Raw genomic sequence first — 72,089 nt, forward strand, 5'->3', positions numbered from 1 at the left:
GAGAAGGGAGGGAGCACATGTGCTGGTACCAAGGCATGAGACAGTATGGTACTTGGAAGAAACTGAGAGGAGCTCAGAGTATGCAGAGAGAAAATCAGACTTAATTGCTGTACTGAAGAGTTTGGTCTTTCTCCAAAATTATGCACTCATAAAACTAGCTTAAAACTTGGGATTTAGGGGCACCTCCATGGCCCAGTCAGCTCAGCAGCTGACTCTTGATTTTGGCTCAAGACATGCTCTCACAGTTCATGGGACTGAGCCCCTCATCAGTCTCTGCACTATCAGTGCAGAGCCTACTTGGGATTCTCTGTCTCCCTCTCTCTCTCTCTCTTTCTCTCTCTCTTTCTCTGCTCCTCCCCCACTTGCTCATGCTCCCGCTCTCTCTCAAAATTAAATAAATAAACAAACATTTTTAAAAGGGATTTAATTCAGATAAAGTCAATGAGTTGATAGTCATTAAGTAATCTCCAAGAGTAAAGATGATGAATAGGGTTTAGCTGTTAGCTTTTATGTCCTCTATTCCATCCTAGGAGGGTCAGTGAATAGGAAGCAGGCAACATCTCCTCTAGATCAGCCTTGCCCACCTAGTCCCTGATCCTGAGTTCTAGGACCCACCCACCTGCTCTAACCCCCCTTAGCTCACCAACTTGAACTTGACCAGTGGCCTCCTCCTGCTCCTTCCTACTCATCTGGACAGTTTGTGTTGAGCCCCTCTGGATGAGTCCTACTATGTCACTGCCCTTGTTCCCAAGATGCAGCTATAATTAAACTTTAAAAAAAATTTAATGTTTGTTTATTTTTGAAGGAGAAAGAGACAGAGCATGAGCGGGGGAGAAGCAGAGATGGAGGGAGACACAGAATCCAAAGCAGGCTCCAGGCTCTGAGCTGTCAGCACAAAGCCCAACATGGGGCTTGAACTCACAAACTGTGAGATCATGGCCTGAGTTGGCATCAGATGCTTAACCAACTGAGCCATCCAGGCACCCCTGTAATTAAACTTTAAATAGAATTTTCTTCCTTCCTATCCTAACCTCAGTTACTATACCTGCTATCTGTTGGCTGCTGATTGGATATCTTGGAATTATGGGCAATTAAAGATAAAAAGCTCTTTAGGGACCATCATGCCCAAACCTCTCATTATAGCTAATGCCAGGGAGGAGAATTGACTTCCCCAAGAATAAAGACTTGTTTGAGGGTCTTCTGACTCAGGCCAGTGAGCATCTCATGGATTGCCTCTTAGTAAAAAGAATTGACAAGCTGGTAAACAGAGTGGGTAATAGGCACTTACAACTTGAGCTTGGGAATTTTCATTTAGACAACTTCCTAGCACTCCATCATGGACTGAATCTTGTAAAGTGGGGTTTATTCATTCAAATCACAAAGGCTACCCAAGTACCTGTTCTGTGTCAGGCTCTACAGGAGACACTAGGGGGCCACAGGAAAGCAAGATCCATTTCCCACCAGAGAAGCCTGTGTCCTCGTGAAGAGACAGACAACAAATGATAATTATCCAGTGTGAAAAGTGTCATGGCACCCAAACACTGTTATGGAGAGATCTTCATGGCTAAGCCCCTCATTGGCTCCTGAAAACTGCCATTACTTCTGAGTAGACACCAGGAAAAATTAATGGGATCACAGGATTTGGTTTGGGAGTCTCACTGTGACCTATCTTCAAGTCATTAAAAGGTTAAACATCATTTCTATAAATAGAGCAGAGAATCATAGATCATTAAGTCCAATATACTCAGAGAGGGGAAGTGACTTGGCCAAGTCACCATGTTATGGTTCCTGCCTCTAACTCACCCTTCTGACCTGCTTCAGAGAAGCAGCATGGTGTTACAGAAAGAGCAGTGGACTGTGAGTTCCCATTCTGGCCCTTCGACATAGTTACATACTGAAGCTTTGTGTCCCTCCAAATCCATGGATTGAAGCCCTAGCCCCCTGGGTGATGGTAGTTGGAGATAGGACATTCAGAAGGTAATTAGGTTGGGATGAGGTCATGAGGGTGATGTTTCTCATGATGAATCAGTGCCCCTTTAAGAAGAGACACCAGAGAGTTCATCTCCTCTCCATGAGCACTCCTTGAGGAAAGGCCATGTGAGCACACACAAAAGAAGGAGCCATTTGCAAGCAGGCAGAAAGCCTTCTCCAGGAATCAAATCAGCCAGGACCTTGACCCTAGACTTTCCAGATTCCAGGACTAGGAAATATAAATATCAGTTATTGAAGCTACCCAGTCTGCAGATTTTGTTACAGTGCCTAAGTAGACTAAGACATCATTATCCACAGTATGTTTCTAAACAAATCACTGTCTTTCTCTGGGCCTCAGTTTCCCTGCGTGTCAAAGGAGAGTATTGGACCAAAAAAGGTCTCTGTGACTCCTTTCCAGCTCTGAGGTGTGATGTGACAATTACCCAGTGAAGAAAGAGGCTGAAAACCAAAGCAGCTCCCTAGACTGTCTCTGGCTACTAGCTCAGAGAGGCTGGTGGTGGGAGGTGCCCAGAGCGCAGGTGGCCGCCATAGGGAAGGGTGAGAGGAGGTGGGGGTAGCATTAACATTCCCCCAATGCATGCTTGGGAGCTTGGAGGGCCCAGATGGGAAGCAAATAAGCAAACCCTCTGACGTGCTCTGAGCAATAGATCACCTTCCATAGCGCCCACACTGCTCTCCTGTTGCCGTGGCAACTTTTCTCTGGATTCTTCTAATTTCCCAACACTCAGCTCCAGGAGCAGGGCACAACTGACCTACAAGTGGAGACCACACAGACCCAGGGCAGGGAGGCTGGACCAACATGGGCTTCACAGCTCGGAAGGTGGGGCTGGAATTTTGACCCTGGTGTGCCAAACTGCTGTCATCCTTCCTTACAGCAAAGCTCAGAAAGGGCTGGGAGCAGAGAGAGCACTTTTTACATTATAAGTCACCCGGGATTTACGAAACTACAGTTTTTCTCTTAACATTCATTTGTAGCAGCGATGGTCACTGTTTTCTGCTCTGCAGTGAACTTGCCGTGCGACCTTGGGCAGGCCACTTAATCTTTCGAGGTTGTGCTTTTCCTAAACCGTAAAATGAGCTAATAATTCAATTCAGAAGCCTGGATGCAAGCGCTTTCTTACTCTCCCCGACCCCCACCTGAGGCTCTGTGGGTGAGCAGGTGAGACATCTGAAGGATCTCCCCTTGGCAAATGATAGTCTTTTGAAAGGTAAAGGTTTACCCGTGATCGTGATCATATCTTCCCCCCTCATCACTATTGATAAACTTAAGAACTGATTTTCTGAGCATTTCTTTTTTTATATAAGGAAAAATGCTCTAGGGACTAATATATTAGGTAACTCCCATTTTCAATCAAGAGGAAATAGAAGCAAAGCATGTTTGAAATTATTATCAAAGTCATTAGCAGAATAGGATTTTTCTTATCAGACTTCAATTTACACACAAATAGAGTATTAGGAAGATGCCTGTTTGTGTAAGATGGGCAATTGCAGAACTGGTATGTCACCCCTCTCAGGATGTATCAAGCCACTTCCTCCCTCCTTCTGCCCCTCTCTGACTTTATTCAACAGATGCTCAAACAGTACCAACTCTGGGACCTGTTATTCAAAGGCATTTAAGGAGTGCTTGCTCTGTCAGATGCAGGGTAGGTAACAAGCAAGGCCCCTGTTCTGAGCAAGTACAAGATCTATAAAGACAGACACAGGAGCAAGGCTCTCCCACCCATCACCTTCTTGGTCTTCCTATGAGCCTGTGAGGAAAGTGTTATCATTGCCATTTCAGAAGAACTGACACACTGAGATAAAGTGTTTTCTTATCTGCAAGGTCTCTGCTTGACCCAGGTTGGACCCCTGGTTCTCTGCCCTCACCAGGCTGTATTCACCAACATCACCCCAAGCTTGCCCTGAGGACCTGTCCTCACTGGTTTCCTCCCAGCAGCACTGAGACACCTTTCCAGCCCCTGCCCTATCTTCCTTCCTCTCCACATCTGATGACATTATAGTCACCACCCATTGTTTGCTCATCTGTAACCCTCACACCACTACTTAACCATGGATCCTTGGGCCACGACAGTATTTGAGAATGCTGTTTGGGGAGTTTGAGAATCCCTGCAATTTCATTCAAAACTTTGATTGAAAGGGAACATGTGCATTTTGAGGGGAGAGAGGCTAGATCACTCATCAGAATCTTCAAGGGTCCAGAGCCCATACAAGAGAGAATTACTTGAGAATTACTACATTTGACCCCCTAAGTTCCTATTTGCTCTTGCTTCCTCCACAGAGCCTGGCTCTCAGCCAGTTATATAGGAAGAAAGGGTGAAATAAGGGATGAGACGCCACCACCCTCACCTAGTTGTCCTGTGTGTGCTATAACACATAGCAGACCTTTAGGCAACCCCCAAATCCTGCTCTTAATGAAATTTGTCTGGAAGAGGAAGAGAGAAATGAAGAAGTAATTGGAAGGACCATAAAGCGAAGTAAAGGTCAAGGAGAAGAGACGAGTCAAGTAGATAGAGATGCCAGCCACACAGCTGAAGGGGCAGGAGTCAAAAGGGGAGGGACATAATTGCTTTACCAAGGTTACAACTCAATCAGTTCATCGGCAAATACTTTCAACCACCCTCTATGGTCCAGAAAGTATTCCAGATTCCTTACTCTATGAGTCACAGATTGCAGAGGCACTGGGGTGATGGGCTTGAAGACTGGATATTGGCTTCTGGACTAGATTCTGTTCCTAGTCATCAGTATAACCTTGGATGAAGGTCTTTGAACGTCAGTTATCTCACATGTAGAATGGGAACATTATCCTGGCCAGGCCTCCACAGTTGTTGCCCTGAGGCTCAGATCTCATACTGGGTGTTATTACAGGTAGGGTATTTACCACCAACAGAGGTCATACTGACAGATTCCAACATTTAAAAACCAGATTTCCAGAAGTTCATTGTTGTGAACATCTCCCATCTCTGAGTGCCAACAGAGCTAACCTGAAGTTACACATGCAGAAAGCTATTTGCTTATTACTGTCCCAATCACACCCCACCTCTTACCTTCAGGGCCACTTTTGTACAAGCCTCTGCTCTCACCTTGCCCTAGCCAATTCTCAGTGGGTTTAGCCTTCCCACCCAAGACCTTTGGATTGTCCTTTATACCTTTATATTTCTCTCTCTCCACCATCCCCTACCACTTCCCATTCGCCCTCTCAACCCCAGTCCTGTAATGTTGTAGGTCATATCAGTGTGGATCCAGCATGTTATCACTCCTCCTTACATATTCCATTTGTCCCCCATTCCAGGCTAAGCCTCCCCTTATCTAAACGTTCCTCTCAGCCTCTCCTGGATTTCTGAAGTGGCCAGTAAGCATGAAAGCACGTGTCCTTGTGCAAACGGAAACTCAGGTAGGAGATCTGAAAACACTCTGAAACCTGTAAGGTGGTCTGCAAACCCAAGGCATCATTCTTGTTCTTTTGCTGGGCTTGGGGCAGTGCAGAGACTAAGAGAGGTATCTGGAATGGGAGCTCCCTGATGTAGGCTGAGCTGGTTGAAAGCAAGGGAATTCCTCTCTCCTCCCATTCTCAGGAGACAAGTTCTCCTTAGGGCTCTGTCTGGCCACAGGTGATAAATATATTTATGCTCAAGAGAAACAAGCAGCCATAGATCTTCTATATGGGAGGCAGTTTCCTTTTATTTCAGCCACACGAAATGGGGCCCAACCAATGAGCCGGTGCAAGAAAGAGATCAACACGGAATTGTAAAATGGCTGAGGCTAATAGCTCCGTTTAATAAAACCTGAAAAATAAAAGCCCGAAGAGTAGGTTTCTTCCTTGTGCTTTGAAAAGAAAACTTGCATATTAGACTACTGGAGAAAACATACAAGAAACGAACTTAGGGTCTTTCTTTGGGGTGGGGAGGGGAGTGGGCTATAGGAGAAGCAACAGGTTTGCTGAAAAAAGCTGGAGCCATTCATGGAGACAGTTATGTATGTTGTCATTCATTCAGACATTTACTGAACATCTGCTGTGGGCAAGGTAAGCACTGGCTTGCCCAAACAAGACAGGTCCAATCTCCGCACCATTCCCTATGGCACTCCTTGCAAACATTCAATCATTCCAATTCTACCTTCTTCTTTTTTAGTTTATTTATTTATTTTGAGAGGGACAGAGAGAGAGAGAGAGAGAAATCAAAAGTGAGTGGTGGAGGGGCAGAGAGAGGAGAGAGAGAATCCCAAGCAGGCTCCCCACAGTCAGCACAGAGCCCAATGCGGGGCTCAATCCCGTACTTGAGATCATGACCTGAACCAAAATCAAGAGTCGGCCGCTTAACCAACTGAGCCACCCAGACACCCCTCTACCTTCTTTTTAAAAAATAATTTGAGTAAGCCCTATGCCCAAAATGGACCTCAAACTCATGATCCCAAGATCAAGAGTCACATGCTCTATCAACTGAGCCAGCCAGGTGCTCCTAATTCTACTTTCTTTTTTGTTTGTTTGTTTTGTTTTGAAATTTGTCCTTCTGTTTTATTTTATTTTATTTTATTATTTAATTTATTTTTTTAATTTACATCCAAGTTAGTTAGCATATAGTGCAACAATGATTTCAGGAGTAAATTCCTTAGTACCCCTTAACCATTTAGTTCATCCCCCCTCCCACAACTCCCCTAGTAACCCTCTTCTTGTTCTCCATATTTAAGAGTCTCTTATGTTTTGTCTTCCTCCCTGTTTTTATATTATTTTTGCTTCCCTTCCCTTATATTCATCTGTCTTGTATCTTAAAGTCCTCATATGAGTGAAGTCATATGATATTTGTCTTTCTCTGATTAATTTCTCTTAGCATAATGCCCTCTAGTTCCATCCACATAGTTGCAAATGGCAAGATTTCATTCTTTTTGATTGCTGAGTAATACTCCATTGTATGTATATACCACATCTTTATCCATTCATCCATCGATGGACATTTGGGCTCTTTCCATACTTTGACTATTGTTGATAGTGCTGCTATAAACATGGGGGTGCATGTGCCCCTTCAAAACAGCATACCTATCTCCCTTGGATAAATACTTAGTAGTGAAATTGCTGTGTCATAGGGTAGTTCTATTTTTAATTTTTTGAGAAACCTCCATACTGTTTTCCAGAGTGGCTGCACCAGTTTGTATTCCCACCAGCAATGCAAAAGAGATCCTCTGTCTCTGCATCCTTGCCAACATCTGTTGTTGCCTGAGTTGTTAATGTGAGCCATTCTGACAGCCATGACGTGGTATCTCATTGTGGTTTTGATTTGTCTTTCCCTGATGAGGAGTGATGTTGAGCATTTTTTCATGTGTTGGTTGGACATCTGGATGTCTTCCTTGGAAAATTGTCTACTCATGTCTTTTGCCCATTTCTTCACTGGATTATTTGTTTTTTGGATGTTGAGTTTGATAAGATCTTTATAGATTTTGAATAGTAACCCTTTATCTGATATGTGTTTGCAAATATCTCCTCTCTTTCCATCAGTTGCCTTTTAGTTTTGCTGATTGTTTCCTTCACTGTGCAGAAGATTTTATTTTGATGAGGTCTCAATAGTTTATTTTAATTCAACTTCCTTGGTTGTTGCCATTCCTGTAAGCTGATTGTTCTATTATTTTTCAACCACTTAATTTAAATTGACTTACTTTTTAAAATATAAATACCAGCCTGAATCTTATCCATGAAACCACAGATTTGAAGTGCTGGATATATTTTCTCCAGTATATATTAGAATACATACATAATCATAGACCCATGCCTGTGTGAGTTAATACTGTCTAAAGTTGTATTGTGTACTATCAGTGACACATAGACCACGTGTTGGAAAATGCTACTGGATAGGGTGAAGTATCAATAAGGAGTAATTTTGGCATTCAGTAATGGAAAATTCCAAATAACTGGCTTAAACAAGATAGAAAATTATTTTTATCTAACATAAAAGAAGTCTGGAGATAGACAATCCAAAGTCTGGTGTGACTGCTCCAGGGTTATTAGATAACCAGTCTCCTATCCTAGCATATGTTTCCATTCTCAAAGTCACCTCATGGCCCAAGATGGCTGCTGCAGCATTACCCATCACATCTGTATTCTGGGAGGCAGCAGGAAGGAAGGGAGAGCAAAAGGATATCCTGCCCCCTTAAGTCAGTGCTCTTTGAGGAACTTTTCTACAAGTTTCCTCAATGATTTCTTTTACATAATTTTGGCTGGAACTTTGTCAGCTGGCTATACCACAAGTTTTAAGAAGGCTATTTTGGGGTGCCTGGGTGGCTCGGTCGGTTAAGCAGGTTAAGCGTCCAGCTTCGGCTCAGGTCATGATCTCACAGTCCGTGAGTTCGAGCCCCGCGTTGGGCTCTGTGCTGACCACTCAGAGCCTGGAGCCTGATTCAGATTCTGTGTCTCCCTCTCTCTCTGCCCCTCCCCTGTTCATGCTCTGTCTCTCTCTGTCTCAAAAATAAATAAACGTTAAAAAAAAAAAAGAAGGCTATTTTGTTCCACGCATGAGAATCAAGATCTAGGTACCTCTTGAGTCCTAAGCCACCCTACTTGGCCTCCAATGTTTGTCTGAACTTCTGTCCTGGTTCTAGCCTTGACTTTTAGCTATGCTCATCAGAACTAAGGCTTGGCCCTGAGCTCTAGATCAGGTAAGTAGTGGTGGCATAACAGTATTGCTTTGTTTTCATCTGGCTCTTTCTTCTAAAATGGGATCCTGCTTCAGAAACTCAATTCATTGACTTACATGTACTTCCTTGACCTAAAATCGTGACCCTACCTGATACTGAGAATGAGTGCTATCCAGAAACCCCTTCCAACTTACCTACAGTCCAACCCCAGACTAGAGCTTTCAGACATTTCTGTCCAGATCACATTACAGTTGGCACTGCCCCCTTCCCTGCCCTTAGCATGGAGTGAATTCTATTCAGCTTGTTCTGGCTGGCCTTTCTGTTGTGGCATGGACAAATGAGAACAAAAAGTAGGGGGCCTCAGGACTGAAGAGGTACCTAGAATTTGATTCTCACCCATAAAGCAAAACTGCTCCCCTCTTGCCCTTGAGCTTGCTGAGTGGCCAAGGCCTTGCTGTTCAAATAGATCTAGACCACATCTGTCTCCCCTATGTGGCCTCCAGGAGTTCTGAGTCTCTTGGGCCATGCTGTTTAAATATATCTAGACCACATCTGTCTCCCCTACATGGCCTCCAGGAGTTCTGAGTCTCTTCCTCTTCCACTGTTGCTCTTGGATATTGTCCTTCAAGGCCTTTTTGCCTCTTCTACTGGCTCATATTGTTCCATGTTGAAAAAGAAAATACAGAGAATTATCTGACTCTATCTGCTTCCAGTTCAGTCTTCACTGGTTTCTATTCCTGTAAAATGGAGGATCTTCAATAGGTGTACTCACCTCTTAGAGTGAGCTTTTTCTATAATGTCTTGTGCAAAAATCCCTCAGCAACAATATGTAACACTGTTGTACAGTAAATAGATGTTGGTTAATGCTTAGCCTTTTATTTAATGAGTGACATTATAAGGGAAACAGCATAATTGCCAAGCTTATGTATTATTCTCCTATCATGTTCTCCTTTGCATCTCAATACCCAGCACTCCAAGAGCATCCAATAAATGTTTACTAAAAGAATAAATAAATGAATGAATGAATGATAATATTTGTTCTCATTTGTCCAAGTCCTCAGGTCATGATGTCATGACTGCATATTACCATTCAACAGAAGGTATCTTCTAAAGTGGAGTTTTAAGATCTAGCACATGGGTCAGAAAACTTTCTATAAAGGGCCAGATAGTAAATAATTCAGACTCTGAGGGCCAGATGGTCCCTGTTGTAACTGCTCAAGCTGTTATTGAAGCCTGAAAGAGGCCAAAGACAGTATACAAACAAGTGAACATGGCTGTATTCCAACAAGACTTTTCACATTGTCACAAAACACTATTCTGTTATTCTCCTTTTGATTTATTTAACCACTTAAAAACGTATAACCTATCCTTAGTTCCCTAGCTGTATAAAAACAGGTGGCAGACCACATTTGGCCACAAGCCATAATTTGCCAACCCCAGATCTAGAATATAGTTGTCAGTCTTCAGTGTTCATAAGAACTACCAGGATCCTTTTTAAAATACAGATTTCCAAACTTTTCAGTCCTAGGAATCCATTGCAGTGGGAATGGGAAGAGGCACAGAAATCTGCCTTCTTAGAAAGCAAGTGATTTTGGTACAAGAAATGGATCATACTATAAGAAAACCAACCATTATAATTAAAGCAGGTAAAGCACCAAAACAAATGGACCCCCAAGTTTTAGTGGCTTAAATACAACAGAAGTTTGTTACATTGAGTTCTGGGTAGCTTTCAACTCAAGGGTGACTCTCCTCCACACACATTGTCGGGACCCAGGTTCTCATGAGTTCCAAGGTCACCTTGGAAGTTGACATCTGTAAGCACGCAGGAATGTAAGCATTAGGAGAAAAACATGGAAAGTTAATATGGTCCAGGCTTGGAAGAGATATATGTCATTACCACTACATTCCACCGGAGAGAAATTGGTGGCTGGTCTTACCCAGCTAGAAAGAGGGTAGGAGAGGTGGTCTAGCTGGGTTCTCGGGAAGAACGGAGGAACTAGCTAGTGATCTCACTGCCCTGAGCTAAAGGAAATGGCTAATTGCTGAAGGTCTGCCTATGCAAATGGAAGCCTGGCAAACTGTTGAAGGAGGCAACAGAAGACATAGGTTCTAGACTCAGCTCTACTATTCCCAAGTCATGGGAACTTGGGCCTCTGCTTCCTAAACTGAAAAATAAGAATAACCACTCCCACCTTCCCTCTCTCACTAAATTGTGACACTCACTGTAGACCCCATGCACATGTGAGGACTAAGGAGTTCAGCCCTGATTGTGGGGTCTGGCAAGGGAGTCTTCCTGAGAAAGCTGGGGATCAGGTGCTTCAGTCCTCGCTAGAGAGTGGTTCTCCAAGTGGGGTCCCCAGATTAGCAGCAGTAGCCTCACCGGGGAACTTGTTTGAAATGCCAATTCTCAGGCTTCACTCAAAACCAACTCAATAGAAACCCAGGGGGTGGGCCCTGAAATCTGTGTTTTGACAAGCCCACCCAGTGATCCTGATGCACACTCAGGTTTGAGAATCCCTATCCCTAACCCCCCAAGCTGATCCCTATAGGAAGATAAAGGAAGGAAGGCTCTCCCTCCTCCTCCAAGAGGCTGGGTCTCCTGGAGACTCCTTGCTCTGTGACAGTCATCATGCAGCCACAGCAATTAGCAACAGAGACACCCACTCACCATCCCCTTGGAGCCTTGAGCTGCATCAAACCTTTTGATTGCAGTGGCTGAAGAATAGCTCATTTGCCAAAGACCTAATTACATAATGAGGCCTTCATGCCTGTGGAGCTTCTTCCAAATTGTGCAGCCAGAGGCTGGCTCTGAGAGCAACTGGCTGGAGGCCTTATCTGAGTACTAAGACATGAGGTTAACACACTCTGTGGCCAAAAGTGCTGTTCGCAGAGGTGGCCTTTCTAGCTTCCCCTCCCACACCAACTGAGCAGTGGGCTAAACCTAATTATTGTGGGGATCCGCCAGTGGGCCTAGGAATGCAAGCTGTGGCCACATCATTGTGGATGTGCTGGTGCTTCTAGCTCTAGCGTCTGCCCGGCAGGGCTGCCTTTCCTCATCCTTGGCCTCAGCCTCCAGAGGTGGCACAGGGGTGGGAAAGACCTGAGCCATAGGTCTCAAACCTGGCCCAGCTGCTGAACAGCTGGGCAAACCTCCTTGAGCTTCTGAATTTTCCTTCTATGAAAAATGGAATGATGATCCATACATAGGACTGTCCTGGAAACTCACTAAAAATGAGTTTCTTAAAGTGCCTGGCCCAGCACCTCCTGTTATCAGGGCAATCTTTTCACTCCTGCCATGGTGAATGAGTGAATGATGTGGAATTTTCTCAACCTCTTCAGATGCTTTTTCCCTGTCTCAGATACTTCCCCACTCCTGGCTGATTCCTACTCCTCTGTCAAGTCTCAGCTTAGGAAACACTTTCTCCAGGCAGTCTTCCCTGATCACTACCTCCCCCCCCGCCACCCAGGTCTCTGTTAATTTTCCCTTCTTTGGGATCCCATTGCCTCCTGATCTTTCCTGGCCCAGCACTGATTGTACTGTCCAATTCCCTCTACACTCTAAGCACACAGAAAACTCATCTGCCTCCTTCACAACTGTAGCCCCAGGTCTGGCAAACAGTGGGTATACAGTAAATGTTGAATGAATAAATGAATAGTAGTTGTGCAGTAAATGTCGAATGAATGAGTGAATCTTACCAGGGCTCAGGCGGTGATCGGGATAAACTCAATCCAATTCAGCCAATGTTTACGAAACTTCTACTACTTGTCAAGAGCTGTTATGGCAGCAGAGGAAACCAAGATAGAACACAATCCCTACATTCAAATAATTTATAATCTCAAAAGCTATGAGTATAAGGAGTGTAAAGCACATCCTAGGAGGAAGAAGCCTGGTCCTTTAATTTTTTTTTTTTAACGTTTATTTTTGAGACAGAGAGAGACAGAGCATGAACAGGGGAGGGTCAGAGAGAGGGAGACACAGAATCCGAAACAGGCAGAAGCCTGGTCCTTTAAACGACCCATCCCCCAACGCTGTTCCCATGGCCAATAGCAAATCCTGCCCCAGAATCTCTTGGGACAGGCTGCATTGGAGCCCTAGGCACCAGCCTATGCTATGTCCTGCTCACAGGAGCTTTGACTCCAGACTGTTCTTCCAGTTCTGTTTCTCAACTTTGTGTGCATGGGCTTTAGTGCTTTTATTTTATCTGCCACCAGCTGAAATTCTGGATATACCTACACTCACCCCGACTCACATGGACACATATACAACGTCCTTCTTGCTCCCAGCCAAGGTGAATAAGATGCAGACCCTTCTCTCGGTCTGCTATGGGCAACACATGCACACCAGTGCTCATGTCCCAAGTGTCTGCTCTGCTGAATGCTGAGCTAGGTGCATGTGTGTGGGGAAGAGCAGGGAGAGGGGACAGTGGTGCATAAAAAGACATGGCCTCTTCCCCCCAAATAATTATGCCAGGAGGTTGACAGGCTGGCAAACACAGAGTGTATAATCAAGGGAGCTGGCATGTGGGGAGAGTGAGAGGCTTGAGCAGAGATCAGAGGGATGGGGAGGGGGTCACCAGGCTCACCATGGAAAGCTGAAGAGGAGAATGTTCCCTGCAGAGAAACAGCCTGGCCTGGCCCTCAAGTGGGAAAGGATCCAGAGCACTTGGAAGGGGCAGCAGAGAACATGGGGGACGACACTGGGTACGGGGATGGAGGGGCAGAGGGGTGTGACAGACCCTAGTGAGGGTTTGGGCCTTTATTCCAAGAGCAATGGGAAGTCATGGAGGATTTTAAGCAGGAGGTGACTTGGTCAGGTGTGCACACTGGCTGCAGTGGCCACAAGACCAGTTGGAGGCTCTTGCCGTGGTCCAGGGGAGAGATGGGTGGTGGCCACTAGAGAATTGCTGTGGGGATGGAGAGATGGGGATGAATGAATTTTAAGATACCCATGGACCATCACTGGGAGAGTGTTAACAGACCCATAGTACACAGGATAACTACCACTTGATGGCGACCCTGTATGTGGCCAGAGTGTCCCAAAAAGCAAGTAATTACCAGATGAATTAAATTTACCTCATCACTCTATTCCAAGGCCCAAAGTGTTAGGAAATTAAAAAGTGGATCAAAGGCCTATGGAAGTCCTAAGGAGGGGGGTGAGGAGGTGAGTCCTGGCTTGAGAATAAAAAAAAAGGAAGAAGTGACATCAGGTTGGGCCTCAAAGGACAGATGAGAAGGGGGTGGAGGTCGGAAGGCAGGAGGTCCTACAGTGGTGGTGGGCGTGCTCAGGCCATGATTATGGAAGAGTGAATGGTGTGGAGACTTAAGTGCCTTCACGGAAGGCTAACTAACAGTGGGCAGATCCAGAGTGGAAAGTGTCTTAAATGGCAAAATAAGGAAGTTGTCATAGATGTTATTTCATAGATTTGGGGAACCATTCAGTCAAAATACAATTATTGAACCTGTGTTTTGTGCCAGGATCGCGCTGGGCTCTGGGAATGCATTATCAGGATTTTTAAGGAGCTTAGAAGCCAGTGGGAGGCAGACGTGTAAGTGGGGGCAGATGTGTAAATGCTGTTAACCAGAGGAAGTGTGAGGCTTGACCTGGTCCTTAAGAATAAGGACAAGTTTACCAACAGACCCCAGGGAAGAGAAGGTAAAGGACCATGGACAGAGAAGGAAAGGGAGTGAGGAAAGAGACTCCAACAGCTGGAAGAAAAAATGCAGGTGCAGAGGCATGAGAGCCCCCCTCCAGTGAGTGTGAGTTGTTATGGAGCACTGATGTGTACCTTGAACTAAAAGCACCTGGGGAAGTACCTTGAAGCCAGAGGGGGAGGCAGGCAGGAATAACTCATGGAGGACACTGTAAGATTTCCTCCAGTCTTGGAAGGTTCCCTGGAAATAGTTGGGAGGAGATTGGAGAAGAGGAAAGAACCCAGGGGCAAGATTCTGTCATGGGGTGCTGAGCAGTGGAGTTAGACAGTAACTGAACGAAAGACCAATGGGGCCAGAAGGGTCTTATGAGATCATCTTCTCTGAATCTTTCCATCTTAGGGAAGTGGGGAGAATTGCCTTAATCACCCAAGACCTCACTGCTAGATTCTGTCGCGGGGTGCTGAGCAGTGGAGTTAGACAGTAACTGAACGAAAGACCAATGGGGCCAGAAGGGTCTTATGAGATCATCTTCTCTGAATCTTTCCATCTTAGGGAAGTGGGGAGAATTGCCTTAATCACCCAAGACCTCACTGCTAGTGAGGAGGAAACAGGAAAAGCTGGCTGCCAGGGGAAGAAGAGATTAGGGAGGAGAGCTCTGGAAGGGTCCAGGTGAGCAGTCATAGACCATGTTGGGCAGCTGCCAAGGCATCTCACACTCCAGTTCAGTGCATGTTGGACAGACTTCGATGGAGGGGCTGATTAGACATTTCCCAAGACCTATTGTTCTTGAAGAGAAGAAGAACACTAATAACTGAGACAGAAAACCTAGAAGAAAGAAGGGGTTGCAGGAAAGACTGCGTGTTGGTGCTGGGTGTGCCGGGTTTGATCTTTGCGTGCCTGCAAGATGTCCTTATGGCGGTAAAGTTGGAGATGGGGATGGATACAGATAGTGACTGCGGAGTCATCCCCGGGGGATGGGGCTGCAATGGAACTGCTGGAGCAGAGGGGCTCACACAGAGAGATAGGATAAGTAACAAGATGAAAGCTAGAGGGGAGGACTATATAGGAGATTGAGGACGAGGCATCACAAAGGCACTGCAGAAGGAAGATGGCATTAAGGACCAACTGCCAGCAAACTTGCTCCTGGTCACACAGTCATTCGTGAACAGGACCAGACCCCAGTTCTCCGACTCCTCACTCGTCATCTCCCCCGGGACCCCACGCCACCTCCAGAGTCCCCTCCACCCTGCTTTGAGTGCAAGGATAAAGAAATCCTCCAGAAAAGCTCTAAAATGCCCAAGGATTGTAAATGCAGGGCACCAGCCCTCCCGAGACTTTGATTTCCCATGGAAATTTTCTCCGCGAAATAAAGTTGCATTATGAATGCTTTTTGACAGGCTCCACAATCAAACATTTTGCAATCATGGGAACAGCTTGGAAACAGGGGGAACATGAGCCTTCAGCACATACGACAGAGCTGCTAGGAGGTGGGGGTTTGCTCAGAGGGAAGATCCACCTGAGAGTAAGCTCAGGACCTTGGAGATGAGGGACCATGTAACAGGGGCAAGATTGATCAGGAGAGGTTGAAAGACTTGTGCAGAAAGATCTTCACCTGGGGGCTAATGTTTTCTGAATGGCTTAGTATGGCAGCCTGAGAGGAGATGGTGTGTTGAAGGGGAGAGTTCCAGGCAGGCTTTGACCTCCTTGCTCTTACGTCTGCAGTGGGGTAGGTCATGCTATCCAAATGCCTGGTCAGTCTCCAATAGCCAGTGGGCCATTGAAAGTATGGAGGGCGTGCAGGCACAGAAGAGAGCAGAGGAAGGGAGCTAACTGTAATTGAACATTGCATGCCAGCTCTATAATAGGGAGGGGATCTTGGTATTTGTTTCATTTTCCTGACACAGATACTGAGGCTTAAAGGACTTCAGTACTTTTTCAAGTCATGTAGTTAGTAAGTAATGGGACCAAGATTTGCATCTAGGGCTTTCTGACACCCAAGTCTGTGCTGTTTTCAGCCCTACAGGGGAAGTGGAAAGTCCTTATACTAGGAATGAGGGAGATCCAGAGGGTTCGAAGACATGCCCGCCCGCCTCCCCCCCCCCCCCCCATATTATGGTGAAATCTCATATGGCTGGGCATTTTTTTGCGGAGAGAAGCTGTAACATCATCAGATTCTTAGTGTCTCCTGATTCGTGGGAGGCTAGGAGTTGTCAAAGTCCTGAGATGTGGAGAGAAGTTAGGATTATGTTCTTTAGCTGGCTCAGCATAGGTGCTTATCACAGTCCCAGCCTGCATGAGCCTAGGGCTGGGCAGCAGGACAGATACCCGCAACACTTATCTGAGATGGCATGTTACTAGGAATTCAGTGTATATCTTGGATGCAGCACGAGGTGCTGAGGGCGATGAAGAAGAACAGGCAGAACCCAAGAAGACTCGGTAGAGAAAGTGAGTCTTTCACCTAGACTTTGAGAAATGAACGGGACGTGTGCAAACTTTCCATTACTTGGAACACTGGCATTCCACAAGTCCAATGGAGGGTTTTCGCCACTAAAATAGAGTAATAGAAGTTTCCATTCCCAGAACACATTAGCTTAATGGGTAAAATTTTTTCTATATCGAGGGCTTTTTTTTTTTCATAAACTATTCTTAAACTTTGGGTGCCTGCTACCACTTGTCTGAGAGTGAGTGCTGTGGGTGATGCAGAGAATAAACAAGTGGAAGTAAATGCTAATGGGAAACCAGGAATGTGTTTTCTTCAAAATATTTTATGTGTGATTATTCCTTTTTTGAGTGGCACAGAGCTGCGTACGTATAATACAGCCATATTTCCTGCTGGAAAAATCGTTCCAGGTCTGAATGATAGAATTAAATATGTCAATATTTCAGGGCATTTCACAAAGAAAAACTAAGACTTTCAGGAGCTCCACCGTCTAAACCACTTTGAAAGTCAGCGGGAGACACTGGGGCGGGGTGCCGTTCATTCCACATGATGGAAGCAGAAGAGACAACTTTTTGCAGAAGTGGGGATGAACGCAGCCTGGCAGGAGCAGAGGTCAGGCCAGGTGCCTGGAAAACTACTGTTTTAACATTCAGAAGCCATAGGAATGGTAACCTCGAGTGCCGGGTGCAGAGGAAATTCTATGACCCGAAATAGATGACTCCCAGGCCAGTGCTCCCCAACTCCTTTCCATCAGAAATCACACACTGATGCGCCGTAAGTGGGGTGCAATGCATGCTTTGTTTGGCCCTCCAGTGTTTTACAGAATGTTTTATTATTTGCCAATAATTGTAAATGGGATGATTTTACATAAAAATCCAGATTTCTGGCTTTTCTTTAAAAATCAGAAGAGGAAACAACAGTGAGGCTTCATTCTCGTGTGACAACACGTCCAGGTGAGAAGCAGCTGCCGCCTTCAGCCGACCACAGTCCTCACTACCCAAAGTGTGGTCCCTGGACCAGCATCCCCAGGGAGCTCATCAGAGACGCAGAACCTTGGGCCTCATCCCACCCCAGACCTATCCAATCAGAATTCTTGTGCTTTGTTTGCATATCAAAGTTTGAGAAGCACTGAAGTGGCTCCTCCCAGTGGTGGCCCAGCCAGACTCTCTTGTTTACCTCAATGGTCTGGCCTGAGGACACATGATATCCTGCTCTAGATGGAGTTCACTCTTACACAAGGTACTTCCTCAATCCCACCCCTTTGACCCCCACCCTGAAGCCTTAAGATAGAAGGATCCAGGGGCGCCTGGGTGGCTCAGCCGGTTGAGTGTCCGACTTCGGCTCAGGTCATGACCTCGTGGTTCATGAGTTCAAGCCCTGCATCAGGCTCTGTGCTGACAACTCAGAACCTGGAGCCTCTTTGGGATTCTGTGTCTCTCTCCCCCAACTCGCACTCTGTCTCTCTCTCAAAAGTAAATAAACATTAAAAAAATCAAAGAAGAGTCCAATGTGAACCCGTCTTCTCCAGAGAGACCATCCCACTACTCCTCTAGGGACCACACCCCTTCAGCGCCATCCCCACTAAAAGCCCCAGACTCCTTGGTGTCCCTCACTAGGGCACTGCATCTTCTCACTGCTGTGCACATCTGCTGATCCCACCGAACTTCCTAGCCCCACCCCCAACCCTTGTGCTGCACCCTCCATAGCTCACAATCTATGGGCAGAAGACACCTCGACAGCTACAACCCTTCTCTGAATATTTCCTTCACCTTCTGGTCCATTTCAGCCCCTTCACCTTCATTTCTATCTGTACTCAAGGGCTGAAAGATCTCCTCCCCCTCCCTCCCCAGTGCTACCTCCTAACCATGTATATTCTGTACTTAAACACACGTGCACACGTGCGAACACATGCACCCTTGCACACATGCGTGCACAGCTCCTTGGAGGTCAGGGCAGCCTTTACCACCAGCTGACCTTCCCTGTTGCCCCTACCTCAGTGAGACGCACTCTCTGTCTCTCTGTATCCTCTCTAACAACCTATCACTTCAGAATCCACATGGATGGTCCGCCCTTGCTGCTTAGCTACGGAGCTCCACGTTCACAATCTTGACCCTATTATTGCCAAAGCCTGCGTCACCTTTGAGAAATCTTGACTTTAAGTATCCCCCTCTGATGACAGCTTCTTATCCTACTGGCTCACTCCTGCCAGTGCTCAGACTTTCCCAATTCTGTGACCTCATCGAGGCTCCTACATGATGACCTCCATCCCCTCTCTTGACCTTTCTTTGATTGCATGCTTTGTCATTATAATCACTCTCTACCAAACACTTTTAATTCCCTCGCCACCTCTGCCTCTTCTTACTGCACGGGGCAAGCCCTGAGCATGATTAAATCTGACTCTCCACTTGCTGCAGTGTACCGGAGGAAAACGCACGTTCGTGGGACAATGGGTCCTGCTTTAAATTCAGGGCCAGAAATCTCAAACTGGCATTCAATGTTGCCTGGCAATCCTGTTACGCTCTCTAAGTGAGTTCACTTGCCCATTCTTCAAAATGACTATTCACACCTCCTAGTGTCTACTCAAAACTCCTACATCCTTCCCCCCAAAATACACACAGCAGCCACAGTCCTTATCTCATGCTTGCATGCGATTAGATGCGTGTAGGTACACACGCTCTCAGATTTCCATACTGAAGGGATGTCCTCTGCACTCATCTTCTCCATCACCCCTCTTGTTTCTAGGGCTGAAGTGTCTGTGCCCCTTTCAAATGCCACCTCTCCTCCTATGGCCCAGGAGCCATTATCTCTCCTTTCCAAAGAGCCTGCCCCTGCAATTCAGTCCCACCCCCTTGCACTGCTCCTTTCTCCCTTTCTCTGGCATCATTTCCCTCAATGTGTAAACTGGTTCCCAAATCTACCTGCAGCACACAGGCCACCATTTTAACTCTTTGGCTACCACTCCACCTCTCTATTCCCCTTCACAGCGAAAATTTCTTTAAAAAAAAAAAAAAAAAAAAGGTGCCCAGAGCTGTCCACACTTCTGTCTCCTATCCTAGTCATGTGGGCAACCCAACACAGCACGGACCCTACCCAAGCCATGGCCACGGCCACTGGTTATCCCATAGTCAGTCACTTATCTATTCTCACATTGTGGAAGTCAACACCGTCCATCCCTCCTTCTGTCCTGGAGCCTCTTCTTCTCTTGGCTTTGGTGACAGCTCACTTTCAGGTTTTACTCCTACCTTACAGGCCCCTCCATCTTGCTCCCCTTTGCCAGTTCTTCTTTCTTTGCTGAAACTCTAAATATTGGAGTGCCTCAGGGCTCTGTCTGGGGTCTCTTTCCCTTCTTTATCTACACTCCTTTTCCTTGGTAATCTTATGTAAATAATTCCTAGATCTATAGTTCCAGTTTTAATCACTTCTCAGAGCTTGAGTTGCAGATATCCAATGGCTAACAGGCACCCAAAGCTTAGCATGGCCAGAGCTAAACCCTTGATTCCCAAACACTGCTGTCCCCACTGCTCAAGCACATGTGCACACATGTCCACTAAACAAATGCATGCAGACACAGAGAAAATCCCAGACTGTCCCCTCCCTTGATTCTTTCCCATCTCAGAAAACGTCACCATGGTTCACCCTATCACAAGCCAGAAATCTTGGAGGCACCTGTATCCCTCTCTTCGACTCACTGCCTTCTCCCCCTGGCAATCAATCAACAAAGGCTATTGATTCTACTTCCAAAATCCACTGAGAAATGTACATGCATATCTCCATGTTTCTACCTCTGCTGCCAACATTTTCCTCCAAGCCACCACTGTTTTTCATCACATTATGGGAATAACGTCCTAACTGGTCTCTGGCTTCCATTCTTGGTCCCTAAAATCCATTCCCATTGAAGGAACCAGAGAGATTTTTTTAAATAAATATATCAGATCATGTCATTCCCCTGTTTAAACCCATCTATTGCACTTGGAACAAAATCCAAATTATTTCCCAGAGATTATAACGCCTTACATGATTCAGCTTTCACTTTCCTCTCCAACATTACTACGTCATCCTCCTCCCCACCTCCTCTGCTACTTGAATATGCCAATCTCCTGTTCACCTCAGGGCCTCTGCACCAGCTCCTCTTTCTGGTAAGAATTCCCTCTCCCCCTGGTCCGACCACCCAATTTAAAGTAGTCACCCAATCGCTCATGACCATGACCCTGTTGTAAATCTCTGCTCCGTATGTTCCATTCCTATTTTTCTTATTCATTAATTTATTGACTATCTCTCCTCATTAGATCATAATATATGTGAGAACAGGGCATCTTGCCTTAATCACTGTTATGTTCTCAGTGCCTAGTATGGTACCTAGCACAGAATAAGAACTCAATAAATACTTGTTGAAGGAAGGCATGAAAAAATGTTACCAAGAAACAAAAATTGCTAATCTTCAAGATTACAGGGTAATATTTAGCCTTCTCCAGAAAACAGTAAGAGTCTGAGCACCTTACTGCATTTGAATGCAAATGGACACTTACTAATTACAAATGAGACTTATCTATACACCACAGCCTCTCTGGCAAGACCTCTATCTGGAAACACTTTGGCAGTTAGAAGTTCTGGTGGCTTATAAATTGGAAAGCTTTTTTTTAAACTTTTTTTGTTTTGCTTTAAAAACCTCCTTTTTATTTGCTAATTCGAGCTCAGCTCTCAGCTCCCCCCAAAAACAAGGTTTTGCTATACATATAGTGGCCTGACTCCCCCAACTAAGAATGTACATTCATTCATTCATTTGTTCATTCATTCATTCAAGTGTATGTTGGGACCCATCATGCAGGTACTAAGAATACAGAACTGAGTCTCATCTCTGTCCTCAAAGGATTCCCAATCTACTCACCAAACAGACATAAATAAATACATTTCTGGAATAGAAGATAAATGACGTAAGAAATGTGTGAACAGGGGTAAATGGGAAGAGAGACCCCAGAGAGATCTACCATAGTCAAGGAAGCCCTGTGACTCCTGCTTAAACATATTTTCTCATTTAACCTTTACCCCAAACCAGTGAAACAGGGAGTTTTATCACCAGTTTACAAGGAAATCAAGGCCCAAAGAGATTAAACTATTGCCTCAAGGTCACAAAGGGGCAAGTGTCCAGATTAGGTCAGATCAGAATTCTTATTCAGTTCTTCTGATCAGGCATTGTCCCCACTGGCAGCTACCTCCACACTTGTGTCCTGGGAACTTATTATCTGCTCCAGACCTTCCTGGTGCCACCTGCCTGCCAGATAACAGTGACTGTCTGCTGCTGGCCTGTATGTGTCTGGTGGTATTGCAGAATAGTCCTCACTGTCCAACAATGGACATTCCTGCCACTGACCCCTTGATATCCAGCCTTGCTTTTGTCTCCACTCTGCTCCATCTGTCTCAGGGGCCTTCCTGTCTCATGGGGAAGTTGGACATCTAAGTCGATTTTGACACCATGATATGCTAAGTGCTAGCAGGAGAGATGAGCAAGGTCCCATGGGAGGACAGAGACTGGAGCACAAAAATCAGCCTGGAGGAATCAGGGAAAGTTTCACAGAGAAAGTGATGGCTAATGCACGTCTTAAAGAATGATCATCTGCAAAACAGAAAGGGGTAAAGGACAGTCAGGTATGGGAGGGAAAATGTGGATGAAGGAGCTCCACAGGGATTCCATACGGATCCATCCATGACTTTTCCATGGAGAAGAGATCCAATGCATTTTGGGTGAGCACATCTGGGGATGGTGGAGCTGATGGTGATGAAGGGTGGAGTGAGGAGCTGCGTTGACTCAAGAACTAGGCAGCGCTGAGCCTGTGGGCTGTGGGTGGAGGCGTCACAGAATTTTGACACTGAAGGATGCAGGGGAAGAAAATATGGCTAAGGCCAAATGTCTCTCATGTACAGAAGGCTTTGTGATACTGACAGCCACATCAACCCACCAGTCAAAAGGTGGCTTGAGTCCATGCAAGTGTATGGCACAGAAGGAAGGCAAAGATGAGACAGACACTTTTCTGTGCCAAGGGAGCTTTCAGTCTGGCTGGAGATAAGAGATTTGGACACATGCAAAAACCAGTAATATAATGAAGCAAGTCGATGACAAGTGTCAAGGATGTGGCTTGAACCATAGGCAGCTAGCACGTGGAGGAGACGAAACGTCCAGAGAAGTTGAACAAATTCTTAGAAGAGCCTGTGGAATCTGTTAAGAATCACAGAGCTACACTGGAGAGGACTGAGGAGTGTAGAATCAAGGTTCAATGTGTGGTTGAAGAACAATGGGCTTGTTATGGAAAGCTTCCTAGAGGAGAAGCCCACCAATTGTCAGCCTAGTCCAGCCCTGAATGTGTTAGCAGGCCCACCTGGCTCTAGGCCATTTGGGCAGGCCCCGTATGAGACTCTGGCCCCTCTGGAATGTTCACAGTCTTGTGTCTTACCTGCCTTGCCCTCTTACCTGCCCCAACTTGGATTCCTGACTCCTGGTCCCTGGCCGGTCTCAGTTTCCCTCCTATTCCTCAGGCCAGCTGCTTGAAGCCACATCTAGACAAGACCTCGACTCACCTATTAGGCTACAGTTTGCATATGTCCCTTGGGTATATGAACTTCTGGTCTCTCTGAGTAGCATCTCAAGCCCACCCAACCTCAATCCAGGACCCTGTCTTGCCCAGCCTATCCAGATCTGTCCTGGTCCCCAAGAAGGAGAAGGTGGCATGGCATCATGGGTATAAGCCATAGAGGCAGACTCAGTCTGGAATTAATGAGTAGGAGCAGGAGGGGAGCTGTGAAGAGGATATGGGTTTTCCCCAAAGGTTTGTCATCCTCAGATACACAAAAATGATGGGATGGGACTGAATCAGGGAAAATCACCTTCCTGCCCTGCAAGCCCCCAAACCAGAGCTGTGGCTTTTCTGGGTAGGAAGGCTGAGTTAAGAGTTACTGATCACTTACAGTTCTCATGTGGATTTAACCAGTCAATGGACAGTATTATGGTCATCCGACTCTCCCAGGAGTGGCCAGGCTCTAGGTAAGGGCAGCAAGCAAGCAGAGGGACACTGACAATGTCAGACAACACAATCATACACATAAACCCACATACATACATATGAACATATACAGACACCAAGAACTGCACAAGAACCACACACAAAACACAAGCACACACATAAACTTGCACAAAGGTACCCATAAACACACACACACACACACACACACACACACACACACCCCTCCACAAAAAACCAGTTTGCAATTTAAATCCCTAGCACCAGAGTCAGGATTTCACAGGTGGCCCCTTCCATTTTGCAAACTTCCTCACAAGGAACCCCTTGGGAGGGCCCTTGTTCTGCATGGGCATGGGATTGTGGAGGCTCTCAGAAGGACTTAAGGACATCTCCTGCTAATGTCACATGCCACTTGCTGATGGCATGAATTGATCTCTGTTTATTCACAGCACATTTTCTTTTGCTAAGCAACATTAAGTTTGAATCAAAATATGTGACTGCTATATAATTATTCTTGGTGCTGCTTCCCTTGGGTTGCATTTTTCTTGCTATTTATTTGTTCAGGAGTGGGTAGGGGCATTCATCTCAAGAGACATCGTCGGTCTGAGGCAGGCCTTTACCCAGCACCCTGGCAAAGGGGCATCAGCACTCAGGGCAAATCCCAACCTGACCCCACCTCACCCTAAGCCCACTCCAGTTTATCTCAAGGACCACTAAGCATCTCTCTTCAGAAGTTGTGTAGCTGTGTATCCACAACCCAATTTTGAATGATGCAGTGCAGGGAGGCAGCCGGGAATTACCCAAAATTTACTTGGCCCAACCCCAACCCCTCTGAGCCTCAGCTTCCTTCTACGTGCAAGGAGGATGGTTAGACTATAGATAAGGTAACCATTTCCAGATTATGCCTGTAAACAGAGTAATTATTGATGGTGTCTCAGTATCAGTCAGTGATTGCTGTAATAATGCTGCTTAACAAACCACCCTAAAATTCAATGACTTAAAACAACAATCCATTATGCTCGCTCGTGAGTCTGTGGATATGCTGGGCTTGGCTGTACACAGTGAATTGGGTCTGGGTCTGTTTCGCATATCCTTCATTCTCCATGGACCCACAGGCTAGTCAGGACATGTTCTTCTCATTGGCATGAGAGCAGAACAAGAGAGTAAGCCCATGTCATGTCCCTAACACCCCATCACCCAAAGTAAGAGACATGGCTAAGCCCAATATCAACAACGTGGAGATGCATACTCTGCCCACAGAAGGAAGAGCTGGGGGAGGCGAGGTAAACTTTTGTTGAACAGTAATCCAAACCAGGCGTTGGAAACTGTTTCTGTAAAAAAAAAAAAAAAAAAAAAAAACCAGAGAGTAAATATTTTAAGCCTTGCAAACCATGTGGTCTCTGTTGCAACTACTCAACTCTGCCATTACAGTTTAGAACTCTGCAGCCATGGGTAATGGCATGGCTATGCTCCAATAAACTTTATTACAGAAACAGGCACAGTTGCCACCCTCTGATTTAAGCTGTGACAAATTCCTTTCATTCTCAAAGCGACCTGGTTTGGATGATGAATTGCACGATCACCCTAACTATAAGAGTTTCTCTGTGGGTGGTCCCGGACAACCCACATCAGAATTACTTGAAATGAGGAGCAGGTATGCCTATCAAACATGCAGATTCTAGGGCCCCAGCCCTGAATCTTGGGCCTGGGCCTGGGCCTGGGAATCTAGAAGTTTAACTAGCTTTGGCCAGGTGATTTTGATGCACATTAACATTTGATTGCCATTGGATTGATTGACCTTAATCATCTCCTCTAAATCCAAAATTTAAGGAAATCTGTCCTTGGTTTGGAAGGCTTTTTAGAATCAGGATGTTGGCTCTTCCTCTTGAACTAATTTTAAACAAGGCCCCTTCCCTACACACGTGTGAATATCCCAAGACTGGGACCAGGGTGAGGCACATAGAGACACGATATTTACAGAGGCGTTCACTCTGGGGGTCACGCAAGAGCTGGGTTAGCACCAGAGAATAAGTGCCTCCTTAAGCCATGTTCCCCAGCATTTCACTTGCTTTACCCTAATCCTGGCCCTGGCTTATCTATGCATACACATGTGCACATATTCATTCACACACACCCACGTCTCCCTCCACACACGTACGCACACACACATACTCACTACACAGAACTCGCTTGGTGTGCCCGGAGTCTCACCAAGTCTCACCCCCTCCACAGTCTAATTTGAGGATCATGAATGCCTCCTTCCCTGCACTATTGATTCACTTGAAATTCCACTATTAGTCATCTATTCCTTTAAATCTTAGAAAAGTTTCTCTCTGACATCATCTCCCAGAAAACACAAGCACACCCTGGGGGAAGTCATACCTGAAATTTTAGCATTAATCTAAACTAATGAAAGCCAATTTCAAAGCAATACAGACCTTGGGAAGAAGAAAAAGTTGTAAGGGGAGCCCTGGGTGGCTCAGTTGGTTGGGTTTCTGACTTTGGCTCAGGTCATGATCTCATAGTTTGTAGGTTCAAGTCTCATAGTTTGTAGGTTCGCATTGGGATCTGTGCTGACAGCTCAGAGCCTGGAACCTACTTCGGATTCTGTGTCTCCCTCTCTCTGCCCCTCCCCCTCTCATGCTCTGTCTCCCTCTCTCTCTCAAAAATAAACATTAAAAATGTTTTTTAAAGATGTAAGCAGAGAGAAAAAAATGTTCATTCAGTGAGTGTTTATTGAGCAATGACTGCGTGCCGAGCCCTGATCTAGGTGCTAGAGAAAAATAGCATTACCCAACACTTGTGGTGGGATTCATAGTGAATTAAGAACCCTTTTTTTAAAGATTTATTTATTTCTGAGAGAGAGCACGAGCGGGGAAGGGTCAGAGAGAGAGGGGGACAGAAGATCCAAAGCGGGCTCTGCGCTGACAGCAGCAGGTCCAATGTGGGGCTCAAATTCAGGAGCCACGTGAGATCATGACCTGAGCCAAAATCTAACATTCAACCAACTGAGCTACCCAGGCACCCCTTAATTAAGAACTTTCTGAACTTTCTAGATAAGGTGAGTAGGGCAAGAATAATTATCAGCATCCCTAGCTTGCATCTGAGGAGACCAAACTCTGGCAGCTTAAGAGACCCTGACAGTAGTTTTTTTCCTCTGATCCACTCACGCCCAATGGCCCGCTGGCCACAAGGGGACCTGGAGGTGTGTCACCAGCCCAATTGGCAGCCTGGCTTAGCAGCACAGACCTTCACAAAATACAGCAGAGAGCAGAGGAAAGCTGTCTTTTTCTCTTGTTTTCTGAGTTTTAGCACTGCTGACATTTCCACATTTGTGGCACTTGGTTATGTATTAGGCATTTAAGGTGCATTTATATTTATAATATTAACCTTTTTAGAGGGGCCACCTTTAAAGCAGTCAATCCTTGCCTGCTTAAAATACAATTCTGAGTGTTACCTGCAGTTCCAGCAGTTGGATTTAATGAATCAAAGCTATGAAATGGGGGGGGGGGAAGGTTTGACAGGGGAGGGAGGCGGGGGGAGAAGGCAGATTTTGCTAACAAATGACCTACAGAGGAATATCAGATAGCTCTCTGATTGTCACCACTGCCAGATCTGGCTCTGGCTCTTCTTGCTGTGGCTAAGATGATGTCAAAGAGGTATATCTCTTCCCTTCCCAGGGTGTCAGGGTCTGGAGCCATCACAGCCCTGGGTGTGCACACGGTCAAAAAGAGAGGCAGCTTTATCCTACCCCCACTCAGAAGACACTGCCTCTGGCACACCTGGGTGGCTCGGTTGGTTAAATGTCTGACTCTTGGTTTCGGCTCAGGTCATGATCTCATGGTTAGTGAGATCGAACCCCGAGTCAGGCTCTGCACTGACAGCATGGAGCCTGTTTGGGATTCTCTCTCTCCCTCTCTCCCTCTCTCTGCCTCCACCCCCACCCCCAGACCCCAGATCATGCTATCTCTCTTTCTCTCTCTCCCTCTCTCTCTCTCTCAAAATAAGTAAATTAAGCATTTAAAAAAAAAAAAGGACACTGCCTACCTGGCATAGGGAAAGAAAAGGGGCCCACCTTGAGGGCTAGGCACTGTGCTGGGGGTGGGAAGGACCCCTGTCAGGGGCCAATTTCTTAATCTGCCAGAGTTTGGTCTCTTCAGATGCAAGCTAGGGATGCTGATAATTATTCGTGCCCTACTCACCTTATCTAGAAAGTTCAGAAAGTTCTTAATTAAGGGGCACCTGGGTGGCTAGTTGGTTGAACGTCCGACTTCGGCTGAGGTCGTGATCTCACACTCTCTCCGATCCAAATGGAGACGCCAAAGTGGCCTCTTAAAATACAGATTGGATCCCCTGAGTGCATAGCAGGGGTCAGCAAACTGTAGCCCACAGGCCAAATGCAAACACACTCTACTTTGTAAATAAGGTTTTTTGTTTTTTTTTTTAAATTTTTTTTTTCAACTTTTTTTTTATTTATTTATTTTTGGGACAGAGAGACAGAGCATGAACGGGGGAGGGGCAGAGAGAGAGAGAGACACAGAATCGGAAACAGGCTCCAGGCTCCGAGCCATCAGCCCAGAGCCTGACGCGGGGCTCGAACTCACGGACCGCGAGATCGTGACCTGGCTGAAGTCGGACGCTTAACCGACTGCGCCACCCAGGCGCCCCATGAATAAGGTTTTTTTATCGGAACATAACCATGACCATTCATCCACGTATTGTCGATGGCTGCTTTTTTCCTAGGGAGGCTCTCTTTTTTCGTTAAAAAAAATTACTGCGGTGAAAAGAAAGGTAATGTAAAATTTACCATTTAAACGTTTCTAAGTGTATGGTTCAATCACATTAAGTATATTCACATTGTTGTACATCGAATCTCCAGAATTGTTCATTTGGCTGAGCTGAAACTCTGACCTATTCAACAATAACTCCCCTTGGCCCTACGCCCCAGCTCCAGGCAACTACCACTGTAATTTCTTTCTGTATGAATTTGACGACTCTAGGGGCCTCGCATAAGTGGAATCGTGCAATATTTATCTTTTATGCCTAGCATACTTAGCGTAGTATCCTCCAGGTTCATCCATGTTGTAGCCTAGAGAGACTTTTTAGAATTTTTCTCCTCATCTTCCCAAGAAATTTTAGTATCTCAAATATGTTGTATATCTGTTTGTGCACCGTGACCCTTTGGAAGGCCACAAACCGTTAAAATATCCAAGATTGTTCACCCTCCTCCCCAAGAACTGATTTTCACCATCAGCAATGATTCCCCCGCTAGGAATGCATGCTCTCGCCAGCACCCCTGGCCATGCCCGTGCACGCGGGCCTTTGTACCTCTGATTTGCACTTACTGCCTGGAATCACCTTTCCCCCCTTTTCTTCAAAACCCAAGCTGGATGTCACCTCCTCTAGGAAGCCACCCTGGGGGTCTCACCCGCTTACACCCTTCCTCCCGGTCAGCCCAGCTCTCCTCCGCCACGCATCTCTCATGGGAGGCTCCCATCTCCGTTTACTCCCAGCTTCTCCTGGTAGCCTGTGAGTTCCCTTTTGCCAGACCTGTCCTCATCCTCCTGCTTCCAGAGCCAGCGGGGGCCCAGAGCAGTACGGTCACCCGATGGATGTTCACCAAATGCATGACCTCACTGTATCCTCACAAAAATGCTGACAGCATCACTAGCCCCATTGAACAGTGGAAGAAACTGAGGCTCTGCCCCAGGTCCCACGCTTCCCAGGGGAAAGCCTAGCAAGAACTTCGGAGCCCGTCCATCTTAGGTTGAAAATCTGGATTCTGCTCTTAACCACTGCATGTCCTTGGGCAACAACACCTCTCAGAGCCTCAGTTTCCACAACCGTAGAAGGTAGAATCATGATGAGGCTCTGTGAGGCCACCAGTGGCCTAGGCAGGCCTCAACAAATGGTAGCCATGGTTACTCTATGAAGTGGTGGAGTCAGGGTTTGAACCCAGGTCCGCTAGACTGCAGAGTCCAAGCACTTTGGGTTCTGTTGCTGTTCCCACACCGGAGTGCCAATGGCAGGGCCTGACGGGGGCCCTGGGACCACTTATCTCTCCCATGTCCCCTCTCTGAGAGGGCAGGACCACTCACGAGCATAAAGCCAGCTCTGGTGGGGTGTTTGAAGAGCCCCAAATTAAAAAGGGAGCTGGATGTTCTCGGAAGACATTTCCATCCGGCCCAGGCAGCCTGACAAATCACCCTTCTCTGCTCTAGGAATATTTCTGTCTCAAGAACCAAGGCTATTTGTCTAGATTCAGAGTCTTTCCGGCTCCTCTGTGCCATGAGCACACTGACAAATCTGACCGTCTGGTACCTTTTTGTAGCAGCCAACAGAAGCCCCGTTACCTCGTGCGTGACAGGTTACACCACAATCAACAGGCCTGGCTTTGTAGAATCAGTCAGGCTCCAGCCGGCTTTCCAAAGAGAGAGAGAGAGAGAGGCTCAGACAGAACCTGGAAATGCCGATCGCTCTCCAGACACAGGCAAGCCTTGAGCAACTCACTTAACCTTTCTGGGCTTCACGGTCCTCACCTGCAGAACTGGATGAATGATACCCCCCACAGCCCTGTAAGGACCAACCAGGTCCTGTAAAGCATACAGTAGGCGCTCATCTCCTTCAAGCCCCTGCCAGACACTGGGGAAAGGAAGCCCTTGTCCGGGTGCAAAAACTTCAGGGGTGCCAAAAATCTCAAGATAAAGCAGATTTAAATGCAATACTTCTTATACATTTTTTAAAGTTTATTTATTGAGAGAAAGAGGGAGAGTGAGGAAGAGAGACCGAGAGAGAGAATGAGCAGGGGAGGGGCAGAGAGAGGCAGACAGAAGATCCAAAGTGGACTGTGCTGACAGCAGTGGACCTGACGCGAGGCTCCATCTCACGAACCGTGAGAGCATGACCAGAGCTGAAATCAAGAGTCAGCTGCTTAATGGACTGAGCCACCCAGGCGCCCCTAAATACAGTACTTTTTAAAAATCAAAATTAAGGTCAGAAAAGAAACACCTCGTGATGAACAAAAGATCTACATTTTAAATAAAGACAGGCTTAGTACTAGTCATTTTTCCTTCTGCTGCAGGCCTCATCCAGTATGGCTTGGCTCAGCCTGACGTGGCATTTCTCCTTGCTCTTTCCTTGTGAAGAATAAAGAACCTCAACAGAATAAATGAGTGACCTAGAGACGCTGGAGTTATAAACCCCATTTTTTAAAGCTTTGAAATGATCCTGAAACTGTCTCGAAGGACAGAGAGCCTGGGGGCAGGGAGGTGTCTGAGGCCAGGGGACGGCCAGCAGCAGGTTGAGAAGGCAGATGCAGGTCTGTGACTATCCCAGGACCACCCTGCTCCTACCCACCCCCCGCCCCACTCTTCCATGGAGTGGCTCGGGGTGGAGGTGCTGAATGGCAGGGACAGAAGCAGAGGGGAGATTTGACAAGCTCAGCAGGGAGACTAGCTCCAAAGTTTTGGATGTATGGTGAAATACCAGAAGGCCTCCAGGACCACCCTTGGAAAACTAGCTGCTGGCTGGGCCCTAATCAGTTCCAGGGAGCTGCCCATGGAAATCCCGGGTCCAGACAGCTCTGGTCCAAGGGAAGTCCTTTACTGTTCCCTGCTCCCTCCTTCTGCTATGGGGCACAGCCTAGATCTCTGCCCCAGGCTTCCCGGGCAACCTCCCCCTTTGTTCGAGTCCCTTCCCTCCCTCCCTTTGGCTCTCTTCCTCCCTCCAGACCTCCTGGTTTCCAGGCCTGGATTCTAGGCACTGTATCTGGATCCTGCACCCAGCCTGCCCCGAGAGGAACTCTCCCAGAGTCATCACCAGTCCATTCGCCCATCTCCCTACTGCTGCTAGATCAAGCCCAGACCGTGTGTGTGGTATACCTAGTTTATCACACTCTCCCTCCTCCTGTGCATGCCCCACTCTGCCACAGCACATTGGCACCCCAGAACTTTGGTGCCTGGTGCTTTTGCATACTTAGGCTCTTCTCTCTAAACGCTTCCTTTTCTCTCCTAATTACCCCTCAAGTCTTCACTCTAATGCCACCTCCATGCAAAGGAAACTCTGCAGGTGCCTGGGTGGTTCAGTTGGTTAAACGTAGGACTTTGAGTCGGTCATGATCTCACGGTTCACGAGTTCGAGCCCCGCGTCGGGCTCTGTGCCAACGGCTCAGAGCCTGGAGCCTGCTTCAGATTCTGTGTCTCCCTCTCTCTCTGCCCCTCCCTTGCTCGTGCTCTGTCTCTCTCTCAAAAATAAATAAACATTAAATTTTTTTTTTTTAGAAAGGAAACTCTGCCTTAGTTCCTCCCCCTTCTATGAGTCTCCTGTTTCTGTGTAGCACTTGTGTGTCTGGGGATGGGAGCTGGCAGGCTGAACTGTATGTAGGGACTGTCTTCGTCATCTTTGTGGCCCGAAATCCTAACGTGACATAGTTGCTTCGTGAGTATTTGATCAATAATTCTGAGCTTGGACATTGTCACCTTCATGCACATGTGGCTGTAGCCCCTCAGCTGGGGACCCCCTTGTGCTTGGACCTGCTTCTGTCATGCACGTGGCCAATCCTGGTGGCAGCCACAGGGCATGGCATTTTTCTTCTTTTGAAGCCCCTAAAGAGTATAGGTTCTCCCAGATGTCAACCAGGCTTATGCGTCCCCTGACCCACCCAGAAAGCTCCTGGGACAGCCCGGAGTGGTGGAAAATGCCTGGATTTTGAAACCCCTCGTATATGAGTGTGAAACCTATCTCCCCTACCTTCGACCTCTGTCACTTCGCCTGCACTACTTAGATTAAACTAAACCACAGTTTCTTCAACCCAAAAATGAGACCAAGCTTTCCCAGTTGCTAATTTGTGAGAACGTGAAGGGAACGTGTGTAAATTACCTGGCACATAGTAGGCGTTCCAGCAATTCTGGCTTTCATTATGTGATTTTGTTTTCCTTTCCATTAGAACAAGGCATGTCCATCCTTCTGCCCTGGCTTTATTTTTGGCTTTCAGGACCCACCCCATAGCTAGCGGTTTTAGGTGGCTGACAATTATCATTTTATCTGGACACTTGAGCTGATATTAGCCTAACTGCTTGCATTAATATTTTCCCATTTCTGGGGTTCTCACAGTTTAATGTAAAAAAAAAAAAGGAATAATAGATCTGTCTCTTTTGAATCCAGCTGCCAGACTTGGCTCAGATTACACTGTTTTACAGACTTGGAGAAAGAGGAGCAAATAACTGGCAGGTCTGGCAACCCCAAGTTTTCAAAGCGATGAGTCAATCCTGACTTATTGTTATTATCTCCTAATAGTTTACACTGTATTATTCAGTAATTACTCTGTGAATCACCCTGACAGCCGGCATGTGTGCAGCTTGCCTGAGTTATTCCTCAGTCTTCCGCTGCCCACAGGGAGACGACCCCCATCACCTGCCAAATACAGAGGACCCTTTGTCAATCCTTGTCAGGAGAGGATGACACACGAGCCACCCGAGCCACCGTGGTCTTGGGTTGGGTTGCTCATTTGGGGAGAAGGAACAGTTGCCTGCATTCTAAATAACCCCTACAAATAACACAGCCCATCTCCCCTCGTTTTGGGAGGGCCAAAGATCCTCCCTTCAGATAAGAATGGCCTCTTTGGTCAAACCTTTCCTCAACTTTGAGGACAGCGCTCCAGCTGGGTTGATTGCCGATGGGGTCTGTTTGGAACAGGCTATGTGGCCGTGGCCGTTGGGGGACAGGTCTCTTTTCCTTTTTGCATTAAACTGTGAGAACCCAGCAATGGGAAAATCTAACTGGGCAGGACTGGGGGCCAACTCAGCAGCCGATTTTCTGTCTTCCAAGGCATGCCCTCCCCCTCTTAGCCCCTGCAGAGTAGAGCCGAAGAGAAGGCAGAGATGTCACACAATGGAAGTACATCCGCTTCGGAGCCAGGCAGGCCTGAATTTAGACCGCAGGCGTGCCCCTCACTCCTGTAGTGACTTTCTCCACACCCTCTGAGCCTCAGTTTCATTGTCTATGAAATGGGCACATTAACACCTGTCTCCTAAGATGCCTCAGCCAATGCCCCTCCTCAGAGCTTCTTTTACAATAAAGGTTATGAGGCTCCCTTTTGGAAAACATAGACTCTAGAAGGCCTCGGGGTTTTAAACTCAGACGAAAGATGCTGCCGCCCAGGGGATTCGAAAATAGTTGTTCTTCTCAGACCCTTAATTTTAGAGCAACTGAGCCTCTCCTTGTCCAGCCTCTTCCTGAGGGTGCTGAATACGTCCATTTTGCAGCTCCAGGCTGAAGAAAGAGTTTGTTGTGTCAACACCACTGAAGAGGGGTCTTCCTCACAAACTGGCTTTTTGTTTGAGGGGCAGCCCCAGTCCAAGGCCCTAGGAAGACTTTGCAAATTGTCAGAAATGATGCATCAGTGTGCAAAATGCAAATCTGCCTGGCAACAGTGGAGCCTCCACACCCATAATCCCCTTTGCTACTCCCTCCCCTCCCCCGGGACCCCAGAGGCGTAGCCAAACGATTTTTCTAACATGCAGAAGACTTTCTAATTGCTTTTTAAAGTTTCTTTTTCCCCCCTAACTCTGTTTACTTATTATGACAGAGCCTATTTTATTATGAAAGGAGTATGTACTCACTGTGTTTCAAAAAAATACAGATAAGTGGAAAAAAGGAAGGGAAAAATTGCCCATCATAATACCACCCAAAGAAAACTACTTTGAGCTCCTTGGTGTATTCTCTTTCTGTTATTTTGTTGTGTTGAGATATTTTTCCATGCTTACAATCCTGCATAAACAATTTTGATTCTTACTCTTTCCCCTTTGTGTTTTTCCATAAGAAGTCTCCTTTATGATGACTTTCTGATAGTGTTTTAAATGGCTGCATGATTTCCCACTCTTCAGACTCGGCTCAGCCTCTGTAATCACCCCACCAGCGCCGAACATTTGGGGGGTGTCCAATTATTTTCATAGCGTAAATAAGACCCCGATAAGCATCTCCAGGCATGAAGCTTTCTCTACTCTTTCAGATTATTTCCTTAGGAAATTACTTGGTCAAAGGGAATGGATATTTTTTTTATGTCTCCTGATCCATATCATCAAATTACTTCTCAAGACATTTCACTTTTTAGAAACAAACCAAGAAAGGAGTATGAAGGGAGGAGGGCTGGCCTTCTATCATCTTGCCAAAGTGAAATTCCTGGAATTCTGCCCAAGGCTAGACCCTTCGTAAAGAGTCAGTGGGTGGAATGGTTACTAAAAGAGTAAAGCTTAAATATTCTCACCATACATACACAGCGATGGTCATTATGTGATGGGACGGAGGTACTAGCTAATGCTATGGGGGTAATCATTGGGCGTTTGGGAGGGCAGAGATTTTTTATTACAGATTGAAGAGACTGTGTGTAGGTAATAAGATAGATTGGTACCTAAAAGTCTGTGAAAATCCAATGAGGGACACTTTCTCTGGGCATACTGTGATAATTCCTGTATGAATCTGAGACCTTGGGGGGTGGGAGCAAGGGCCAGAGAAAATGTTCTAAAGCCACTTTGACCACATTGTTGTTGTCGAGCACTTGAAATAAGGCTGGTCCAAAGTGAGACATGCTGTCAGGATAACATACTTGACAGATTTCTAAGACTTGATCAAACAAACAAACAAAAAAGAATGTATAACATCTATTAATTATTTTTATGTTTATTATATGTTGCAATAATATATATATATATATATATATATATATATATATTGGGTTAGATAAAACATTGATTTTGCCAATCAATTTCACTCGTTTCTTTTCACTTTCGTTTGAAACAGAGTTACTAGAGGGACGCCTGGGCGGCTCAGTCGGTTAAGCATCCGACTCTGGATTTCGGCTCAGGTCATGATCTCACAGTTCGTGAGTTCAAACCCCACATTGGGCTCTGCACCAACAACACAGAGCCTGCTTGGGATTCTGCCTCCCTCTCTCTCTGTCCCTCCCTGGCTTGCTCTCTATCTCTTTCAAAATAAAAAATAAAATAAAATTTTTAAAAAATTTTAAAAATTAAGAAGAACAGATTTTTATTAAAAAAAATTTTATGTTTATTTATTTTTGAGTTGTGGGGGAGGGGCAGAGAGAAAGGGAGACACAGAACCGGAAGCAAGCTTCAGGCTCCAAGCTGTCAGCACAGAACCCAACACGGGACTCGAATTCATGAACCATGAGATCATGACCTGAGCAGGTCGGGAACTCAACCGACTGAGCCACCCAGGAGCCCCCAAAAACAGATTTTTTTAAAGCAGAGTTACTGGAAAATGGAAAAGTACATAAATGTCTCGCATTATATCTGTGGGGCAGCGCTAGTGGCAGGAAGCTCCGGTATTTACCTCTCTGGCACCAAGAAGGCTGAGGCAACCCTCATAACCACAGGGGGCTTCTGGAAAGTTGACACCACTTAGTCACTTGGCATGACCAACTAGTGGGAAAGAATCCTCTGCCAGTAAAGTAGCAATTTTGAGCCTTCACTGAGCATCAGCTTTACCAGACACGGATGCTCTACCCTCTGCATCCCAGAGATCCTGACTCGGTTCGTCTGGGGGAGGGCACAACATCCTAATTTCCAAAAGCTCCCCACATGATCCTAATTCACAGCTTAGGTTGAGAACCACATGATGGTCACTCACGCTGGATCCTGGCTCTGTCACCTGATGGCAGGATGACTTTGGGCATTCAGCTAGTCTTTCTCACCCTTCCTTGCTCATCTGTAGAATAGGGATAACAAGAAGGTTGACATAAGGACTAAATGATGCTGCTATCCACCCTACCTGGTACAAAGAAAATGCGTAAATAAAATTCGTAGCTTTTTTTTAACGTGTGGGTTATGAATTACTGCTATTTAACATAACAAAGGCCTGTCTTTGACTCGTGAGTCAGTACAGACCTTTGCAAGAGTGCAGATCAAAACAGGTGGCAAAATAAAATGGGTGCCTTTCATCTGTGTCATTCAGTTAGTGCCTTTGGTGACTCAGAAAGTAATTATTCAGAAGAAACTGAGGCAGCACCTGGAGGAGTAAACATGAAATAATAAGTGAGGTTTTCAAAACAAACACTAACCATTCTGACTCCCCCTCTTACCTGCTGTGCAGACCTGAATGAGCTAATCTTACCCTCTCTGAGCTGTAGTTTCCTTACCCGGATGATGAAGATTATAGTAGTGATGCCTTGAATAGTGTTGTCAAGAGGTTAAATGAGTCAGGGAGAGTTAGCTGTCTTTAGGAGCCCTGTGGTTGGGTCAACGAGTGAGATCGCATGGACACAGCTTCCTCGTCTGTAAAATGGAGCTAAGGTGGCTGAGCCCCTGGAGTGTCTCCTTCTGGTAGTGTCCGTGTACAGGCTCTGGCTCAATATATGCTCAATATATCCTTGATTCTTATGATCCTGGCTCATCTCTGACTCTGTGGGATGCTGGGCCCAACGCCCTTCTCTCAGCCCTACCAGAGGCCAGATGCCCCATCACTTGAGAAGTTCAGAGTGAGTTGGGAAAATTAGGAGACAGGTGGTGTCTAGTTCCAGACACCCCTCCCAGCGGACTCCCCAAGAGGGTGGAGTGAGGAGCCTGAGGCAAACCTAGATGCGTCAGCCCTGAGGAGATAAAGCTCCTTACCTCATAATGGACAGTGCTGATTTCAGTAGCTGGGGAGCGTGGCTCACAGCTGGATGAGGCCTTAGTGACCATGTGGTCCTACAACCACTTCCCTTTTACAGTTTTAAGGAGAGAGAGAGAGAGAGAGAGAGAGAGAGAGAGAAAGTAACTGATATCAGGCCACACAGTAACCCAGGTGTGGAGCCATGATGAGAACCCCACCGCTTTCCCATTGGGACAGGTAGGATCTCTAAGAACTCATGTGTGCCTAACTCATAGAGGGTGGGAGGACAGGACCTTTCCTCCTTGTCCCAGATGTGTTCTTCCTTCTCCCTACTGAAGGCAACTCCCTTCTGGAAGGAGAGGACAGGTACAATCACCTGCCTGGGTTGTTCTGCATAGGCCCACAAACTTATAAAACCCTCTGATCCTCACAAACCTACAAGGCCAAGATGACGTTGCCCATTGGTAAGGTGAAAACAACGGGGCCGAATGAAGCTACATGTATTGTCCAAAGTCAAGGGACAGCTATTAAGGACAAAGCCAAGGCCTGGACTCAAATTCTCATGTTCCAAGTTTGTATGTCGAAAGAAAAGCCTCTCTAAAGAGGTCGTGCAGTGGCCACTAAGATATAATTGACTACCATGTGAGGGACTTATATGGGCAATCGATCAAGATACCAGGCTGTAATGATGAACTTCTTGACCTTGGCCATGCCACTTCTGAAACTTGGGCCTTAATTTTCTCATTTGTAGAATGGGAGCTTTCCCCAGAGGACTTCTAAGATTCCTTCCTGATCTGGTGTGCTGTGACTCTCGGTCTGGATGCTACACCCAGTAGCTTAGGCCTTCCTTATCCACTGTGGGCTGAGAGTCCCATTAACTCCACAGCTGTACAGCTAATGAACTTCTCAGCCAAGGAGGAATTAATAGCCTAATCACACTAATGGCCACCGCTTCACAAATACCTACTATCTACTGTGCATATATGTATCCCTGATCCTAAAATACCCTGCAGAGTAAGTCTTAATGCCTCCATTTCACAGATGAGGAAGCTGAGGTCCTAAGAGAGTAAGGGATTTTCCTACAGTCATACCATTAGTAGGGCACGGTGGAAGAGTTCAAAGCTCCACGACTCTATCAACTACTGCATGCTGTCCTGACTTCATCACCTAAGCATCTCTGTCATTATTTTCCCTTGGATTCTGAGCTTTTTTGCGCCTCTTCAAGAAGTTTATTCTTAAATAAGGAAAGCATTTGGCCCATAGGGCAAGGTTCCACCCAGCTTTCCCAACACCATCACCCCCAGCTCCAGGAAAGGGGAAAAATAGCAAGGAGGGAAAGGTGTTTGAAAACATTCTGGTTCACATAATTATTATATTTGGCAGGGTATCCCCTGGAGACTAATTTAATGCATAAATATATGTATATATAGCAATCAGAAAGTATCACAGGGTTTGCTGAATCTCTATTTTTTTTAAAAAAAAAAAAAGCAACAACCTCAGAAACAACAACTGTATTGAAGACGGGAGCAGGTGGAGACAAGGGTTTTCTTTTTTAGCTCTTTGGCCTGATTCTTCCTGTTCCATGGGGAGGGGAGAACAGAGAGCCAAAGAAAGTGATTGAGAGGGAATCTTGAGGGAGAGCAATGTATGAGTTTTCTAAAGGATAGGACAGGGAGAAAGTGAGGATCGTGTGTGCCCACTGAAGACTGGGTGGCTCGATCATAGGAGCAGGGGTACCAAAAGCAGAGATATCATAGGTGGTGGTGATGGATGGGCACCATACTGTGTATTGCGTGCTGTGCTGGGCATCATGGCTGCAGCCCGCAAGGCCTGGAAAATGTCATCAACACCTTGAGGATCGGTGGAAGAGATTTCTAGCCTAGAGAATCAGGGGCAGCTTCGCAAAGGAGGTGAGACTTGAGTGGGGCCTCAAGGGGGAGAGACACCTGGGTGTCTCAGTTGATAAGCATCTGACTCTTGATTTGGGCTCAGGTTGTGATCTCATGTTTCAGGAGATCCAGCCCCACCTCAGGCTTTGTGCTCACAGCGCGGAGCCTTCTCAGAATTCTCTCTCTCCCTCTCTGTCTGCCCCTCCCCAGCTTGAGTACTCTTTCTCAAAATAAATAAATAAATAAACTTTTTTAAAAAGTGTATTAAAAAAGTGGGGAGCGAGGTGGGGGGAGAAGAAAGGACCGAGGGGGACTTTCCGGGCCTGAGGGACGTTGTGACCAGAAATGTGGTGAGAGGATTATGAGTAACACACTGGGAGATGGTGGTTGGATTTTTTGATTGGAGACAAGGGTCCCTGTTGAATAACACTGAGAGATGAGTTCAAAAGAGATCGTCAGGAGACTGCAGAGATGCCTGGTTTCTCAATGAAGGGGTGTGGTGATGCTGTGTAGACCATGAGAAGACCCAAGAGATTACAAACCTCGTTGGACAAGCACTTGGGAGGGCAGCTGAAAGCTGCTGTGGGAGGATTAGGCAAAGGGAAATGAGTCTGAATCGGAGCATCGCAGGGGATGGGGAAGAAAAGAGCAAGGAGAAAGGAGTCGTTGAGGAAGGATTCTCAAGACTCCGCAATGGGCTGTCTGTGGCGGTGGGAGTCCAGCAGGGAGAACGGAAACTCGAAGTCCTTCTGGGAGGTTGATAGAGACAGGAAGGATGTCCTTTGGGGGAAAGCTGGTCAGCAGCTTGGGGCCCTCCGCAGCTGTGGGAGCCGCTGCCTTTCCTCAAGGGAAAGGGGGTGCCTGGCCCAACAAGTGCATGCTTTTGGTAACAGCTTCCTGTCGAATGAGAACTGAGCGCATGCTTTGTGTGAGGCGCTATGCTCAATGTGTTACAATCTGTTCATGGAACACTCGTGACAAGCCCGAGAGACGTATTATTCTCTCCATTTTACAGGTGAGGAAGTTAAGGAGCAGGGAGGTTAAATAAAATTGCCCAGTATTAGTCCACCAAGCAATTGATCTGACACCAGCATTTACGAACTCAGCAGCGAGGGGTGACAGTAGGAAAAGCAGGCTCTGGGAGTCACAGAGACCAGAGTTCGAATCCTGTCAACACCAGTTACAGCTCAAACACGTTGCTCAAGTTAATGCCCTCAATTTCCTTGCCCATAAAAATGGTATCATGCCATATGCTTCATCTACCCTATAGGGCTGTCCTGGTAGAAATAAAAACTGGGATGATGTATTTGAAACTGCTCTGTAAATTGTGATGGGCTGCAGGAATGTGGTGTCTAAGAGACACGAGCCTCTGAAATCAGCTATGAAGTACCTGGGTGCTATGATTTGTTGCTCTGTGACCTTGGCTGAGTTTCTTAACCACTCTGGATCTCAATTTTCTTATCTATTGAGGGAGAGCCCCTCCAAGGATTAAGATAAACACAGAATTTAGAATTTTCTGTACATTTCTGCTTTCCTCATTTTCCCCATGTCAGCCATCCCACCCAGTTGTACACACCCATCATGCACAGACGTAATAAACACCTCCGTCTCCCTAACCCGTCCCTTCTGTCATTAAATCTTAGCCATTCTGTCACCAAATTGTAGCCCTAATCTCTCCACTGTTTGCTGTCACAGCCTCTACCCCTCTCATCCAATCTGCCGTATTCTCTGCCTGTATCAAGGCCATGACCTCCTACTCATCTTGCTTGGACCTTTTCATCCCTTACCTATCCACTGCCCGCCCACGAGCTGGAGTAACATTTTTAAAACCACAAATGGGGGCGGCTGGGTAGCTCAGTCAGTTGAGCATCCCACTTTGGCTCAGGTCACGATCTCGCCATTTGTGAGTTCAAGCCCCACATCAGGCTCCCTGCTATCAGTGCAGAGCCCGCTTCAGATCCTGTCTCCCTCTCTTTCTGCCCCTCCCCTGCTTTCACTCTCTCAAAAAATAAATAAAACATTAAATAAATAAATAAATAAATAAATAAATAAATAAATAAAATACAAACACAAATAGACACATATCATTATTTTGCTTAAGACACTTCAATAGCCACACCCATTACTCTTAAGTCAGTTTCTAAATTCTTTCTACAACCCACAAAGCCTTCTGTGGTCTGAGTGTTGGCTACCTCTGTAGCTGGCTCTTGGGCTGATCTCTGTTCTCACCCACCACACTTTAGCCACCTTGACCTTCTCTTAGCTCCCTTGGATGCCGTTCTCCTTCCTGCCTTAAGACCTCTGTACAAGCTATTCCCTCTGCCTAGGACATTTCCCTGCATGTTCTCTAGCCAGTAACTCCTGTTTAGCCTTCAGGAGCTGGCTTCAAAGTCATGTCCTCTCCAGAGCCACCCCTCACTACCCCAGAGCAGTCTAGGTCACCTTATTATACGCTCTCAGATATCCTTGTTCTCTTTCTTCCCATATTTATCACACAACCGGTTTTTATTCATATGTGTGAACATCTGTTTAACAGCTATTTTCCCCACTGGAATGTGAACTCCATGGAGTCAGGGTCCAGTTTTGTCTGTTTGTTTGCTGTAGCATCTCCAGTGCCCGGGCCCTGGCAGGTACTCAATACATAGTCGCCCGATGCTGAAAAAGACGTCGGAAGAAAGCATCAGGCACAGAGGTGAAATGAAGTCTACATTCAGCCCATTGTTCTCTCTCCTCTCCCTCTGCTGTGGCTCTAGGCCAAGCTGGGATCCTGGGCTGTCAGGGACAATGGTAGGTTACATTGCATGGCTTTCCAGGGTGGTTTTCTTGTGACATTCCTGGCATCTGGAGTGAGGAGGGCAGTAGGCATGCCAGGAGCCTGAGAGAACAATTAACATCAGCCTCACGTGCCTCTGTCCTGGCTTTCTTCTCTAGGAAAGAGAGAGAAACAGCCCGTGTGCTGTTGAGAACACTGCTGGGTCCCAGAACCTCTGTCTTCATGGGAGGAAGAGACCACAAGGGTAGGCTCAGGGGGTTGGCCAAATGTCAGGGGATGGTGTAAAATGCTGAGATAAGAGCTTCCTAGGGATACAGCAGGCACAAAGCTTGGCATCCTGATTCTGTTCATCTTCAAACAGATAAGGCATGCCTGGCCGCCACGCCCCCTGCATCAGAATACAATGACCTCCAGAATTTGTATGCTCTCCTCACATTCTTCACCCTGCTGGGGTTAGAAGTGAATCAGGAACAACTCTCAGAACAACAGTCCCAGATTTTTACCCCATTTTCCTGATGTGTACATTGAGGGACAGAGAGTCAAGCCACCCACTGGTAATGGACAGAGACTTAACCATGTGAAAAATAAAACCTTCCTCTGTTCACAGCCCCATTCCTAAAGTATCTGTAATTTCTGTTGCAAAAGTTAAATGGATTAGAAGAGACCTCCTTTGTGGGAAAATGAAGTGCTTGATTTAATAACACAAGGATGCCAAGCCTCCTCTAAGTACCCACTCTTCTGAGAGAAGAGGCACCCAGAAGGACCCAATTCACCATGGACCTTTTCTGAACTCCACCTTTCCACAGCCCTTATAGTCAGCCTCTGACATACAGTCAGTCCCTCCCAGCATTACAGGTGGCTTGCAACTCTTTATTGAAGCCTGGTGCACACACAAGGCGTGCACTCTCATGAGCGTACAGCTGGCTGAGCTCTCACGAAGCAAGCACCTCTGCATGACCAATGCCCAAGCCAAGAAGTAGAGCATCATTGACCCCAGTGAAGCACCTACTTCCATGCTTGTCTCCGGTTCCTACTCCCACCAAACATAACCACTATCCTCATTCCTAACAGCATAGATAAGTTTGCCTATTTTTTTTGTACTTTTTTGTAAGAATAGGGTCATATGAGGAGCGCCTGGGTGGCTCAGTTGGTTGAGCGTCTGACTTCGGCTCAGGTCATGATCTCGAAGTTTGTGAGTTCGAGCCCCACGTCAGGCTCTGTGCCGACAGCTTGGAGCCTGGAGCCTGCTTCGGATTCTGTGTCTCCCTCTCTCTCTGCCCCTCCCCGGCTCATGTTCTGCCTCTCTCTGTCTCAAAGATAAATAAAACATTAAAAAAAATTTAAAGAATAGGGTCATATGGCACGTACACTTTTGTATGAGACTTGTCCATATTGTTGCAATAGCTGTGGGCCATTCATTCTCACTGTGGCACAGTGCTCTAATCTACAGATAGAGCACCATTTATGTATCCATTCTACATTCATGGTCACTGTGACATTTTCCAGGCTGTGGCTATTAGGAATAACGCTGCTGTGAATCTTCTAATGCATGACTCTTGGTAAACACAGGCATACATTTCTGTTGGGTATATATACCTGGGAGTAAAATGACTATGTCATAGGGTAGCCATATGTTAAGCGTTAGCAAATACTGCCAGTTTTCCAAAAACAGTTGTACCGATTTACACTCCTACCAGCAGCATGTGAGAGTTCTGTTATTTTTTTTGTTATGTTTTTCTTTTTTTAATTATTCTCCAGTTATTTGTGGGTATAGCCAGAGATAGTTATAGTTTCAAATGCTCTAGTCCTTTATTCCCATGAATCATTAAACCGTCCCCTACCCACTAATAGGGGATGATTTTGGCTCCTAAAATTGCATGGTACACACATAATTTTATTTTCCTCACTCGTTAACTCTTGTTCATCCTTCATGATGCTATTCAAATATTACCTCTTCTAACTTGAGCCTGGGCTGGGTGAGGTACCCCTCCTTTTTGCTTCTGCCCCACTGGATGGTTCTCCCAGCCCTTCTCACTCATTCTGTAGGCACCTGTCTCCCCCATCAGTCTATCAGACCTGGCATGCTTCACGGGAGGTACTATGTCTTAACCATCACTGCCTTCACTACTTAATACTGTATAAAGCATAAGGTAGGCTTTCTGAAAATGTGGAATGAATGAATGAATCTTTCTACAAGATGGTAAGTCTATGGAAAGCAGGGGTCAAGACCTCTACTTCTCTTGCATCACCCCAGTGGATTAATTAGGCACACAGCAGGCACTTAATAGAGGCTTGCTGCAATGAATTGGCATGAACTGCAAACCAACAGCTCCAGTTGCTTAAGGGAAAGAGTCTTGTTGAAAACCACAAGGGCAGGGCTGGGCGGACAAGACTCTCAGTCTGGATTTTGGCAACATTTGGATCTTACTTCCTGCTGGCTTCTCTCCTGTCACTCAGGAGGGAGAGTGAGGTGATTCAGACTTACTTCTCACCCACGCACAGAGCTGACTTCGCCCCACTTTCAGCCCGGCTCAGGCTCTGATTTCCCAAGATCTGAAGTCCAGGATCCAGAGTTGCAGCGATGGAAATAAAGCCCAACCCACCTCCTCCACCCCCAAGTCCTCGGGAGCAGATTCACAAGAGAGGGCCCCTGCTCTTGACTCATTCTGGGCCTGTCCCTCCTCTGTCATATGTCATTCTCTAGAAGTAGAAGGCAGATCATGGATCCATGGTGGTCTTTCCTGGGCTCCAGACAGCTAAAGGGGAAGCCATGACATCTTGGGCAGACTGAGACCCAATACTGGCCACTGTTCCTGCTATTCCCTAACTTCCGACACTGTGAGATGTCTGGTCCAAACCGTGGTGCCCACAATCTGCTGAAGACTTAGAGAACAGCACATTTTCAATGCTCTAGTTAAGCTGGCATCACGCTTCTCATCAAGGGGACTGTAAACTCAGTGAGAAGAAAATGTGTAATGAAAGTTCAGTAGATATCTTGTCCCCATGTAAAAGGGGATTATTTCTACCAAAAATTTGATAGAAAGTAATTATGACCTGCTTTCCTCAAAGACTGGGAAATGGCCATTTCTGATCCTAACTTCCAGCAAGAAGCAAAATGATTTCTGTTAGGAAGACACAAAATCATAATAATAAACATAATCCTTAATCTTTCTTTATGCTCAAAGGAATATAAGAAGATGTATTTTCATGCAACTAAATAATAAATATTCCAAATGGTGGCACAGAAATAATAAGCAGTGCTTTGTATATCCATAGAGGCCCTGTTTTCAAGTTTTAATTCTGATATGGAAATGCTGTGCATCCTTACTTAAGTCAACTCCCTTTCTGGGCCTCAGATTCTGCATTTATAAAATCGTTGCCTCCGTGTCTGACATGTTGAGAATGTACAAGACTAAGTTTTTGTAGCTCTTTAACAGAAATTAACTATGCATTTATTAAATATAAAATATTACACTTAGGCCCAAAGAAACAATGGCACATGCATTCATTCAATTAATATTTACCTATGCCTACTATGTGCTAGGTGCTCGGACACAGAAATACAACCACTGGCCCTGCCTATCATGAGTTCAAGGTAGAGTAAGGATGACAGGCACTTAATGGCATCCTCGAGCAAGACAGGCATACAAGAGTACACTGGGTACAGAGAGCCACACGCTCTCTTGGGGGTGACAAGAAAGGATTTTCTGAGCAGCGAACCTTCAGTGGTCATGAAAGACGCATCGCCAGGAAAAGAAAGGAGAATACAAATGGATATTTAGAGCTCAGACAGAGAACAGACACATCATGACTTCAGGCTTCCACACGGGAAAGCAAGTTACTTATGGAATCCAGCCAACTCTAAAGCCAGAATGAGCCAATACGACAATGTGCTTGTTACGAGAAAACCCTCCAGCAGAGTATCGTCTGTCTCGGCTCCACACTGCCCTCACACCCACTGCAGCCCTGTCTCACTCACTCCCTGACTCCGGGAAGTTCCATCACCTTCCCTCCATCTCAGGTTCTCCAACTGGAAGGTGAGCCGGTAGGCTGAGGCCGGCCTGGAAAACCCTTACTACCCGCACCATCTCTAGGCCTATAACAATGACGCACCAAGAGCTGTCCCAATAAAAAATTAGACCTTTTAAAGCTTGAAAGACTTGGCTGCTCTAAGCCCACTGGCTGAAAAAATGAATGGCTCAACAAAACCGCATTTACCAAAAAAATACAGCCACAGAGCTCCTCCTTTGAAAAAAGCATGACTCAAGATTTACAAGTGGATTTTATAGAGAACCCATGTTAGACGGTAGGAAGTGTTTGTCTGGAAGATGTCCGGCTTCTGATTGTACCACGACACTTTCTTTCACAGACACCAGGCTGGGGCAGGTGTTGTGACGGTCCCTACGACCTCTGCTTTTTACTGCCCCATGAAAGCCCCAGGCCCACATCCCAGGTCACAAAGGATTATTTTGCTTGAGGATTCTGAGTCTGTTTTGTTGTTTTCAAGTTCTCTCCCCGTAGAGTTTTTCCAAATCCCTAGCATTTACATAGACCAGGAAAGGGGATGGGCTGTATCCCACATTAACACGGGGCAAGCCCAGACTCTGCCCTGTCCACATTGGGATGGTCTGTACTGTGATCGGCTGGTCCCTTGTAGCCCAACAGATAATCCTGGGCAGCTGCTCCTCCCCCTAATGTGGGACACTGTGGACTCTTGAAGAGTGGGGCAGCCACTCTGTCTGTGCTGAGCTTGTCCAAAACTGTCCCTACTGGCTGCACGAATTGTACTTCTTAAATAATCAGCCGTTTCAGTCCTTCCCACAGACATGCTCCAGATTTATGGTTGGGGCTATCCTGCTACCATCCTGAGACATGGGAAGTTACCCTCTTGTGCCCCTGCACAGCCCCCCTCCAGGAGCCACAGCACTGGCTTACCTTGCTCACCATAGTCAGAGACCCTCACTGAGCAGCGAAGGGAAAGAAAAGCAAATTCAGTCTTAGAAAGGCATCCTGCTATCTTTATTTGCTCTATTAATTAAAGTAATGAGAAAGAAAACCAGAAGCAAAAGCTGAGCAAGCTTGTCCCTTGGAAGACAATTTGACTTTGTGACCATGAAATGTAGACCAAATGAGGCAGGGCAGTAGGGAGGGGAACCTACTCCTTTGGTCAGTTCCTAGAAGTAGAAGAAAGCCTAGTGCACATTGGGACCTTGTTCTGGTACCACATCCCCCTCCCAGCTCTGTAGTAGGTGAAATCAGTTCCAGGCTAAAGCAGACTAAGTGATAATAGGTAGCCTGGAACCCAAACTCACATAGGAAAAGAGAGTTTTGATCTCTTCTTGAGAATGGGCATTTAAGGAAGGCTGGAAAGCCCAAAAACCCAAAGACCCTCTCCGGAAATGGGAAGATAGGAAGGGCATGCCCTCGAAGGGAAAGATGAAGGCAACTAGGGAAGGCTGAACTTGAAATTCACCTACCCCACGGTGTTGCAGAGGGTCCATCCTAACCCAGGACACCACCTGGGCTGCCAGCTGTTGCCCCAACAATATTTGATCTCTGTGATGAATGCAAGACTGCATACATGCAACCCAGTGCCTTTGCTTGTGCTGGAAGTTTTATTCCTCCAAGCATCTCAGTCTCTTCTCCTTGCCCCACTTACAAGTTTATATATATAGGTGCACACACACACACACACACACACACACAGGTCTCTGCATCCAAATCAGTTTCATAAAAATCAAAAGCCTGGCCAAAATGTTACCTCCTCCATGAAGCCATTTTGGAGCACCCTTGCTTAGAAAGTCCATGGCACCTTCTTTGGTCTTCTATCCTATAATAGATTCATGTCTTACAGCCATTTGCAAATGTGCTTTATTTCTTCACTAGCTTGTAAACTCCTGGCATGCAAGAGCCCTATCTTACATTTCTGATTTCCCACAGTGCCCACAGCAGTGGGCCATATTGGAACCTAACCTGAAAGGGGTCCTTATAAATATCTGTTGAATTAACTATCCTCCTTAGCCAAAAGCCTTTGGGCGGAAAGGAACTAGGGGGTGTGGATTTTTATTGGGCGTCCCCTGTATACAGGTCTTAGACAAAGCTCTGAAAGTACAAAACGAAAAACGAAGTCTGACAGATGGAGCCCAAAGACATAAAGGGATATTGATAAATGCAGTGTGGTCGATGAAGAATGGCAGAGGCACCACTCACCCAACCTGGGGCAGAGGTTGCCCAGAAGAGCATTTCAGAGGCATGACCTTGAAGTTCTACCATCAGAGCTCATCTGAACCCTTGCAGGCAGCAGGAGGAACCATTCAAACATGCCAGATCCTCTGACTAGCATGGGGACCACAGAATTCCAAGGGAACTGGGCCCCCAGCACTGGATGGAGGGCAAAGGCAGAAAAAACTTCACATAGCATCCAAACTTCTTGGGGGCTTGATTAATTGCTTTAATTAGCTAGCCTATAACCATTAAGGCAAGTGGCATGGGCAGTAATAACACAAGAATGGGACCCAAGATTAGGTGTAAACAGCAGAGTGCTGGACCCAGCGGCTGGACCCTGCTCTCTGAAGCTGGTCCTGGAGCCAAAGAAGGGAAATGTGCAGGGCGTGATCAAAGGCGGACCAGTGCTGATTAGCACCGAACGTCTTACCTTGTCAGCACCAGCTCCCGGGGTGAATTAAGTGCCTACAAAATGAATGTGCGCCTGGAAAATCTCCAAAGTGGATTTTATTCTTGCCCAAATGTTACCCAGTATTTTAATTAACCTGGGCTTATTGTTCTAATTACTTGAGTTTTATACCGTGAATTGCTGTTCAGGACTGGTGATGATCTGTAAACACAATTACCATGTATATTTCCAGCAAAGCTTTGCCCTTAAGTTTTTATTTAAAAAATAATAATTAGCCACATAAATCTTTAATTTCTAGTTCACTGGGGCTAACAGACTGAGTAGGATGGAAAAAAAAAAGCTTTCTTAGAATATCAAGATCTGGTCTTAATAGCTTCCCACCATCAGATACCTTAATGGGCTTACTTCGCTTTGAGCAATTTCAGGTGCAAAAGTTAGGGATGCAAAACTCCGCCACAATATATCACTGAGTGAGAAAAAAATAACACATAACAGAATGTAGGTAACAATAGCATTTTTTAATAATAAAAAAAACACTGCGTGAATGTGTGTTTGAGTGTGTGTGCTTAAAATATGCATGGAAGGAGATATATATATATATATATATATATATATATATATATATATACCAATCTGTTAACGCTGGTTAGTTCCCCTGGGAGAGCAGGACTGGAGGCACTAGGGACGTAGGAGAGACTCTTCATTTTTATTTTATATGCTTCAATATTGAAGTTTGAATTTTATAACACAAGTTTTACTTTTGCAATTAAAATATTTTGTAGAATCTGAGAATCACCACTTCTTGAACGAGCCAAGGGCACAGCAGCACAAAGAGCCATGCAAGGGGAGCCCATGCATGGAGGGTGACTGCAGCTACACAAGCCTGACATCCTAGAGCACCCTCTTGGGTTGTCACAGTGGCATCTTATAGAACCCAGACCTCCCCTCCTGCCCCCCTGGCTTCTGCTTTTGAAACCTGCTTCAACATTTTACAATCCACCTTCTTTGTTTCTCTATCCTTTATCTCAGGACACACGCTGTCTCCCTGCATTGGCTCCTTGATCCCTAGCCCGCTTCTGTCTTTGCCCTTAGACTCCATCTTGGTGTCTACCTTGATCTTCCAGTGTGAGCCTTTTCTAACCACCTGTGCTCCAAAGACTCAGGCTCCACCCAGTCATCATCCAGCAGGTACGCCCTCATGACCTCCTCCCTCGAGGTCCTCCCTGTGGGTTCCCAACCCGGTCTAGAGTTTAATGATACAGATTTTCGGCGGAATGACCCTGAAACACAAGCTAATTATTTATTTCTAGGGCTCCACTAAAGAAAATTAACCTTGCCAATGCAGAAGAGAAACTAAGGAGGTTGGACCTGAGAAATACTACTCCCAATAGGGTACCTTCCTGAGAGATTCTCAAGAATGGTTTGTATTTGCTTGATTTTTACCTTATGCGCCATATTGGAACCTAATCCCCACCTAAGATGTAATTCCCGAGAGCTACATTTAATTGGATGCACCTGAAATGTAAATAGATTAAAATGTCACTCTCCCCCCATTTGAAGGGTAGGTGGGTGATACTATATCCAGAGATCCTCACTTATTCATTCACCCAGAATGTATTAACTCATTCTTAAAAACCATTCATTCCCCCACTATGGGCAGGTGATACACACTTAAGATGCTGACATGAGGTAGAAAAGGTTCCTGTTTCAGAGCTCAAGTCCACCGCATGAACGGATGTGGGGGTTATGGCTACAAGGGTGAAGTCAGGCACGTGTACCAGGTACAATGGAGGCACCAATTAGCACTAGACAACTAGCTCCCAATTCACGCTAAAGGAAATGCTGATGTGACAGACACTATCTCTGGCTTCAAAGAGCCCATCCTCCACCAAGAGAAAGAGAGAAAATACTGTAGGAGAATGTGAAAGCATCACGGAGGGTATCCAGATACAGAGACACGGACTCTCAGGCTAGAGATAGATGGCCTGACAGAAAGGACCAATAGAACAATCTTAAGGAATGGATGATTTTGTGTGCCAAACTGAGCAGGAAGGGGAAACTGAACAGGAAGAGGAGAAGGTTGCTCCAGGCAGAGGGAGGAGCTTGTGCAAAGGCATTATGTATTCCTGGACAGGTCAAGAGTTTAAGATGCCTGGAGCCTAGAGTGTATGTTGGAGAGTACTGGCTGGGGATAGCAGGTCCCAGGGTATAGGGTCCTGAAGGTCTGGCCAAGGAATCTGCACTGTATTGTGCAGACAGCTGAGAGACTCTTGAGAACATTAAGAGATCATGACCTGAGCCAAAATCAAGAGTCAGATGCTCAACCAACTGGGCCACCCAGGCACCCCGAAAACCGATCCAATTTATGAAGCACTTCCTCTGTGTCAGCCTCCAAGCTGGGTGTCGGACAACTGTCTCCTCTTCCAGTGCACAGAATGGCACCACAGGAGGGGGGGTGGTGTGATGAATTCTCTTTTGCAAGGAGGTGAAGGCAAGTCAAGTCACAAGTTCCCACAATTAGAAAGTGAATCGGGATCTGAATCTAAGTTCAAGCCAATACTCTGCCATGATTTGTTACTTGCCTTGGCTTCCTTCTTCGGGGGTCAGGATGACAAAGGCCATGGAGCACACTGTAGGAGGGTCATGGTGGAGACGGCATTCCCTGTGTCAGTCCCTGGAACAAATACTAGGTGCAGTGTCATAAATGCCTCAAGGTCTTGTGATGAATTCCATTGGGAATGGAAAGGAAACATTTTCTTTCTTAGGATCATGTGTTTTCTCAGAAGATGATAATCATTTAATCCATTCTTTTCCCTTCTTGGCTTGTTATCAGGAAGCCCCAAACTTTATCCTTAAACTCAGTAACTATCTCAGCCAAGTAATTAGAATATATACTCTCCCAATCTTTTATATGCTTTGTTGGAATGTCCTCTTTTATTGTATCCATATATTTGTTTTAAGATACCTCAAAGCTTTTTGGTATACAAAAAGGAGGATATATAAGAACAACACAAAACGTGCTCTATACTTAATCTGGCTTTTCTTTTGGCCTTTACTCTGAACAAATCTCAGAATAAGTGCTGCAGTGGGCAGGCTTACAATTCCTCCTTCCCTGGGTTCCATCTGTGATGCACTCTTCAGACAGCATCATCATAATGCTCGGTAAGTTCCTGGTCTGTATTCTGTGTTTGTTTAATCATTCACTTAGTACCCACGAGGTATCAGACACTGTCTCCCATTTAATGTCCCATTTAATGCAAGGTAGTTACAATTACCCCTGTTGGACAGATGGGAAAGCTGAGAGCCTAGGATCACCCAGATAGTAAGGAATGGAAATGAGACTTGAATTGAGGTCTCTTTGATACCAAAGCCTGTTTACTTTTCCCTCTGCTATGGGAGGCCTGATTTCCTTCATCCTTTTGTGATCGCACAAGATTGTACATTTCCTGCAACCTCCAAGTCTCCCTACGTGGTCAGCTAAACCAATTAATAAAAAGGCAAAAAAAAAAAAAAAAGAAAGAAAGAAAGATAGATAGATAGATCTGGTCCAGGCTATATAGACAGGACTAAACATCCAGACTGGCTATTTTCCTGACCTAAAGTAAGTGCTTTCAAAGCATAAAAATAGAATCTTTCTTTTCCATTTATCTTTGTCCTTAAGAATCAGAGTGGAGAATATGTCAGACCCCCTGACTTGTCTATCTTTGTAAAAAAAAAATTTTTTTTAATCTTTTCCACTGAGCTCTTCTGCTTTTATGAGGCCCAGTAATGAAAACTCAGTGTGCAAATCCTAACATCAAATCCATGTTACATAATAAACCCCCGCCTTCCAGCCCTCTCCAGAAGGGTAGATTTCAGTGAGAATGTTTCAGAGCTGAAGTAGTAGAAATTCTTCTGTACCCTGATGGCCATCTTACTGTCTTTCTGTCCACCTGGGGGCAGAACCGTAGACTCTCATCTCGAATCCACATCTCAAAAAGCCCACATTCCTGGAAATACACCTGCTCATCCAGGAAGGAATTTTGTCCTTGGGAAAGCCCAGCAGACATGGATAATATTGTGCAGAGAGTCCCCCATCTCATGGTCTGGGATGGAAGGAAAGAGAAAGAAATAAGAAGGAAATTAACATTATCTTATCCAAAACAGTGCTGAGCAATTACTAAGCTAGCTTCATTCCTCAAATAGCCTTTCGGTGAGTTTCAGTGAGGAAACTGAGGGTCTGAGTGGTAACATGACCCAACTTCATGACAACAAGCAAAGAGGGGGGCCACAAAGCCAAGCCAATGTCTAGCTACAGACCCCATTGCTTTTCCTCTTCATGACCTTGCCATGCACATATAACCACAGACGAAACAAACCCTGAATAATCCACAAAGACTAACGTGTCTTCTGTGAGAGAAGTCTGCGCCGGAAGGGGTCACCAAGGACAGCTTCTGTTTGCCCAAGTCTCCACCTTCTGTTTGCCCAAGTCCTACCAGAAATCCCTCCATAGACACTCCCTGGCCAGAGCAATCTCTGCCACCATCCCGTGTGGGGTCTCAGGATGGCTCTCTCCCTCTTAACTATGCTGACCCATATAGAGACAAGTCTCTTTCTCCCTAGATTCAACCAGGAAACAATTGGAAAACTTCAAACAGCATATGTAATAGGCAAGTACAAGAGAGAAAACTATGAAAGCAAAGATTCCATCAGCTTCCCAGAGAAGGGATTTCTTAACACGTCACACAGGAGCCCTTCCATCCAGGTATCCATACGTAACTAGAAGGGTTTTTAGCTCTGGATTTTGTGAAGAAAACACAGGTATTTGCTGAGAATGAAGAGGTCTACACTGCTGCGATGAAAAAGCTCTGTCTTTATTGGGCATAATTATTTATAACAAACCATCCATACAGTAGATTATGATACCAGATGATAAAATAAGCAATAACTCAAAAGTATAAGAATAACCTTTCACCATTGTGGTTAAGGAAACATCTTGGGTCTGGTCAGGATTCTTCCCCAGGTGTGAGGGGCTGCTCTGGGGACACACTGCCTTGGCCGCAGTTCACTTCCACTCCTTGCCTACCAATAATGGAAAACTCCGGGATTTGCCTCTTATCTTCACTGGTTCTTTCTAATGACCTTTATGGATACACTTACTTCTCTCCAAAATGCTAAGAATGTACAGTCCTTGCTTCTCACTGCCCTTCTTGTTCATGGGGTGACCAGGCAGTCCTGCCGCACTTGATTTGGCTGACTTTAAGTGTTCTGCATCTGGGGCCTTTCTGATGTCTGCCATGTTATTCCATGGGTAGGTTCTGTGATATGTTCTCCACTGTGCGCTGGGAAAGGCATGATATACTACATCTGGCAGAAAAGTCACTTCCTACCTTGAAGCCCGTAATGAATTGGAATCCCCCCGTGAGGCAGAAGCTAGGACACCATGGCGCTTCTTGTGTAGCAGCACAGTTCAGAACACTACCATTCAAAGCCATTCCATGTCAGGCACATAATGTTACTGGTTTTTAACAGGTTACACATGCTACTCTCATTTGATTAAATGAGAGATTTAACAGGTTACACATGCTACTCTCATCTGATTAAATTCTCACAGAAATCTACAATGCCAGTGCTGGTAGTTCCACAATAAAGACAAGGAAAGAGTGAGCTGGAGAGATGTTATGGCTCGCCCAGCGTCGCATATGTAACACATTACAGGGTTGATATTCAAACCTAGGTCCTTACGCGTCCTCCTCCCCTGCCCCGCTCTGTGCTTGACATCATTCCCGAAGACCTCTGCGGAGCTTAAACTTTATTCTGAAGGCCAAGGGGATCCCTAAAGGGTCTAGAGAAGACTAGTGAGGTGCTCTGCTTTGGCAGCAGCATGGATAATAGGTGGGTGTAGCAGGATTCCAGGTAATGGGAGTCAGAGCAAGAAGTCAAGTACGACACCTGGGTTTCTGGTGTGGGTGGCTGGGTGGATGGTGGAGCCATCTGCTGAGGTGAGAAACTTAAGGGGAAGGTACTTGGGGAAATAAAAGGTGAGGAGGTCGATGCTGGTCATGCTGAATTTCAGGTGTCTGAGGAGCACCCGCTGAAGCATACAAAAGGAATCGCATACACAGGCCTAGAACTCAGAAGCAGGATCTGGCAGAAGCTGTAGGTTTAAAAGTCATCACGTCATCCATGAGCTGAAACCAGGAAAGTAGATGGTTCTCCAAGGAAAGCATATGGTATAGGAAGGGGGATGAGGGGAGATGACGGGGGATAAAGGGAAGCCTAGATATGTAGCTTGAGGCAGGAAAGTTTCTCCTCTCTGTGTTCACTGAAAACTTCCAGCCCTCCTCCTGGTCTCTGGGCTGTCTACCACCTCGCTCCAACTTGCATTTCAGGGTTCTAATGAGTTGAGCTCCCCGAGCATGGATGAGAAGGAGTTCCCCCTCCATCTTCCACACTCCTAGAGTCTCTGCTCATAGCAGGGCAAACAGAATACGTGATGAATCAGCAGTTTCTTGCCCGTGAGACAAATGTATGTTCAGAGATTGGGTTGCCTGGCATTTCCCCATACTGGTTATTATCACCTCCTCCCTGCAAACACACACACACCCAACAATTGCTACAAGCAACCAGAATATGAATGGGAAACATATGATCTCGTAGAAACAGCACAATCTTGGGAGTCAAACAGACACGATTGAAATCTCAGGTTTAATCTGTAACCCTGAGCAAATTCTTTCGGCTCCAATGGTCAGTTATCTTGTCTATGAAATGGGCTAATTCTCCCCTAGAGACCTAGAAGCAGTTCAAAAGACCAGGTGAGCTCCAAGGCAGCCAAGGGGCATCTTGAACACAGAAGATGCCCAATTAACGAAATGCTGCCTCCCCAGTCTCAGATGGAGCCAGAGCCATGCAGAGACTCTGAGCTTCATACCAAGTCTTTTGAACCCAGAGTGAGTTCTGACAGTCCTGTGTTTACCCATCTGCCTCTCTAACCAGAGGCTGGAAAATCAGGCTCTGTGATTCCCAAGAAAGCTCTAGCTCTTGGACCAGATTAGTAATGCTAAGACAAAAATGCAACTTTCCCTTTCTTTATATATAAAAGGATAAGAAAAATTTTCCTCCCAGCCCTCAAGCAATCTTGTGTACAAACACCATTGAAATCAGCAGGTGTACGTTCCAAGAGAAGACTCTGTGTCTTGGACTCTTTTGAGTAGTTTTCCCCTTCTGGAAAAACATAAAAAGAGAGAACAGCAGAAGATACAAAGTAAGGATCAAACCCACGCGCAACAGTGTCCAACTTCTTCAGAGGCATTTTTCACATAGGTTCTGAGCCTGAGGATAAAAGAGCAGGCTGTTCCCTCAGATCAACACTAGTCTCTAGCCTCTGCCTTTGTTGATGCACATTCATCACCTGAATTAAGGAGGCAGCGTTAGTGCTCAGGATCGCTCTGAAGGGAGACAGGGCATCTCCAGTCTAAGGTTAATGGTGAGCTCAGGTGTATACAAGTCTTAGAGAAACACAAATCCTAGAGATTATCTAGCCCAACTGTGTCATCTTAAAAATGAAGGATTTATTCCCAGAGAGGAAGAGTGACTTTCCTAAAGTCACAGGATAAATCAGTGGCAGATTTGGGACACAGACTCAAAGCTTATGATTCCCAAGTACCACTGCCATTCCAAGTACCACCTGCACCCTCCCCCGAGCATAAATATCTTCTCTTACCACCACAGATTGGACATACAAATGGATATCACAGGAGTTAAGATATGTCAAGGGCTCAAAACACCCAGGCTTCAATGGACAACCATCAAACAATGGTATTATAATAATATAGCATATTAATATTAGAACAATATGATATACTCTAATGGTAATATAATATACTGATTACAATAATATAATATACTTCAATAAGTGAGTATAATACCGTGATAATGTTATTCTGTTACTCAGTTTGGAAACAACTTTTGACTGACAAAGGCATCATCCTCCTTGACTCCATAGAGTGGGGAGGAGTAATGGTATTCTAGGAATAAAACATCCTCCAGGGATAAGGATTCTTCATCAAATCTTTATTTAATGCCTACTACATGCCAAGCATATTCTCAACTTGAAATTACTGTCAAGGATGAAACGTTCCCTAAGATCTCATGGTCTGGTGGGAGAACAGATACAGGAGCGTTCATTGGCACTGTGAGATGATCTGTGTCAATGGAAGTCAATATAATGGGTTTTGAGTGTTGGATTTTTTCTATTAGTTTGATGGGGTTTATAGAGATAAAAGATACGTGTCCACAGACAATCCGCCATATTTAACCAGGAGTTTCAAAAGTCAATATCTGAATGGGAAGATAAGTAAGAGGGAAAAGAGGAAGAGAAGGAGGAGGAGGAGGAGGAAGAAGAAAAGAAGGAGGCCCTGGCAAACAGAGAACTGAGAGAAGCTGTGAGATGTAGCCATGGAACCAGGAGGTGCTGGCAATGGCAGAGAGTTACCACTTCATTATTGCTCGTTGCAACGTGGCAAGAATTTGCCAGCCCTGAATCAGTGGGGTCCTTTCAACGTATATAGTCAGCAGCTACCGTGATGCCAAGCTCCTCCATGGGCCAGTCGGCTCAGACCGTATCTATTTGATGAAGGACATGGAGTTACCACTGAATGGGTTGACCAGTTCACTGAAGCTACCTACTCGATCTTGTTATTTTTTCTACTTAGAAAAAAAATGGATCTTAAATTATGTAGATGATTCACAATGTCTTTGATATGTAGGTGGCACTGCCTTTCACCAGAAATAGACCAGCTCAACCAACTTCTTTGGTATCATAGAGGTGAAATCCATGCGTGGCATAAAACTGCTCCTTTTATTTCTTCTTTCCTCCTACCTTCCTGCCTTTTTTTCCATTCATCGTTTGCTCATTCGCCCATTCAACAACACAGAATTATTGTATATCTACAGTATGCTAGTTCCTGGGCAAGGCTCCCTAACCAGGGTTTGGTTCATGATCTTGAGGCTGGCAGGGCTAGCTAAAGGCAATATCAGGAGAGGTGTTAAAATAAGGCAACCCAGCAGAGCCTGGGAAATCACAAAGGAAGGGAATTCCAAGATCAAATCCCAATGACTTTGGTTAAGGCGAGAGAAGATGTAGAAGAAAAAGTAAGGGTCATAAAGCAGAAAATCCTGTGAGCAGGATGAAACATGCCCACTGTCTAGAACCCAGGGCTTGAACCTTGGGAAAGGCCTGCCTCCCCTTGGAGAAGGGGAGGGGGTAGGTGAAGTAAAGGAACCGTGCACGGTTGTTAAGATTTGAGGAAACACCATCTCATTAAAAGGAAACATAAATTTACAGATTTCTTAAATAATAAGTTGAAAGCCACTGAGTCCCTCTTTCCCCAATTAGCTTGATTCTCTATCCCAGCCAAGAAATCCCTCTTATTAAAGCTGAAGTTCCTTTGTTTAAGATTCCCTGTCTTTTTGGGCTCGTTAGCGTTTTAAAGGATGTTTGCATGCTTGTTACCTGTCTGACTTTCACTTCATCTCCTTGGCACCTGATTAATTGTTACTATTTTCATTAAGGAGCCTCATGTTGATTCTTCTTGCTCTGTGTCTCTCAAACATATCCCTTAATTATTCTTTTCCACGGGGATATTCCTTGGTAATATTGCTTTCCATTCCCACCATCACCACGTGCTGAGGCCCTCATCAATTCAAGCAGAGAAGATTGCAATGGTCTCCCTGTCTTCTCTGCTTCCGACCTCCAATCCCTTCTCCTACCTGTTGAGAAACTAATTTTCTAAAAGCCTCATATTATTTATATTCCCTCACTCAAACTTCCTGCAAATGAAACAAAAAAATATAATAAAATCCTCCCCATCATTATCTAAATAATAAAGTACACCTGCACCCACATACACACACCCACACGCACCAGTGTGGCTTTACGCCTCCTTTGTGCCTTAATTTGTTTATTCACCTTCATGTACAAACAATTTTCCCTTCTCAGCCTCTGTTCGCAGACCTGAGCTACCAAATTTATATGAATAAAGCCTTTAAATAGACTTCCTTTCCTCAATAGTTTTCAGGTATTGTTATTTCCTCTGCCTGGAACTCTCTCTTTCCTTCCCTCTGGTATAGACACTGTAGTAAAGTGGAAGGAAGGAATACTTAAGGGGAGTCCCTGGCTGTGTGACCTTGGACAAGTCACTGACGCTGTCTGGGGCGCAATTGCCTTTTCTCTAACTTAGCCCCAGGAGATTGGACCGGCTGATCACTAAAGAGCTTCCAGCTCTTACCTGAAGTGAAGCCTACCCTGGAGTCGCCTTCACCTGCCCTTCCCAAGGTGATTCTCCTTGACAGAGACAATCACACCATGGCTTGGAGAACAAGGGTAGAACTGCATTTGTGCTACAAGCCTAAGAGCCCAAGCTGACAGATCCATAAATGTCTCTTCTATTTCTGAAGGCAGTGATACAAATTAGAATGTCTGCCTTGGTTACCTATGCCCAATAAGAGTGCTAGCATTGTATGTGGGCACCAGACTTCCCCCGAACTTACATGCCCCACCCCCGCCCCAGGCAGCATGAGCCTGCAGGCAGGTTTAGATGCCGGCAGCTCAACCCAAGCATCGGCCAGGAGACAAAGAACGGAAAGGAAAGGTTAACTCCTAGACATATAAGACACTCGCAAGATGTTTGTATTTTCAGAGTGTTTCACACACCTCGTGGCGCTTGACCCTCACAAGAGCCAAACGAGGAAAGCGAATGTGCAACCAGTATTACTGAAGTCTACGATGGGAAACAGCAGTGGACAAGCTCCAGATCCTTTCCTTCATGCGACTGACATCCTAGCAGGACAGGATCTGTTGCACTGAAGTGCACAGGAAATTCCTAAAAGACGAACCAACAACCACTGCACACTTACGGGATAAATGCACTGACAACAGTTTGATAGTTAACGATAGCAGCTACCATTTATTATTCAACAAATACTTACTGAAGGCTTCCTATATGCCAAGCTCTGTGCTAAATGCTTTACATATGTTATTTTATTTAATCTTTATGCTAACCCTGCAAAGCAGATATTATTATCTCCATTTTTCAAATGAGGAAAATAAGACTCAGAGAGTTTAAGGAGCTTTCCCGATTTCCCCTAGCTGGCTTGTATTGGAGCAGAGTAGAGAGAATGGTTAATCCTGTTTGCAGAAGAGGGAAAAGCTGCAGGGGTGGGGGGTAAGGGGAATGTTGAGCAGGGTCTCAAAACTGAGTACAAGTTCACCAAGCAAAAAAAAAAAAAAAAGAAAAGGGGGTGTGTGTAGGTGGGTAGATGGGCCAGAGTGAAAAGAACTTTATAAGCTAGACTTTCCCAGAAACTCCCTGGAACTTTTTTCAAGAACAAAATAGATAATATCTATACAGCACACTGGAGCAAGTGGACAAGGCTGTGGTCTTGAGCAGTGCCTGAGATTCCTGCTGCCCCAAGCCTGCCCTATGACCCCAAAATACCTGCACTTCCTAGAACCCATTGTGTGATACAACATACAGGCTGTGAAGCTCTGTAATAAGCAATGGAGAGTCATTGAAGGATTTTAAGCCAAGGGATGACACAATCAGAATGGCAGAGTGGGGACTGGGTCGGAGAGGGTGGAAATCAGAGGCAAGGGATCCAGTGAAAGCTTTCATAAGAGGGTAAGCTGTCAGCTGCAGACCATGGGGGCCCAAACCAAGGTGGTAGCAATGAGAATGGATCACCATGGGCTTCAGAATGATTTAGGAGGGCAGCACCGACAGCCTCAGGTGATGGATGCAATGTGGTGGGAGTGACGGCTTCGTTGAGGATAATTCCAAGATTTCTAGGTTAAAAAGAGAGTCAGAATTCATGACGGAAATGTCACTTCCCATGAGTAAAATTCCAGTTCCAAATTTAAAAGGACGTATTGTCAATACTTTATAAAGCAGTGCAGACATTTCACATTTCTCTGGATCAATCAATGAGTAAATATGCAAAAGGGAAAAATAGACATAGACACACACTCGCGCGTGCGCACGCACAAATGCACACACACACAAACACTCCAAAGGAAGTGTGCACTCAGGAAGCTAGTAGATGAGTTGCATTCGTTGAGATATTCTGATTTCTGACACTCCTCGGTAAATTGGAATTCTGCTCTTCCTATTCCTGTCAGCCTATTGCACAAGACTTCCAAGTCCTCCAGAACAAACCCCTGAAAGGTTTCCGATGGAGACATGAGCGTTAGAACAGGTTTCTCAACGAGAATTTTGTTTCTCTTTTATTGTTTCTTCCTCCAGGGGAATAAAATGTGGTAAAAACTGGTCTGTCATTGTTTTCAGTTTCAGAAACAGAAAAGAGATAGAAACGTTTAAATACCACGAAAGTCCCTTTTATAGAAGAACTAAACACCCACAACATAGCCCAACTGGCAGCAACATAATTAATTTGGAATGGAAAGCCAGGTGCCCATCACTGTTTGGCCATGAAGCAAATGACGGCAAAGAAAGTTCAAGGTGAGAGTGGAAACAATGGGCCAATGAGAGTAAAACCTTTGTTAGCTATACTCTCTTTCCCAAAGAAAGAAGTCATTCTTCAGAGTAGCCAACATTTCCAAGAGTTAAGGATTTATTTTCTCCTTGAAGAACAACTTTTTTTTAATGGAACCATTTGGCTAAAACTCCTCTTCAAGTGCATGCCAGCCTTTCCTATGTTCTTATACAAATTATACAAAACAAAATGTAATTGTGGTGACACAAGTCGATCATAATTTCCAAAGATTATTTTTGGGCTAAAAAGCCCAGGACTGTTTGAGATAGTGTGGAGTTTGCCCAGCATTAAATGGCATCTTTTTTTTTAGTCCTTTTATCTGTTTTTACAGTGTTTTTGTCTGCTCCTTTGTTGTCAGGCTTTGGCTACACATTCTGGCTATCAGTCCTCCTGAATCTTAAGCCTCCTTGTTTCTTTTTGTAACATATATTACTTTTATTCCACGGGGAGCCTGAGAAAACAATACCCAAGCATGTTACCAGGATTGTATATAAAGTAAGAGTAAGCATACTCCGTTAAGGACAAGGGCTCACTCGTCCTTCAACCATGTGGTAGTATCTTTAGAGCCTGAAAGACTGTAGAGTATAATGGCGGTGGGGGGGGGGGGAAGGGGGAAGGGGGATGGAGGGGAGGGGGGAGGGGGAGGGGGCAGGGGCGGGAGGGAGGGGGCGGGGGGGGCGGTTACCAGGGAGAGAGAGGATTTGACATCAGCAAAACTTGGTTTTGACCTTCAATAATTCACTTGCTATTTCTCAGCCACAGATTCCTCCTTGGCACAAATAGAAATGATAATGTCTCTGTACTTCGCTCAGGTTACTGTGGGGATTAAGTGAGATAATGCATGCAAAGTCCCCAGCACCAGGTCTACCACATTGCTAGCCTCAATTAATTAAGGCTATTATTATGATTATTATTATGAGTTTTGTGACAGGCATTGTCACTGCTGCGACTGCTCAAATGTATTCTTCCTTATCTCCCTGCGCTGCCTCTAACCTAGAAACTAGAGTATTATGGCTGTTGAGACCAAGCAGATTTCCAACCATAGTTAAAGATGGAAGCATGATTGTAAGTTGGGGGAAAATGCTCAGGCCCTTCACGCTGTCCAGATCCAGCCGGGGTCAAATGCACCAAACCCAGTCGTCCAGCCAAGAATTTAATCACAAGTCAGAGTAAGGTCTGCAGGCAGAGACTGGGAACAGATGACGAGACACAGCAAGCAGAAAGGACACAAGGGAAGCATCACCTCCAAGGCCATCCCCACCCAAAGACCCTCCTTTATTGGGGACAGTTTCGCTTCTGGCACAGTTTTTATTACGGGTCACTGGTCACAGAGATCTATCATGTGCGGCGTTGCTGGGATTGAGACTAAAGTGGAGGTCCCGGAGGAGAAGCCTGATAATACAGACTCGGGGGGGATCCAGGAGTAAGGAGCCAAGAGGAACATACCAGGCTGGGCGTGACGCAGGGTGATTTGTAGCCAGCCATCTCAGGGCTGCCTGGGTAGCTCACTTTCACTGATTGGTGGGCGTTGCCAGGGTGGAGAGGTGAGCTTAGCCAAGAGATCTGGGGCTGCAGTGCCCATGACCCAGTGGTACCACTTTATAGAAACAGAAAACCTTCTGCTACCAATGTGCCTTCTTTCCAAGCTTAGCTCTGGCAAGTTTGCTGGAGTTTAGTTTGTCTAAAATCGGCGTAACTTTACCAAAAGAACCTATTTGTTAGTAAACCCTGTCTCTCCTCCTTCCCCTCTGACCATTGTTTGTGTGGGAAGAGATGTTTCCCTAAAGAGGTGAGCAGGTGGGTGTGCCCTGTATGCTCAGACCTTGTTAACTCTGTGCTATTTCACATCCAACTCAACACATTGGCATCCTTGTCCTACCTTGTCTTTGTTCTTAATGACATCACTTTCCAATGACAGTGTCACCATAATTTGTTTGGCCCTTCCCCTTACTGTTGGGCATATGGACTGTTTTTACTTTTGTTTGACTGGGTTTTTTTTCTATCATGAAAAGCCTCACTGTGAATACCTTTGTGCTTTTTCCTCACTTTTGGGTTATTTCCTTAGGGAACCTACTGGGGTGTGGGATTGCCAGATGAAAGGGTATGAACTGTTTCATGGCTCTTATTACACATGAAGTTTATGAACTTGCCTTTATAACTCCAAGCACTTTCGGGAAACTGTTTTGAATCTAATGTTATGGGTTAGTGTTGTAGGCTGCTGAGAAATACAAAATGAGTTAACTTAAACACTGTTGGGCTAAAGAAGCATTGATTAGAAAGGAGAAAGCAAGGCTGGGGTCTGGAAGGAAAGAAGGAAGGAAAGAAGGAAGGAAGGAAGGAAGGAAGGAAGGAAGGAAGGAAGGAAGGAAGGAAACAGAAAGAGGGAGGAAAAAAGGGAAGGAGGGAGAGAGGAGGGAGGGAGGGAGGGAAGGAAGAAAGAAGGAAGGGAAGGAGGGAAGGAAACAGACAGACTGAAAACCCATGGTTTGTAAAGGTGAGTTCCTACTTTGCGGCCATGTGGTGGCTCTTAACATGTAAGGTCATTTGGATGTTGAGAGAGGAAATCTTTTGTGCGGCCTTCTCAGCCTGGCACCCTACACCTTTCCCAACCACTAGGCTTGTATAGTTTTAGCTCCGCCTGGGGTGGTATCATGGAAGCTGGGAAGAGCATAGCTCCAGATGCACAGCAGATACTAAGAACCTAGCTTCTGTTTTCACTTCATCTCCCCAAAGACTTTTGCCAAACTCTGAATTATGCTACCACCCACTTTGGCTTTTTCCCCTTCTAAACTCCCAACTTCCTGCCTTTCTAATAATTGCCAGCACATTGGAGTCAGACCTGGGTTGGAATCCTGGCTCTTGCACTGTGTGACATACTCTGTGTGACTCCAGGCAAGTGACTTCACCTCTCTGAGCTTCATTTTCATCATCTGGAAAATGAGGCTTTACCCAGTGCCTGACATCCAGCTCAGTGAATGTTTGTATTATGTGATTCGGCCCGTTACTGTGGCTTAAGCTGTGCTTAAACTAGCAACAGAGAGAATGAGATCGGGAAGAAAAGGCTTCTATGTCCCCATCCATAAAATGGGAATATTATCCATCTGGGAGAGTCATAATGAACAATCATTACATGGTGCACATAATAATAGGTGGTAAGTACTCTGCGTAATTTTCCTCTCCTCTCCTCCTTCATCTTCTTCCTCTCCCCTCTCCTCCCTTTCCCTCCTCTCCCATTGCCTTATCCCACCTTCCCTGTCCTGCCCTTCTCTTCCTGTCTTCTGTGTAGATAATCACACGGATCCGCACTTCTGCAAATAATGTACTTAAATCCTTTCCTTTCTGCTCCTCTGGTGGGTGGACAGACAAGACAAACTGGAAGTAGAGAAACCCAAGGTAGTGTTTTGGCCAGGTCATTTATAAGGGAAAGTGAGTAAACACAGCGCTAATGGCTAAGTCAGAGGAAAGCTGTGGCTGGGAGGAAAAGCAGCCTAGATGGAGGCTTTTGACAAATCAACCTGGCCTTAAATCTGAGTCACTGCAGAAGGTCTGTCTGCAAGACAGATTCAGGGTTGGTTCCTTAGTGCTCCCTAAAGGGGAGGTGAGAGCCAGGGTAGGATTAAGTCACAGCCAAGAACAGTTAAGGAGATAGTCAAGGAATTGTGAATAAAATGCCTAATTGTACCTGGGGTTTTATATTTCATTAAGTCCTATTTTTAACTGCATGCTTTTCATAATATGAGTGGATGGTAACTACTAGAGAAGGTTATTACGCTGAACTATTTTAATGAGAGTTTTGTTATGGGTATGGGAGGGGAAATTGGGTAGAAAAGTGTGCAAGCCTCCATTGCTGTGCTCACTTTATGGCCAGTGTCACAACCAAGGCCCAATTATTCAAGCTTAAACCCAGAATAAGCCAATGATAGGTAAGAAATGCTGGGGGAAAAGACTGATTATTGAGGTGGCCTGAGCTTAGGAAGTGAATGTCCCCAGTCAACAAGACATCACTGGGGACACGAAAACCCACGTCAGGAGGAGGACGTGGGTGTGGACACCGTGGGTATCATGGGTCAAGGCAGCCTCAGCAAGAGGCTGTGCTAGTAGGGCCTCTGCCCTGAGATTCTGGCTTTGAGATTCATTCCTGGGGCAGAGTCACAAAGTTCTCCATGAAATGGGGTGAGAATGTGAAAAAAAATAGAGAAATTAAGTGGAAGACAGGGAAGGTTGTAGTGAGAACGCTCAGACCAATTGAGGGAAAATCTGGACCCCCTCAATACTCTGTGATCACCTCTGGGACAGCATTTATCATGCTTTGAAAATTATCTATGTTTGGGGCGCCTGGGTGGCTCGGTCGGTTAAGCGTCCGACTTCAGCTCAGGTCATGATCTCACGGTCCATGAGTTCGAGCCCCGTGTCAGGCTCTGGGCTGATGGCTCAGAGCCTGGAGCCTGCTTTCGATTCTGTGTCTCCCTCTCTCTCTGCCCCTCCCCTGTTCATGCTCTGTCTCTCTCTGTCTCAAAAATAAATAAAGGTTAAAAAAAATTAAAAAAAAAAAAAAAGAAAATTATCTATGTTTTACCCACGTCGTCCACTAGACTGTAAGCTGAGGCAGGGACCAATCTGAATAGACATCACATTCCCAGTACCAAAGACAGCTCATGACATGCTCTAGGTGTTCAGTAAATACCTGTACAGTTATCATTTTCAACTAATTACAACCAACTTAATTAAGACCTTGTACTCTAGAGCCCAAATACCTGGGCTTGAGTCTAGCCACTGTTTGGACAAGTCACTTATCCAATCTTTGCCTCAGTTTCCTCCTATGTCGAGTGGCTGTAATGGTGGTACATATCTCATGCATTGCTCTGAGGATTGTGTGAGCTAATGAATGTTCACTAAACACAGTACCTGACACATAGTTAGTGCTCAATCAATGTGAACTATCAAATATCACCATCACCATATCATTGCCATCACCATCATCACCACCATCAACACCATCATCATCATAATCACCACGATCATCCCTATCATCAGATCAACTTCCCAGTGACCAGGGACAAGTTACTAAACTCTGTACATCAATTTCCTCTTCTAAATGTAACTACATGGTCATTAAGATCATGAGGCATTGACACCCTATGGTTCTCTCTGTGGTATGTTTTACTCACTCTGTATTAATCACAGAAACTTCTGAATCCCAAACTGGCTTTCTCTGCCAACCAATGCATCTTTCGACCACCTCTCCAAACTAACCAGATCTGTGTGCTCAGGGCACCCTGTGTGTGTGTGTGTGTGTGTGTGTGTGTGTGTTATAATTAGTCTAAGTAGAATATGACCAGGAAATGAAATCCTATGTGAATACATTTTGTAATATTCTTCAGAGGCAAAGGTATGTATCTTTGCATTGCCTGCTGTTTGAAATTATCTCCACAAGAGCTTCCAGCCATCAGTGTTTCTAGCAAAGAGTTAATGAAAAATCTGATAATAAAATGACAAGCTCTGTGTACCACCTTGTCATAGGACCCTCTGTCCTTGTTGGATGGGAGAGCAGGACAATGTGAAATGAGAAGTTGAGGGAAATAACAGAAGAGGGAGGCAACCATAAAACAACTGAAAATACAGGGAAGTAAGGGGGGTGGGAAGTGTGAAAAGCACGGACTACAATTACTCTAGTAAATGGTATTCACAGAATGCAAGCATTCATGTAAGAAAAGGGGGACATATGGAGACTAAACACACATATGTACATTCACTAAGTATCGCTAATAGATTATACAACAAATTGATAGCATTAGTTGCCTCCAGGGAAAATGGGTGGCTGGGGGAGGGGAAGGGGTAGACAGACTTTCTAACCAGATTCTTTATTCTTCTGTCTTTTTCAAACCATGTGAATACATTACTGATTTCAAAATGGATTTTTAAAAAGTTATTTCATAGGGTGAGCAGAAAGTGAGCCGGAAGTTGGAATTTGGATTCTGGTTCAGTATCTGAATGATTTATACCAAGCCTCCCCCCATCTCTGGACCTCGGCTTCCTCCCCCTGTGAGAGTGAAGGGGTCCAATTAGATTTAATATCCAGCTCCCAGCTCTCAGGATTTGCCATTCAATGTGGAGCATTGTGCTTCAGTAGAGCTCCCTCCAGCCCTGCAGAGCATGAGCCTCCCCGCTCTCTTCTCTGGGCCTGTCCTTCCAGCCCCGTGATCTTTCTCTGGTGGTTGTGGGCTCTCTGAGCCCTGGGATTTAGTGCTGGTGAAGGGTGGACAGCTGAGAGTTTGAATCCCAGTAAAATGAGGATGGCCAAGAGGGCAAGATAAATAAATGATAGATAGATGGATAGATCAATAGATAGATGGATGTCTGGTGAGTCTAAGAAAGGGCCCAGAAAAAGAGGGAACTAGGAGAGGTCAAGTGTAACACAAGAAGGCCATGCAGTGAGAGGGAAAAGCAGTAGAGATGCCAAGGCACGTGGAAAGGTAATATGGACGAGCAACTCCAATGCCAGCCCCAAGCTTGGGGGGAGGCGGGAGGGAGGACCAATGATTGTGCAATAAGCTAAGAACCACAATGGAGAAGTCCTCCTTGCTCTGTCCACCAGTGCAGGAATCCTTATCATGACCACTGGACATTTGCTCAGGTCCTGTGACTCTACAGCCACCTCTATGATGACCTCAGAGGCCACCAGTAGCATGAGCTAAGGAGGTATAAGATAGCACCACTAGGCTTCAGGCAGAGGCTGGGAGAAAAGAAAGAAAAGGAGAAAAGAGAAAGGGGAGGGAGAGGGAGGCAGAGTGACAGAGAGCCAAGGGCAGTACAGAGATGGAAAACAAGAGAAAGAGAAAAAAGAGATTTGGGTGCACAGGCCAACCCACAAAAGCCCACCTGCCCCCATAAGATCAGTGACCTCTAGTGCTACAAGTCGTATTGATTAATTACCATGAGCAGTGGAGTCCTAAAAGAAAGTGCACTTGGCACTCTAAGCAGGGACACCCAGAACCCATTGTTACTGTCTTCTCTCGCCACCCACCACCTACACTAAAGCCCAGAGGTAAGATGGCAAATAAGAACACACAGCCAACAGAAGGAAGATTGGGGTCTGGGAGGACCAGGTCCAGGGTAAAGGGCTTGGTGGACTCACGCTCTGCAGGGCTGGGTGGTCACATGTCAAGGACGTTGACCTCCAAGATCCCACTTCAAGGGCAGAAAATACAGGATAAATGGTTTCGATGACTGGTAACGTTTCCCCTGAGAAGAAAAGACTGACCTTGAAGAGGTTGCTAAGCAGGCAGACTGCTGGAATCCCTTTCGGCATCAGCGTACTCTGGTTCCAAAAAGTATTTTGAAGAGTTCCCCTGTGCACCTACCCTGAGGGGTAGGTGGCCCCTCAGACACTTTCCAAGGCCGAGCCCCTGAGTAGCAAAGACGAGGGGTAAACAGGAACACCGGGGGCTCCCGTGAAGCCAGATCAAGCCAACGAGAGTGTTGGCTCCAAACAGTGGGTTATAAAAACAGAAAGTCACATTAGCCTAAATTGACCTCCCCCTCCCAACAAACTCATCTGATGGGAGAAAGAGCATGTAATTATGGTGGTAGCCGCACAGCAGAATGCGGGCTGGCTGGCCAGCAGAGAAACATCATGCAGGAGAGAAAGCCAGGATGCCAGGTGTAGAGCAACAGATGTTTCAGAGATAGACAAGAAAAGGGAGCTTTCCTTAAAAGCTTATTATTGGGAAATCACAATGCTAAATTCTAATTTCTTGGTGGAAAGGTTATGTGGGTCAGCTCGTGCGCTGCCTCCTGAGTGTGTTTATCTGGCCAAGCGAGCCTGCCAGGACGGGAAAGCTAATTCACATGCGCTGTCATTCAATGTAGCTGTGAGGGCAGAGACGTAAGGGGTAGGGGTTGAGAGCATGGGGGATGGAGCTAGACTGCCTGGATTCAGAGGCTGTCCTGCAGCTTAGTAGCTGTGTGGCTTAGGGTGAGTAGCTCAACCTCTCTGTGGCGAGGATTCCACTTCTTTGAAGTAGAGAAGGTCATAGTGTTTACCCCATACGATTATTTTGAGGATTAAACACTTAGAACCCTGGTTTTTAGTGTGAGTAACTTAGAACAGGCCCTAGTGCTTAAGAAGTCCTGTATTTATTTTATTTTTTAAGTTGATTTATTTATTTGGGGAGAGGGGAGAGCAGGGAGGGGCAGATAGAGGAAGAGAGAGAGAATCCCAAGCAGGCTCTGCACTGTCAATGCACAGTCCGACGCGGGGCTCGAACCCAAGAACTATGAGATCATGACCTGAGCCTAGGTCAAGAGCTGAACACTTAACCAACTGAGCCACCCAGGCACCTCATATTTTATTACATGTTTATTATTATTTATCATTCTACTTTTGCAAGCAGAATGGTGGAAAGGGAAAAATCTTAAGAATGAGTTAGAGCTTAGTTCAATTCCTGCTTTCTGAGCCCCTGGCTCACAAATGTAAAAAAGAGGACAAAAACCTCTCCCCTGCAGGGTTGGACTGAGAAATTAAATATGTTTACATGCCCAGTGCAATGCGTGGCATACAGAAATACTCAAGAAATTCTAGTTCCTTTCCCCTCTCCCTGTCTTGGTGTGTTTCCTCAATGTGCTAGGCACTAACTAAGAGGTAGGGACACAAACATGAATGAGGTGTAGTTCCTGTCCTCAAAGGGCTCACGTCCAGAAGAAAAACCTGGACACACACAGTGACAAGGTCTCCCCCAAGGGCTATGATGGATCCAATTTCCTAGGAGGCGATGCTTAAGCTGGTTTGAAGAAAGAGTAGACTTTGCTGAGCCAGTGGAAGCATTGGTCCAGGAGGGTGTGGTGGGTAGGGAGCTCACTGCATATGTGTGCCAGGGAGAGAGCCATTGATCCTTGCTTAAGGTCACCAGCCATCCCTGTGTCTACCTCTGGATTTCTGTGTCAAGACCCCGGGAGCCTATGCGGGATGTCTCTTCTCTCTCTGGAAAAGCAATCCATCTGGAGAATTAACGGGAAAACCCATGACACAGAAGATATTCGGGCAAGCAAAAAGTAGCATGTGTACATTTCAAAGGGGAAACTGCCAGGAAAGGAAAAGCCCCCAGCAGTTGAACATATCAGAAACATAAAACGTCCTAAAGGTTTCTCTAACTCTGTGCCAGCCTAGAATTAGGACTCGGGAAAATGTTATTTATTATAATACAGTCTGATGTGTTATAATACCCTCCGGCTGCTGCTTTAGCAACTGCATTGTGCTCACAAGGTGGCCCCACCTTAGCTGGGACGTGTGTCACTGCAGCAACCCGCAGGACCTCCAGGACCAGGCTCAGTTTGAAGCCCCACAAAACTGGCAGATTCAGAACCTTCCCCCCACCCCAAAGCCAGTAACAGACAGCTCCAAGGAACCAAATCCAAAACAGAAATTCAGCAAAACCCACTTCACTAGCTTTTTCCGCTGGTGAATGAGAAGGGCCTCCAGGTGTGTGTGCGGTAGGTGCATGTGTGTGTGTGTGTGTGTGTGTGTGTGTGTGTGTGTGCAAATATGTGTGTGGGTGAGTGAAGTTGACTGGGGCTCAGATATCCTCTTCCCCAGAGACCAGATGCAGGGAGTTACCAGGCCAACAGGATGTGCAACCCCCCCAGGTCACTGAGGAGGGAAAACCAGCCTAGCACTGCACCATTGAGATACTCGGAGGCTAATTCAACACATCTGCGGGGAGCACCCTTAATAAGTCATCACAAAGTGGGTGAGATTCCTCTCCAGGCCCAAACCCCAAAATCCCCAACTTCACTAAGTGCCCTGCTACCTTTGGGATCCTTTCACCCCATCCCACAACCCCTATCAAAATCCACTCTCTGGAAAATGTCTGGAAAACTCCTTTATCCCATGGAGTAATGGGGCTGAAGTGTCAGCTCTCCCAGGGAGGCCTCAGGGGGTCAATCTGAGGTATGGGTGGAGACCCACCGCAGACCACACATTGCCAGGTAGTTGCAGAAGCAGGATTCCAGCCCTGCGCTCAAGGTGCCTGGCCCAGAGAGTGCAAACTGTAAGGCCGTGGGGTTCAGTACAAAGAGCTAGGGCTTTGGGGACCTGGGTGCAGAATCCCAACCCACCACTTGCAGGCTGTATTACCTTGGCCAAGTCCTTGGCCTGCCAGTCTCACCTGTGAAGTGAAGTTACAACTGCACTGTATGCTTCAAGGCTAAATAAAAACGTCCAAAGGTTCCCAGGGGTTGGTGGAAGCCCTGAGCCTTCCCAGGAGGGAAGGGCGACGTCAGCCAACTGGCTGCAGGATCCCAGGTGTGAGAATGGCAGAGATGGAGCCTCCTGTCCTGGGAAGTGACACTCCTCCCTCCTGCCCTCCTGGGAGAGCTGTGCTGGCTGAGGGCTCCCAGCCCAGTGGTGGGGGGCGGGGGGGGGGAGCACCCCTGGGAAGCTCGCGAGAGGCAGAGCCCATCTTGCCAGAGGCCCAGTCACCACTTCCACACCTCAACACACACAGCACGCACCGCACACAGCACACCCAGAAACCTTGCTATGCATCCTCACACCCATCAACACACCCATTCATACCCACCACCCACTAAGCGCCCGGACACACACACACACACACACACACACACACACACACCGTCACAGACACGCTGTCCTAGACACTCAGATAACCACTGTTCATCGGCTGCAAACGAGCTCACATGCAGGAGATGGGCAGAAATACCCGTTCACACTCCCCGTACTGGGCGCAGAACTCCCCTCGCCACACACACTGTGTACTTGCGCACAGGCCCACACTACACAGCGGCTCACTCCGTACGGCCCGTCTCCCGCTCCGAAGTGCTCTCACACACGGCCCCGCATAAACACAACGGCTCTGCCCCACACCTCTCCCACGAGCCCGCACACCCAGCACATCTGTGCAGTGCACCCCACCACCACCGGGCC

At 46.0% G+C, this 72,089-nt stretch overlaps 2 long non-coding RNA genes across 3 annotated transcripts; one reads left to right on the forward strand and one right to left on the reverse strand.

Moving 5' to 3' along the window:
* Positions 1-24,646: 24,646 nt before the first annotated feature.
* Positions 24,647-37,296, reverse strand: LOC131497392 (uncharacterized). Of its 2 annotated transcripts, none has more exons than XR_009254942.1 (4): positions 36,866-37,296; positions 36,615-36,735; positions 36,358-36,435; positions 24,647-25,043 (listed from the first exon to the last, which is right to left on the reverse strand). It is a non-coding gene; the product is annotated as an uncharacterized LOC131497392 (long non-coding RNA). The 2 variants fall into 2 exon arrangements; XR_009254941.1 differs by having other exon boundaries at positions 36,358-36,430; positions 36,611-36,735.
* An 85-nt stretch (positions 37,297-37,381) lies between these two features.
* On the forward strand, positions 37,382-54,110 carry LOC131497394 (uncharacterized). Its single transcript, XR_009254943.1, has 4 exons — positions 37,382-37,557; positions 49,646-49,804; positions 51,689-51,778; positions 53,219-54,110. It is a non-coding gene; the product is annotated as an uncharacterized LOC131497394 (long non-coding RNA).
* The last annotated feature ends 17,979 nt before the right edge of the window (positions 54,111-72,089 follow it).

Source organism: Neofelis nebulosa, chromosome 16, assembly GCF_028018385.1.
Source record: "Neofelis nebulosa isolate mNeoNeb1 chromosome 16, mNeoNeb1.pri, whole genome shotgun sequence".
In the NCBI taxonomy this organism is placed as follows: domain Eukaryota; kingdom Metazoa; phylum Chordata; class Mammalia; order Carnivora; family Felidae; genus Neofelis; species Neofelis nebulosa.